Here is a 72,089-nt window from a genome sequence, read left to right on the forward strand (position 1 = left end):
TTTTTCACTAAGAACTGAGAATGATGGAATACAAGCCCCGAAGAGATAAAAGTTCGGGTAACGTAGACTAGCGTTCTTTCCTTTAGTAACCATATTTCTGATTTTTGCTTCCTTTTATATTCTAATTATATTTGTGGTCGATGATATCGAAATGTATGTGTAAGGTTGATGGTCAAAGTAAATACCCAAGGTCAATGGCCAAAAAGAATCAAATGTTGTTTATCAGATTCAAAGGGAATTTGAGGCAATTCTCACTACAACAAAAGTAGGTTTTTATTGCACAAAGTTTACGGCGCACAAAAAAGCACGCAGTAAATGACATACATTTACGGCACACAATTGATGTGCGCCATAAATGTATATACATTTATGGCATACATGTATTGCACGCCGTATAAGTTATGTGTGTTTAGTCTTTTACGGCTTACATTTCTTGTGCGTCGTAAATGCTACAATACAATTACGCCCACATGTCTTGCATGCAGTAAATATAATATATATATATATGGCACTTTTTTCTGCATGCCGTAAAAGGCATACATGTTTAGTCTTTTACGGCATATTTTGAGAGCATGCCATAAATGTCATTGTCCGCCCATTTTATTGGCTAAAAGTCGAATTTCCCTCTCCTAACATTTTTATTAGTCTCACACTCCTTTTTAGTCATCTTCTTATTCGTGTCTATCTCTTAGAAGCCGGCCTTTTCTCCTCTCATCTCCCTCACTCTCTCCCCCACTCCCCACCACCGATGATTCTCCCCACCCATCATCTCTGCCACCCTCATGCCCTCCCCACCTCCACTGCGATGCATTTGATTTCGAGAGGTGCTTCGCCTCCACCAACCTCAAGCACCTGGCCTCGCTTGATCTGGAGGTTTGCGAGCTGGTTGAGCTACCGGAGCAATGGCGGAGGTTCAAACTACCTTGGCTTTGTAAGGAGTTGCCGTCACATAAGTCTGGGACTTTGATTTGGATTCTCAATGTCTAGAAGAAGTGGATGAGGCAAGAGGACACCAAGAACTCTAATATTGTTAACTATAGATGTCATTGTGAAATTGTAATCATTTTCCTTCCATTAGTTTAAGGATTATGATACCAAGAACTCTGGTATTATTAACTTTGGATACTCTGGTATTTTGCAAGAATGTTTACTGTGTTTGTTTGAATTTAACTAAGAAGGAGAAATTCTAGGTTCAGGCTCTAAAATGGAGAATGTCTTAGTGATTTACTTCAGTTTTCAACTATTTGAGAACAAATGTGAAGAGATTTAACATGTTTATATGTTGCTAATTGATATATATTAATCTGGTTAATTATGTATGGACATGTAGTTTTACTTGCTAAAAAATTTGGCAACTTTTAAGTTTGTTAATTGATATTGATCTAGAGAGGGATAGTTTTGCTCGGCAGAACTTTGCACAAATGGAAGTGGATTTTAGGGTTCATCCACTTTGGGCTGGTTGTTCAGAAGAGGAGGTTGACAGTACTGGCAAGGTGAGTAGTTTCAGTTTAACTTGCCCTTTAATAATCGTTTTTCCAGTTCTTACTATTATTCTAGTCTTTTGTATATGAATTTGAACCAAGTAGCAAGTAAGATGAGTGGATTTGCTGGAAATTTGCAGAAACTGTCCTGCAGTACAGCTTTCTTTGGTATTTCTTTTTCCTGATCGACTTATTGACCTCTTCCAAATGACTGAATTTTTGATATGTTTTACTTCTGTTAGTTAGCAAAGGATTTAGAAAGTTTCATCACATTTCGACATAAAGTGAACGTTTTGTGAATTTTCGAAGTTTGGTCTTTAATTGAGAAAGTTCCAGAATTTTAAATATTTCTCTGATTTTATGTTGAGATTTGAACTTCTATTTGAATCACTTAACTTTTGGTTTTACTGTATATTGAACCAGACGTCCCATACTTGTTTCAAAACTGATTCCTTATCATTTGGACTTACAATGAATTTTTGGTGAATTTTCTAAGTTGACCATGCTGCTGAGATTTTTTTTATAAAACCTGTCAGTTCAATCAAATTGTGCATCATGCACTTTGGGAATGGGAATGAGAAAGGACGTGTGGAGGTGTTCATATACTGTTAACATAGTAATTTGACTTGGACTTGAAAATCTTATTTCAAATGTCATTTACAATTTTAGGAAAATCTACTCAAGTTTTACTTATATCACATTTCTTAAAATGATAAACAGATAAGATGGAAGGCTAGCTTTTTCAGGATTTTCAAAACTATTATAACTAGAACTAAATTGTGCCACATTTTTGAATGAGTAACCTAGTCATGGATTGTGAGAGTAGTAGCATATTGTGATTACCACATTTTCTTCTTCTCTTGTACTGACATAACAAATTTATGTTTGATTCCTGGCAGGTGTCAACTTGACACTTGTTGATCTTCTTAGGCTTACAAAAGTTGTTGTTTGTAAGTATCAACGCTCTCATTTTTTTTACATGTATGTCTTTGTCATTGTATCTGCCTGTGGAAAAGTGTAAATAAGCCCAACGGCTATGGACGGAAAAAGGAATGGTAGAGCATAAATGCATAGCTAGTACTAACACATTCCTAGGGATCCTAAGAACCTAACATAACAATCAGATATAACAAATATATTTCATTTCCATAAGAATCTAAATCCATTGCTTATTTTTTTGTTCCCAACAAAATTTCAGTTTCTTGTATTTTTTAAAGATGATAATAGATTGGCATGGGGATTATTTCTCTTACAAATGTGTTGTGTTCTAGTCACTCTTTTGTTCTCTTACATTAGGAATAGTGGCTTGTGGGGCTGGCAATGCAAGTCAACTATGATAGCAAAGAATTGTGTTTTGAAATACCTCTATCCAACTTGTTATGAGCTCGTCTATGAGAGTGATCCGGTAAGATGGTGTACATTAGACTCTACGTGATTGACTAGTACATGTCAAATTTCTTATTTTGACTTTGTTATGTTCTCATTGTAGCTTGAAGGAGAGAGATCTTCTTAGGGGACAAGAATTCAAGTACTGTATGCATAAGCAAGTTCCATTTCTTAAGGATTTTGAATTTTCTTGCTATATGTTCCATGGTGCAACTTCATGATTAGGAATCCAGGATTTTAAGATAACCTAATAACCATGTTTTGAAACTATCAGTGTTTTATTTCATTGATGTCTTCATGTGAGGGACAAATTGTCAATAGATGAACTGTTCGTCAACAGTGCATAGTGTGTTAATGTGATAGATTCCTAGGCCCTTAATTACTGAGTTTTCAGTTTTCCTTTTAAAGGCCTTGGTATCATTAGAATAGATTTTCAGCAACCATGAACTGGTTCACTAAGAATGTGAAAACTCAAGTCTTCATTGCAGAATCTGAAAATGATAATCCTGGAGTTCTTGTATCTTTTATACAAATGTATTGTAATAGTTTATAGAATATTAGGAGGATTAATAGTCTGATTGAGAGAGAAGTTTGTAAGAGATTGATTTGCTCTGTAGTTTGCAATAGTGTATTGGAGCACATTACAAACCTAATTCTTGGTTGATCAAGTATTCCTGTTTACTAATCTTAATTAAATTGTTATTTTGGAAGTTATATGTTCCAGAAGCTATATGTACGATGTATGCTATCCTTGAATAGATATATTACTCCAAGTCAGATAGTTTTTCATTTCATTTTTTTGTATACCTGATGGTAGTTAGTAGGATCAAGTGATGTTATAGTATGTGTGAAGTTTTTGTCTTGTGATCAGTTTAGTATAGGATCATTTGATCTGCTAATTCTGCTCTAATATGAACTCCTATTGATATTAGGGAGATGCATATTATGAAGAGCACGTTGGAGCAGTGATTCACCAAATGCTTCAATAGTTCCATGTGCTTGGATAAGGGTAAATCCAAACTTGTACTACATTTCAATCGCTCATTTTTTTTCTTCCATTTATTGGTAGTTAAAATCTATAAAAATTGAATATGAACTTCAGTTTATTGAATGTGAACTTATACCACATAAGATCTTTGAATCTGATATGGTTGAAATACTTGTTCACCATTTTTTTCTTTACAGGATGAGCTTGTTGCCAGTTTTACCTTCAACCCTTTGCTGAAAGCATGGATGAATGAATGGCTTCAGTGGTGCGATACTAAGTCTTACAAATTTGATTTTGTACTCGTCTTATTAAGTGAAGAGATATATGTAATGACATCTGTTAGGGATGAGAATTTTACGAAGTGTTTCTTTTGCATTTAGCTTCTTATATATATAATACGAGGGCAATATGAATATGACATTTTAGCAATATAATTTATTTATTTTTTAATTTGAAAAGACCTCATTTAAGGCGCGCATGGTGTGCCTTAAATAGTAATTCAATCACTCTTTTACAGCATGCAGGGGTATGCCTTAAATAGGAGGTCTTTTACAGTGTGCAACGTGGGCCGCAAATGACCTCAATAACATTAGTGGAACCACTTTTAAGGTGCGTTAATTGTTCTTTTATGACTCATTTTTGCGCGCCTTAAAAGACATGTGGTCTTTAACTGCGCAAGTTTTTACAGCCTGTTTTGTGCGCCGTAAAAACCTTTTTACGGCGCACATGGTGGGTTGTAAAAGATTATTTTTAGTGTAGTGTCCATGTCTCATGCTGAAAATGAATCTTCACCTCTAGGAAAGAATCAAGGCGGCCAGGGCCCGAGGAAAGATTCAAGGAGGCCAGGGCTCGAAGAAATATTTGAGGCAATATTCGAAACAGCTGAAGAATGGAAATTTCCTCTTAGGACGAGTGTCGTCCAAAGAGAAAATTTGGGGACATTGTGGGAGTAGTCAACTTTTGCTGGACTAGCAATTAAGGCGATTAAATTCGTAGTTAGTATATCGTTAAATTTCAGTCATGAATGCGGCGATTATTACGGCCTTAACCATGATAATAACTGCGCAATGATTACGGCTATGAATGCGCAATGAGTGACCATCGTAAATGAGTCATGATTAACCGTCATTAATGCAGTAATGATTATCATCATAAGTGAGCAAGTTAATGCGACCATAAAAGCAGGAATAATGGCTACTTGTCCCCCAAGTAAGTCCTCGCCTATATAAAGACCGCCCAACATCAAGGTAAACCATCCAATTCTTATTCTTCTTACTACACTACTCAAAAACATACTGACTTAGGCATCAAAGGGTTTTCTGCAGGTACCCCCTCCTTCTCAAACCGATGGTCAAACTCTGAGTCAACACTCAAAGGAAGCTTCTAGATCGTTCCCGATCAGCTCCCGGTCCAGTTTGCATTCATTGGTGAGTCAATATCCTCTATGGAATTTTTCGTCACCAACAACCTATATAACTATTGAGCCACATTTTGAGGAAAAAAATAAAAATAATGCATTTCTTTTTGTTAAACAAAATAAGGCATTTTTAGGCCCATTTGGCCCTATTTGAAGGCCGGCCCGACTCAGCCCTAGCGGTTCAGGCCTTTCGGGTGTGTAAGGATTAGCATATTTAAATCCCGGACCTAAATTTTGTTAACTTTGACTAGATCAGACCCGACCCGACCGTAAGCCCTAAAAATTTAGGGTAGTACCAGGCTAGGACCCCTACCTAAATTAGCTAATTTTCAGTTCGCATCTTTTTTCTTTTTCTTTTTTTTGTCAAGCTAAATATTAATTTCAAGTATTACCTTGTTTGTCTATGAAATGAGTTCCACAACAAAGAGTCTACGAGCAAAACTTGAATTATATTGACCTAATTTATAAATCAATGTCTTAAACCCTCAATTTGAGCCATAGTTTACATATCCTAAATATTGGATGAACTACTACACTTTCATTTCAAGCAATTTAGTATCCAAATTAAAAACCAAACATTTGCATATATATGTCTATATTTTCCTTGTTAGTTTTCATGCTGAGCAACTATAGTAGGTTACCAAAGTTATGAACTTCTCACTAATCTCTTGGATTTGACTTCCTTTCTTACAAATGCTTTCCATGCTAGAACGTACATGTGTACCACTTGCACTGCAGGTTTATGCATAATTTCATTTCTTCTCTCTTCTCTCTATTGATATATCTTTGTGTTATCATGATGTTGTGTAGTGACTATTTTGGAAGTTAGGGTTCATATTAGCCCAATGACAACAATGTACACCAACTTTTATGATTGATGAATCCAAATTTGTCATTGAACATGCTTATGTCTAATTGCTATATTTATGGGAAAGAATTTGATCAAATTTTACTTATGTGTTGTTGGTGATGAAAAATTCCAATTGAATTTTGACTCACCCGAATAAACACAGATTGGAGCGGGAGCGGACTATGAATAATCGAGAAGCTTCCTTTGATCGCTGACCTGATATTTGACTGTTGAATTTGGAGTTCGACCGTTGACTCAACGATAAGGGGGGTTCTTGCAGAAAACTCTTTGATGCCTAAGCCAGTAACTTTCTTGGTCAAATGTAGTGAACTAGTTGGAGATGATATGTGTTACCTGACTGTTGAGCCCCCTATTTATAGGTGAATACTTACTTGGGCGGCATGTCGTCATCATTACCGTATTTATGGCTGTCATCATTATCACACTTAATTATGACTATCATCATTACTGCACTTATGACTATTATTATTGCGCACTTATTACTGTTACCGTTTCAGCATTTATAACTGCAATGATTGTCATACTTATAGCTATAATCATTGCCTCATTCATAGCCAAAATCATTATAGCATTTATGGCCGAGTCATTTGTTGTAATTGTGGGTCCAAAATGGTTCACCACCCCCACAATGCCCACAAATTTTCTCTTTGGACACTTGTCCTAAGAGTAAATTTCTAAAGCCCAACTCTGACCTAAGCCCGGCTCGAATTTGCCCTTTCTATTAACCTAGTACAATCTCCTTCTCCCTCTAGCCTCAATGGGGTTTTCACCTCAAACCTCGATAGGGTCGTCACTTGGAGGTGGGGTTGTCATCTCGATAGGTTTGAGCATTAGTCGTGGACACCTCCTTGAGCATGAGCGTTGGCCCCTTTGAGTGTGTCGTTGTCTTCCATAACTATGACTGCTAGTCTCTTGAGTATTCAAACCTGTCGAAAAGACCCTTTAAACATACTTTCCTATCGTGCCCATATTATCCTTGAGGGTAAGGTATTTGTCGTGGTAAAATCCGGATAGAGCACAAAGGTCCTACTTAAGAAACCAGCTCTTACGAATCAAAGCAATTGTCCTACTTGAGGAACCAGTTTTGAAGCATTAAGACAATTGTCCTACTCGAGGAACCAGCTCCTACGAATCAAAATAATTATCCTACTCGAGAAACTAGTTCCGAAACATAGTGGTAACTATTCTACTCGAGGAGACAATTTCTACGAATCAAACATAACTATTCTACTTAAGGAACTAGTTTCAAAGCATCAAGCCAACTATCCTACTTGAGGAACCAGTTTTGAAGCATTAAAGTAACTATCCCACTCGAGGAACCAGCTCATACGAATCAAATGTAATTGTCCTACTCGAGAAACTGGTTTCTACGAATCAAACGCAACTGTCCTACTTGAGGAACCATTTTCGAATCATTAAGGCAACTATCTTTCCCGAGGAACTAGCTCATACGAATCAAAGGAACTGTCCTACTCGAGGAACCAGCTCCTACGAATCAAATGCAATTGTCCTACTTGAGGAACCAGTCATACAAATTAAGGCGACTATCCTACTCAAGGAACTAGTCTCAGTGATATTATTCATGCGAGAAATACAAAATACATAATTTCGATAGTCTTTTCAATGAGACACTAACATGCACAAAAATCACTAATCACTTTTAATTTTCTTACCTGATTTTTTGAGTCGTACCAATCTTTTTGTCAAAATGAAGTCATAATATTATTGTTCCTTCTCCATTACTTGAGATGAATTTCAGGATGTGGACTTTTCTACGAGCCCTCTAGTTGCCTTGATTTATGTCATTTTATGCTAAAGGAGTTTACCAACCTTCATTGTTGCAAGAATTACTGGTCGCATCCCTTTGCACTTCTATATTTTGTGCCCCCTTGCCTCATGGAGTAGACAATATCGTCTTCTCTCATCCTCGTCACTAGTCTCTAGTTAGGGGACCGACTTCTCAAATATTCCTTTGTGGCTTTTGTATATGGACATGGGGTGAATCATAAACCATTCTTCAAGGGAATAATCTCGAGGTATCCCTCCACTAAGACAACTATCACTTTGAACGTCATTCGTAGGTTATTCCATTCGACATCTCTCAAGGCGACAATAACAATAACCTAGGCCTCTTGTGCCTCCTTTGCCCTCTCGATTTGGATTTCACCTTTGACCCTTGTAACAATAATGCCTATGTCTCTTAGTGGGTTGCGCAACAGATTCTCGTATAGGGGCGTACCTAGAAGGACTCATTCTCGGAACGCGATTACTGCACACTAAGGTTCATAGTCGACTTGTCTTATCTATGCTTTGAATATCTTAAAGAATTGTCCTATTTTCTCTCATACTTGTTGCTTGGTGTTGAGCAAGATCACCATATCTTTCTTTCACTTGCGACTACAAAAATACTGAGAGATGAAAGTTCGGCTCTACACATCGAAATACGGGATTGATTGAGGCTTGAGATACTGGAACCACCTCAACGCAGGTCCCATGAGATTAGAGGGGAAGAGTTTATACATCAACTTTTTCTCAGTTGTCTTGATGGAAATATGTTTTTTGTAACTCTTGATGTGGTCGACGGGGCCGGTAGTCTCATCATACTTTTGGAACACGGGGCTTACCCGCTTACATTCGTTGATCAGTGTCTCCATTCCCTAGCTCCACTCATCATTTCCTGCCCTCTTGAGACATCCTGCATCTGTTTTTTCGTTTGGTCCTCCATTCAACGTTCATCTCAACCCCTCAACCTAGGTGTCGCCTAATTTGCCATTGATGACTCTGTTGGTACATGTGTTGGGTATTCTGTTGGCATGGCGAGTGTGGCTAATATCATTGTCCGACAAGTCACTATCGAGTTGTAAAATCCTTTCAAGCTTCTTTCGTCAACAGGCCTTGTGATCCTGCTTTTCCCTCTAGAGTTGGTCGAGTTCTCACCTCAGCCTTTGCGTCTCGTCCACTGCAGGCAAGTTCAGATCTCCACTTGGATTCAGCGCAAGTCCATTCAGGGCTTGGATTTCATCACTTCCAGTTCTTAGTGACAGAAATGAGATTTCCTAAGGTGCAGCTTCCACCATTATTTTTTAGGGAAAAGTGTTCCCACATACGGCACCACTTGTTGGTGATGAAAAATTCTGAAATTGAATTTTGACTCACCAATAAATATAGACTGGAGAAAAAGTTGACCAGGGACAATCAAGAAGCTTCCATTGATAGCTAACTTGATGTTTGGCTGTTGACTTTGGAGTTCGACCGTCGGCTTGAAGATGAGAGGGTACATGTAGAAAACCCTCCGTTATCTAAATCAGTAAATTTCTTAGTTGAATGTAGTAAATTAGTTCGAGATGAGATGTGTTACTTGTCTATCGAGCCCCCTATTTATATGTGAATGCTTACTTAGGCAGTATGTCGTCATCATTACCCCATTTATGACTGTAATCATTACCACATTTATGACTATCATCGCACTTATGATTGTAATCATTGCGCACTTATTGCTTTAACTGTTTCTGTATTTATAACTGCAATTATTAATGTACTTATAGCCGCAATCATCATTGTTGCATTTATCATTGCCACAATCATCATTGTTGCATTTATCATTGCCGCATTCATAGCCGAAAGCATTACAACCTTTATGGTTGAGTCATTTGTCTTAATTGCAGGTCCAAAATGGTTGACCACCCCCACATACTGGCAATCTTGACATGATTCTATTTAGTGATTCTTTTAGATTCCATAAGCAATGATCTGTGCAAGTTAGGTTATTTCCGTAGTATGCATGGTTTTCTCAACTGAGTCCTTTTTTTCTAAAGCATTACGCCTCTAATTAATGTTGATTAATGACTTGAATTGACAATTAGAAAATCATCTTGACTCATAAAATGGCTAGATCAATATCCCATAAGCAATGTTAGGCTCATAGCTAATAAAATGGCTTGGATACAAAATTTGGCTCACATCCAAAGTTGCATGCATTAATAGACAAATTCACTCCATTCACTACTAGCAAAAGCCTCATAGAATATATAATTTTTTCTGTATCTTTTGCTTCAAATGTTACAAATAAGGGTATCTAAAACTCATTAGATACTGTGCAGCCACGGAATGAAAAAGAGTATTCTCTATCGCAGGTTCCACTAACCAAAAGATACAGTTAAGTTATCAATAGCTATGTTTTTTTTGGGACCCACCTCATTTATTTATTTATTTTACTCTTTCTTTTTCAAACTGCCATTAATCTTGATTTTAATTTCTTTTTAATTTTAATTTGTTGTGTTCTTTTTATTTATATTTTAAATTTTTTAGAATATATTGTTTTCTCTTCAAACATATTATAATTCGTATTTCTTTTATTCTTTTTACTTAATTATATAGGCAGATGGTTTTGTGTTATACTCTGTATTTATTTTTATTCCTTTGCTTAGTTATACTGTAATACGATTTCCAAAGTCTGACAATAACTCGCCGCCGTCTTCAAACACCAAATCATCACTCTTTCTTCTTCTTTTTCTCTCTCTTCCTTTGTCTTTCTCCTCATAGTATTCACACAAGATCTGCAATCCATTTTCATTCACAATTAAGGTCACAACATATGAAAATAGGAAAGGGAGAAAGAAATCAGACATCAACCCCCATGGATGATTGATCAAGCAAGCCAATCTGATGTCGCTAAATCTCAAACTAATCTGTAGACAATAATTTGATTAACATTTATATGATTATTGATTGCATCTGAAGATAAAGAAATCAAGATTGAATTTACATGGTTATAATAATACCTGGTGATGAAGGAGATTGCAGCTAGCCTTGCCTCCTAAATCAACTTGTAAATCAAGAGTGATAGATATGTTCTTTGGTTTAGGATGAAAGAACTCGGAAGCATTGTATAGATAAATCTCTCATGCAAAAGATAGAGGAAAAAATAACGCACTACATATATCTGAAGTTAAGTAACCTAAATGGATTATACATCTTTCGGTGGATATATATTAAATAAACATTAAACAAACATTTTGTTAAATGTGGATATATATTATATTAACATTAAATGAACATTTTTGGTTTAACAATACATACATTAATTAGTTTTTCATTAACAGGAAAAGCTTATCAAATAAATGTGGGTTTCGATGGAAAAAAATAATGAAATAAAAATGTGAGTATTGTTATAATTTTCAGTGGGAAAGACATGTTTGTAATAACAGTGTGCAAACAAAACATACAATTAAGGGTGTGATCTATCAATATATATATATATATATATATATGTTCAAGTAAAACCCTAATTTGTGTTTGGCTCAAACTCTAGGTTCCTTGACCTAGTGGTAATAGGGTTTAATATAGAATAATCTAGAGATTATCTTTCCTTGTATGATTCAAACTCTATGTCTTGTAATCTTCTATATAAAGAGGCCCATATTATCAATGAGAATACACAGCAATTTTCTCTCAATTTCTTATTCCCTAAAAAACGTTATCAGCACGATGCCCTAACCCTGAAACCCTAAATTCGTAGCCTTCAAATTCCAGATAGCACTGCCGCCCACCTTGAAGATCCAAATTCCAGGAAGTCAGAACCGGCCCCCGGAAGCCTCTTTGTCCGGTTCGAAACCTTCCTCCTTGCCTCCTGCTGCCATACTCCACCAAAAGCTGCACCTTGACCCCAGATCCCTGGAACTGGCTAGAAGACGTCCAGACCGGCCATCAGAAGCGCTGCACCTCCGAACCGCCTCCTGCATCAGCTTGCCCTACTCTGCCTCAGCCCAGAAACAAAACTGAAGTAGCTCGGCCCAGCAGAAGAAACCCAGCTCTTGGCCCAAAAGTAGTCTCCAGCCCTCAGCCCAGAGCCACATCAGCATCCACGCAGGCACCTAGTCAACTTCCAGTCAGCCTGCCCCGTCAGCATCTCGGTCAACCGCCAGTCAACCTTTTTCACGAGACTTTTCTGGCCATTTTTCGGACGACTTTTCCGGTCAAGATTTCTTGCAATTTTTCAAGGTAAACTTTTATAAAAGTTCCCGTTTTTATTACTTTTCTCTTCTTTTTCCCGGGGACTTCCAACCTTCCTTCTTCTACCCCCCTTTCTTCTTCATAGGGGAGACCAAAAGCAGAACTGTGGGGATTCGTGCTCATTCCAAACTTGGAGCTTGTAGAATCCTCCAAACTTAGAGTTTGTTTAGAAGAAAAACGATCGACTATGTACATCATTGTTTCAATCTAATCCAAAACCCCTCTTGGAATCAGATTTTTTTGGAAGCGACTATGCTCAGAAATCCTTAATTTCTTGGAAGCGACTATACTCAGAAATTTAATAGTTTTTCGTGGTAGCCTTTTTCGCTCCTAAACTAACCCTATTTTCTTGTTGTTTTTCAGGATGAGTAACCTGAACAAGTTGAGCTTCGCTCCACTAGAGACAACAGGTGTAGGATACCACAAGTGGGTCCGTGATGTGTTCCAGCATCTTAAGGCTAATGGGATCCTGAGTACGATCCAAGAGCCAAGTCAGGACGTGCTTACTCCTCAACAAGCTACTACTTTTGAAGCAAATAGAGCTACGAGAAAGGCTAATGAAGCAAAAGCCATCATTCTCATGACAAGGCACATGAATGATGTGTTCCAAAATGAGTACCTCAATGAGGAAGACCCAAGAAAGCTATAGGTAGAACTCGAGCAGAGTTTTGGCAACGTCCTTGATTCCCTGCTTCCAGACTTAGAAGTGAGATGGCATAGCCTCCGCTTCTGTGATTTCAAGTCTGTACTTGACTACAATTCTGAAGCACTTTGTATCAAGTCTTTGATGGAATACTGTAGACAGAAAATCACTGATACAATGTTGATCGAGAAGACTTTCTCCACCTTCCCCGTCTTTGCATTGATGGTAGCCAAAAACTTTCGGATTGATGTCAATGCTAGACGCATCACAAGATTTTATGTGCTAATTGGTGCCATAAATGTAGCTGAAAAGCACGACAACATACTTGTGAAGAACTATAACTCTAGACTCGTGGGAACCAAGTCAATTCCGGAGTCTAATTATAGTTGCGCCTTCAAAGAAGGACGCAAGGAGCAAAACCATAAGAATAGGGATAATTCTGGACGTTCTAGTCCATATTCTAGCCCCAAAGAGGAAGGAAACAGCCAAGATAGGTGTACACGGAACCGTGGAGGAAAACAGGTGAAGAGAGAGAGAGGCCATGCCTTCGGTTATGGTGGTGACGCCACCAAAGGCAATAACAGTCCTCAAAGCGCTCCTAAAGCACCTAAATCAAGGGAACCTGACCATATGATGCTTGTCTCAAGTGTGGACTACCAGGACATTGGGCAAGGGCGTGTAAAGCATCCCAAAATGTTGCAAACGCATACAAGTTGTATCGTGAAGCAAGGGAGGCAAATTACATGGAACAAGAAGATCAAGATGGCGATCTCGATCTAAGGGTGGAAGACTATAAGGATCAAGACCCAGAAACTGGCGATTTTGATTAAGTCTTTTTATTTTCCAAGAGATGTGGGCAATTGCCATATTATTTTGTAGTAGATGCCAATGGTATTAGTCTTTCTTCAAAGTAAGCGTACTCAATGTAAGTGTGATGTCTAGGAAGGTTTTGAGATAAGTGGTACTTAAGCGAGCTTTGCTCCACCGACATCTCTCTACTCACCAGGTCACATTTGCATTAGAATTACCAAAAAGAGTTAGACGACTACCATTGTTTTGCATTAGCTAGTTTATTGGATTAGATTTTCTTTGGTTAAAGAAACGATGATGTAATTTTGTTTGGCTTATTAATAAAAGTTGAGTTCTTTTATTTATGACTCCTTTTTAATTATGAGCTTTTCTTTTAGGAATGGATGAACTACAATGTCTTGCGGATAGTGCGACTACGCACACCATTCTACGCCATAGGCAATTATTCTTAGAGATGTTGCCTACATATTCCTCTGTGACTACTATGGCTGGGCCATCAGGTTTAGTTCAAGGACATGGAATGACCCAATTCCTATTGCCAAATGGCACCTTGATTAAAGTCACTGAAGCTCTCTACACTCCTAAGGCAAATCGAACCTTATTGAGCTTCAAAGATATAAGAGCCAAAGGATTCCATGTAGAACGCATAATGAGAACGGAAAAGAGTTCCTTTGCATTACCTCTAATGATTGCGGACGGAAGCGCATCTTAGAGAAGTTTATGTGTCAATCTAGTGGACTTTATGTCACTATAATAACACCAATTGAATCCAATAATGTTATAAAAGAAGATCTCTTGGATTCTGACGCATACTGGCTTTGGCATGACCGACTAGGGCATCTTGGTCGTTATATGATGCTCTATATACTAAAGACTTCACACGGACATCCATTATTCAGAGTGAGAAGAAGTAAGAATCGAAAATTGATTCCTGGACTTAACAAGACCGCAACAATTGCAGCATCTGCCACTGCAACCGTCTTGGGGCGCCATTGGGCCACCCAAATCTTATGTGATGACGCCATCAATGGCGCCAACCATGAGCATGACGCCATGGTTGTTCCTTCCAATGGCCATGATCCATACATTCTAATTCTCATGGCTCCAACGCCATGTTGGGAGATGTAGTCACACATTTTGCTTCTAATAGCACTATAGACGCTCAAGCCCAACCAAAATCCTCATTGGTTGCTTCTAAGAGCCCTCGCTCATTTTGCAAAGCCTGTTCCTTCGGGAAATTAGGACCGAGACCGTCCTACGCAAAGGATCCTAAAATACTCATTCCGTTCTTACAGATAATCCAAGGGGATATCTATGGACCAATTCAACCATCATGCGGACCTTTCAAATACTTCATGGTATTGGTTGATGCGTCGACACGCTGGTCACATGTCGTGCTGTTGTCCACTCGAAATGCTGCTTATGCTGAACTCCTGGCCCAGTTTATCCGTCTACAGGCTCACTACCCTGACCATCCTATTAAGTCAATTCGACTTGATAATGCTGGGGAGTTTACATCGAAAACGTTCGATGACTATTTCATGTCACTAGGGATTGATGTAGAGCATCCAGTTCCCTATGTTCATACCCAAAACGGTTTCGCAGAAGCCGCTATCAAACCACTACAGATGATAGCAAGAACGTTGGTTATGTGCACCAATCTCCCTGTTTCTGCTTGGGGATATGCAATATTGCATGCAGCGACGCTAATTCGTCTACGACCCACTACAACCCAATCTTACTCTGCGTTACAGTTAGTGACTGGGTACGAGCCTGATATCTAGCACTTACGCATTTTTGGGTGTGCTATTTATGTGCCTATTACGCCGCCACAGTGTACTAAGATGGGCCAACAATGATGAATGAGCATTTATGTTGGCTATGAATCTCCAACTATCGTCCGCTATCTTGAACCCTTGACATGCGATCTCTTTATCACTAGATTTACGGATTGTCACTTGGATGAGACAGTCTTCCCATGGTTAGGGGGAGATAAGAATACAGATGTTCAACAAGAACGACAGGAATTGTCGTCGTCTGTCCCCACTATGTCTCATCTCGATCCCCATACCGCACTGTCCGAACTTGAAGTGCGAAGAATAATCGAGCTCCAGAACATAGCAGATACTTTGCCTGATGTGTTTTCTGATGTTGCCAAAGTGACGAGATCACACATACCTACTGCAAACGTGCCTGCAAGGATCGATGTCCCAAATACTAGACATCACGCCACTACTGTGACACCAGGAGATGGCGTCATTGCCCAGTATGGCAATGATGTGGCGTCTATGGCTGCAGGTCCCGCAAGGAAGCGTGGGAGACAAATCGGTTCGAAGGATACTCGCCCTAGAAAGAGAGCGAATGAGGCACAAACAAATCCTTTGATCATCGATACTCAAAATCCATCCCATCAGAATGTTTCGGATTATGGTTATGTCTAAGAGACATCATTGGGAGACGTCTCAATATCAGAACCTATCTCTGAGAACGTAGAGATCTCTGTGAATTACACTAGTGTACATGAGACGTGAGAAAAAAGCTTCATCATCATTGATGATGTATTCACGTATTCAGTGGCGCGTAAGATTATTGAGATCGATGATATCGAACCACGCTCCCTTGATGAATGCCAATGTAGAGCTGATTGGCCAAAATGGAAAGTTGCGATCCAGACAAAACTTGATTCTCTAACGAAAAGAAAGGTATTTGGAAAAATCGTGCCAATGCCGCCCAACACTAAACCAGTTGGTCACAAATGGGTATTCGTTAGAAAGCGTAATGAGAGAAATGAGATTGTAAGATACAAAGCTTGCCTTGTGGTGCAAGGCTTCTCACAACGCCCTGGAATCAACTACGAGGAGACCTATTCTCCCATAATGGACGTAATAACGTTTCGCTACATTGTCAGTTTGGTAGTTTCCAAAAAACTGAACATGCAGCTTATGGATGTGGTTATTGCGTATCTATATGGGGATCTAGATATAGAGATATACATGAAGATTCCAGATGGAATTCAGCTACCCAAATCAAGTGGCTCTAAATCACGGAGCGCGTTTGCGATTAGATTGAAACACTCACTATATGGATTTAAATAATCCAGAAGAATGTGGTATAACCGTCTAAGTGACTACTTGATTGGGAAGAGATATGTCAACAATGAACTATGCCCATGTGTGTTCATAAAAATGACAAGTTTCGGATTTGGAACAGTAGCGGTTTATGTCGATGACATGAACATAATTGCCACCCTTAAAGAGTTAAGGGAAACCGCTGAACACTTGAAATCTGAGTTTGAGATGAAAGATCTTGGGAAAACACGGTTTTGCCTCGGTTTGGAACTTGAGCACCGTAGAGATGGTATCCTGATTAATCAATTAGCTTATACCCAAAAGATTCTTAGCCGTTTCAACACTGACAAGATTAAGCCTTCAAGCACCCCAATGGTCGTCCGTAGTCTTGATCCAAAGAATGATCCATTTCGTCCAAAAATGACGATGAAGAAGTGCTTGAGGCAGAAGTGCCCTACCTAAGTGCAATAGGCGCATTATTGTACCTAGCACAATGCACAAGAACGGACATCTCATTCGCTGTGAACTTGCTAGTTAGATATAGCTTTGCGCCAACACAACGCTATTGGACTGGTGTTAAAGATATCTTTCAATACCTAAGTGGTACGATCGATATGGGCTTGTTCTATCCCTACAGAGAGAAGATGGATTAGGACCCATCAAGTGCCAGGGGCGCCACACATGGTGGACTGCGTTCCTTCTCCCCATCCCAAAACGATATAAGTGTTTTGGAAGGTTTTGCTGATGCTGGATACCTCTCTGACCCACATAAAGGTCACTCTCAAACTGGTTATGTTTTCACTATCGGAAAGACCGCGATATCTTAGAGGTCTACAAAGCAGACCTTAGCCGCTACCTCTTCGAATCATGCAGAGATTATTGCTCTTCACGAAGCAGTGAGTGAATGTATATGGCTTCAATCCATAATTATGCATGTTCGAAGCAATTGTGGTCTAAAGTCTACCACAGATGAGTCAACGAGCATTTATGAGGATAGTGATGCTTGCATTGAACAAATGAAGAAGGCTACATCAAAGACGACAACACCAAGCATATATCGCCTAAATTCTTCTACAATAAGCAATAACAGAAGCTCCTCAAGATCAAAGTGAACCAGGTTCGATCTGAGGACAATGTGGCAGACTTGTTTGCTAAGTCATTGCCCAAATCCACGTTCAAGAAACATATGGCAAGAATTGGCTTGTGGAAATTATCTGAACTCTCATGATCGTAGTCATCAGGGGGAGGCGCAAACATTAGGGGGAGATGTCTACATGTTCGTCTTGAGGTGTGAAAGGTGTATTGTGCTCTTTTTCCCCTTCGACCGAGGTTATTTTTGTCTCACTGAGTTTTTGTTACTCGGTAAGGTTTTTAACGAGGCAATGAGAGAAACACCGCGTTTGGGCAAGGGGGAGTGTTCAAGTAAAACCCTAATTTGTGTTTGGCCCAAACTCTAGGTTACTTGACCTAGTGGTAATAGGGTTTAATATAGAATAATCTAAAGATTATCTTTCTTTGTATGATTCAGACTCTATGTCTTGTAATCATTTATATAAAGAAGCCCCTATTATCAATGAGAATATACATCAATTTTCTCTCAATTTCTGATTCCCTAAAACAATATATATATATATATTTTAAATATTATTGACTTTATATTTTTTAATATACATACTGATATTGATATCTAATAAGGTCATACATTCTCATATACCAATTCTATCATCTCACTTGTCACAGTTATTTGTATCTATTAAACAAATGAAACTGAAAATAAAAAAGGAATAAAACTCACCACTAGGGTCAAAACTTTTCTCTACCGGACAGAATGATACCCAACTTTCAAAAGTGATCAAAATGATACCTAAAGTTTTAAAAACAAATCAACTTGATACCTCAGTTTAATTTTTTGTAACTTTTTGTAAAAAAAAAATTGATATTTTTTTAATATACATGCTGATATTGATATCTAATAAGGTCATACATTCTCATATACCAATTTTATGATCTCACTTGTCACAGTTATTGTATCTATTAAACAAATTAAACTGAAAATAAAAAAGGGTGACATTTGCTCTATCAAAAGATACCAATACAAAAGTGTGTCAAATAGGGGTGTGGCTATTGGCTCATTTTCTAGTAGTAGTGGTTGAATTGGTAAGTAAAGACCCTAGGCTCCAGATCTTAATTCAAAAGTACTCTATTCACATTTGAACAAGCATACCGTACTTTTTTTTTTGCCAAGATAAAGAAACTTTATTAATTATGAAACAAGGAGTACAACAAAAGGCCCAAGTAAAAGTCCAACTAAACAAAGAGAAGGACCCACACAACAACACAATTTCAACTCTCTGTACTTTGCTTTCAACTCACTTACATTTCAAGCAATTTCGATGATGGCAACCCTAAATAAACCAGAAAAGGACCATAGGTGGATGGTGCACAAAATGCTGATCGGTAATGTTGCTAGCTGGAGAAAGATTGCCTATACAGAAAATATAAGAGGTTTAGCTACGGATTGTAGAATTGAAAAAGCAAGACAGAGCATTAATTTTTTCTTGTACTAGTAAAATTTGAAATAATTAGATGTTGTATAATAAATAAAGGAGAGTGAAATCCACACTCTTCATTTTATAATCCACACTTACCTTTTTTAATTTTGGTTGTAACTCTTATAATGATACAAAATTTTAAGTTACTAAAGACAAATATGTAAGTTACTAAAAATAGAAAGATGGAGTATGAATTGTAAAATATAGTGTAAATTTCACTTCCTTAAACAAAATATAATAAATAACCTTTCCATCAAACACAAAAATACAATTACAAACTAGTTCCCCTAAGAATATCATACAAGCTCTGATCAAAACGTAACAAGTACTGACCATCGGAACTTGGAAGAGAAATTATTACAACTTATACAAATTTTTGACCGGGCAAATCGCGGTTAAATAATAAAATTTTCCGGTCTAAGCTTGGACCAATGTACTAGCACAATAATTGTTTATCATATTTTTTGGCTAACAATAATTGTTTATCATATCAGTTTCTCTAAACAAGTGAAAGGCATAAAATTTTGGTAAAACTGGCCTTAAGTAATTGATTGTTTATTCTATTTTATTTTTTGTTACAGATGTCTATGAGTTTATATTGTTTTGCACATCGGCCAAAAAAAAATTTGTCACTAAAAAAAAAAAAAAAATATTGGAATAAGGATTGCGTTCCACGTTTTGGGGGCTTTAATACTTCATCTCCATCAAACACTGCCACGTGTTTCGGTTCATGGTGATTGTGCACAACACCTGGTCATCATATCACAGCCCATTCCGGCATTCCCACATGCCTACTGTAGCGTGATCCACCTCATTTATTGCATGACCTGCGTACAACAAACTCCAAGCAAACCCGTAATTTCCCCCCAAAACCGATGGCATTTCCCCAAACAACCTTTTTATAATTATGTTTTTTGCCCCCACGAATTTTGAATCCCTATCCACTCCGCTATAATAATGATATCATTTTATTTATAAAAAAAAAAACTAAAAATAGAAAATGAAGTCCGGCGAGGTCACTCTCTTTCTCCTTTCTATCTCTACTTTCCTGACACATTCTCTTCCCCTTTTACGACTTCAAACTTCGTCTCCTCTCTCTCCTCTTCTCTGCAACAGTCATTTCTCTGACGAAACTGCCCCTGTAGTTGTTCACTGACTTCCGGACCCCGTCCTCTTCTCCTCCAGATTCTTCTAGCAACAGTCGAAGATTCTCTGTGCTGATCAGACGAGTTTTCTCTCATGGCGAAACTGGCGACGAGTTGAGGTGGTATGGATTTGACTGAAGGCGTCGGAGAGAGCTCGTCGCCGCCGAGAAGCTTTGGTAGCTTCAATAACTACGATGTGAGGAACGATGTCTATAATCGATTGGTGGAGAGTCGTCATCTTCAGGCTCTGACTCAACCGGACTTCCGTGAGCAGTTGGACGCTCACTTCAATCGCTTGCCTGCTAGGTATTCCAATTGCATCCATCAATCTTTTGTTCGATGAATTTTGAATTGTTTCGTGAGCTCCAAAGGAATTTCAAGTACGAATGTTGATGAACTGTTAAGCGTGTTGATGGTAATTCAAATATGATATGCATTCAGAGTAGCTTTGAAATTGTTTAGGTGTTTCGGCACATATGCGTGTGTGTAAGCTGACAAGTGTTATGCTCATTTTAGTGCTTTTGGATTTTGAGCTGGTAATGTTGTTAGTTTTGTATTTTCGGTTTATAGTAGTGGAAAAGCCACTCGTTTGAGTATGTGAATAGTGTAATTGTATACATATCCTCTATGTGTTTTATAGGAGATTACTTAAATTTAGTCGCGCATTCTGTTATTTGACAAAATTGTTTGTTGGACAGTTATGGGCTTGACGTTAACATGGACAGAGTGGAAGATGTTTTGATACATCAAAAGCTTCTCACATTGGCAAAGGACCCGGAGAAACGGCCTGTTTATCATACCCGATTCTTGGAGGTATTACATATGATCTGGTTCAGCATCTTATGTCTGAAATTTTGTGGTCAACTAGAATTTCTTTGATTTCTGGTACCAAACCAAGTATTAGTTTGTGTCCTGTTATGCAAACCAAGTATTAGCTTGTGTAGTTTTATGAAAACCAAGTTCTCAGATCGTCTGCATTGAATGGTGATGGAAATGGTATGATTGAGAAATGTTTATTCTGAAGTGAACAATGGCTTGCTTGTATATATGGTAACCTGTTTTTCACTACATATTGATATTGGGATATACTTCATACTGCTTGCGTAAGAATTTGAAACTTTGATGCCATGCAAAATAGAACCCTAAATTATTTAATGCCGTTATGTATGCTCACTTCAATTACTCTTTTCTCTTCCGCCTTTGCTTTTTCCATCTTTTATGGGTCTTTTGTGTATTTCTTGTCAGAGTATCTCTACGGGGACAGATGATGATGAGGATGAACAATTCACTAGTAATGTTTCAACCTCAAGGCTATCATGTAACGAAATCAATGAAGTAGCTGCGCAGCCACATGATAGGTATTATTTTTGTGCAGTCTTTCTCTGGACACTGTCAGTTCCATACCATATTTACTCTTTTAACAGTTTTGGTCTTGGATATTAATTTGTTGCTGTCATTTCTTTGTTTTTGTCTTGGTCACTTCTTTCCATAGAACTAGGAATTGTGCTGTTGACTTTGAACCTTGCTCTAGGCTCGGAGACCTAAATTTGGATGTTAGAAAGAATGCTAAGGATGTCGATGAAAGAGATGTGCTGGAGAGTTTTCCCAGAAGGTACTCAACAAGTTTTTTTTTTCTTTGGTTGCCAAACTTTCTGTTTCCCTGTAATTCTTAAAAGGCTAAAGACTAACTATTATTCATGAAGACAAGAATGTTCTTTTCTGTACAAAGGTGCCATGTGATGCTTTAATTCTCATCTGTTTATTAATATGTTAATACAGGTTTGCTATTCTGTATACACTTTGTTGTGTTGATAAAATTTTGTTTCTGATTTGAAAACAATTTGAAAAGAAATTTTTCATCAATATGGTATAAAGAAAACAATACACAGCAGAGCAACTGATAAATCATAACAATGACCGTTTCCTATCCTTTTTAATATATCTTCAGATGTCTTTAGTTCTTGAACAAATTTTATTTTTCTCTCATGTGTTATTGATAAACATGCTTGTCCATATATGATATAGAGCTGTATACCTTGTCGTCCATATATGCCTGCATACCATATACATACCTGCATACTATATACATTCCTGCATACCATATATGTCCACATATGCCTGGTAGAACAGACGACCTGAACCAAGCAGACTTTATTTTCTACTCCTTCATGATTGATAAATGTGTGTGTGTGTGTGTGTGTATATATGGTATATAACTATGTATAAATAGTTTTGTATATTCATTTGTGAAATTATATGACATAATTATGTATGAAATACTAGCTAAGGGCTGATTGCTTTATGGAGTTTTTTTACATCGGCTCTATATTTTGATTGTCCAGTGAATGTGGTTTAGAGCTGAACTTTGGCCATAAAACTAATAGCATTACATTTATGGTTATCATCTATGCTGAAATTAAGCTGGCCATTGGGATGTATGATGCAGGCAAGATATATCACATATGCTCACTCATGAAGTAATTTTTTCATCCATTGACAAGCCTAAGCTTCTTAGCCAGGTACTAGTCAGAGGCTTAAGTTATTTATTTGTTAAATCTGTATTCGTACCTGGAGTTTTTTATGTATTTCATTTCAAAAATTTTAATTTGGCAGACTTATAGTCAATTTGTGGTCTGTCTTTGGTAGTTTTCGCTATGCTTGTGTCAGTCAATGTAGGCGAGGAAAATGTTTCCTCTTCTAGCTGGATTGGGCCTGGTCCTTCTCTTTAACTTGTGTATACATAAAGCCAGAGTTATCATTCCTTTTTTGCATTAGTAGTCCAAAGAGGATTCTTTTAAATATTGCATTATTTGAGAGTATTTCTTTACTTTTGCGGTCCTGCACATATAGAAACTCCGTCAATGTCTCGAAAAAGGGGAAAACTAATAAGGTTATAGGCTTTTTATCCATTTCCCATCATTTTGTTGCTTCTTTACACATCCATTACATTGTCTCGACTAAGTAGTTCTAATGTAGCCCCAATTGGGATAGAAAATAGAATTTAGAGGGGAGGAAATGAAAGAAATGGGATAAGAAAGAGATAGGGATTCAGGAAGAATATCAGAGGATGAGGGATAACCAAGTTTCAAGCAACAATAATTTTGTCAATCCATTCAAGTCTGTCAGTGATGATTACAGTGCTCAAATTTAGAGAGCTCCACCTAATATTCAAAGGAACAAAAAAAAAAAAAAAAAGAAAGAAGAGAAACCCTACATAGAGGACTAAGATATCCGCACCCTAAATAACAATTGTAAAGAGGATACGTCAAATATATCTGTTTTGGCATCATTCTCCGTCGGTGGCAAAAACTCTTGACTGTCAAGTGAAGTGAGGCGATATTGTCGTCTAGCCAACATTAAAGGGGTTCCAGCTGTAAATTGTGTTCAATCACATTGTCAAGATCAATGCCATGGGTCTGTTCAAGACTTGCAGCTGGAATGAGTATAAAAGTAAAATCAATTTAGAGAGTACGCCCAAAAGAAGGCGGATTGTGTTTCACCGTTGACTTATGAAGTCCGTAAGCTCTAATGTTCATTACGCCATAGGAGAGACCTGTGACCAGTAAATCCTTGAATGGGATATACAGATTCTTGGTCAGAGTAGCTTGCTCTATTAAAGCGAGGCAGCTTTAGGGTAGGATTGGACATAGGTCCAACAATAGGAACCAGTTCAGTTGCGACAAATTGGACAATGGTCAGAAGTCACAATTGGGACTTCTGAAACTGGTCTATATGTCAAAGTAAGATCTATTTCATCAGAGGAGGGAAATTCTCATTATAAGCATGAGAAACGGATATCTGTAGGGAGGCAGCATGAAGATGAGAGAGAGAGGGACAACAACGGTTGAAGCAACGTTGACTTTTAGTCATTTATTCATTCCAAGTGTGCGGTTAACAATTACAATGTTCGACTCCGTAGATTTCTACATAATTAAAGTACTAAAATAGATGTACCCTAGATTATAATTACAACATAAAATACATCAATATATGCTGTCCTGCATTATCCTCTATTGGTGATAAGAACTCAACTCCTGTCAAGTGACGTGAGGCTGTAAAATTGTCGTTTAGCTAATATCACAGGGGTGCCCGAGTTTCAATATTGTGGAATGTTTTGGTAATCCATCACATCCTCCTGGTGACGTCATTAAAGCATTTCTTAACCAATTATAAAAGTAAAGAAGTTTGGAAAGTGTACAAAAGCAGGTGGGTAAATGACTTGCAGCAACAGGTGTTGACCTATGACATCCATAACTTCAAATTGCACTGTAGGAGGAATCTTTGCAACCATGGGATCAATAGGTTATTGGTCTGCAGTAGCTTGCTCTACTAAAGAGCGACCTCTTGGCTAAGAGGTAGGAGGACTTGGCTTGGCTAGACATAGGATGGGACCTATAGGTCCAAGAATAGGAACAATCCAGCTGTGATAATTTGGTGATAGTGGAAAGTATCTGAGCCTTGATAGATGCAGACAGCTTGGCAAATATGTCAGTCATTTCTATGTGAAACAATTCTATAAGAGTATGTATGAGGGTATGCTGTTTTTCACGTTTTTTTGTATTAATTTATTCTTGTGATCTGTACAGTTTCTATAATGGGGTTGTGTTTTGACAACTTATCAATGAGTTTGTTTCTTGTTGGGAGATAATACGTTGTTCATGTAAAGGTCTTTTACGTAGTGGCATTCATGTCTTGTTTCATCTTGATAGTTATCTGTTCTCTTTCAATACAAAACCCTTGAATATTATAGATACTTTGAAGATTTTTGCATCAAGAAGTTTTCTATTTTTAGTAAATCTTGGATTTGTCAATATGTAACCTCCACATTCTGCAAAACTGGCAACTGATTTTTAGGATTGCGACACTCATTTTCTTTTTCCTTTTTTTGTTCCTTTTTGATAGTAGTATTCTTTTAATGAAAGTAACTCACCACCTTTCAGTCATATTATATATTGCTTATGTTGAGAACCCTTAGTGAATTGCAAAATTTCATTTCAAGAGCAAACACCTTTCTAACAGATGTCATTTTCCTCTAGCTTTCTGCATTGCTTTCGGATATAGGACTTAACATCCGCGAAGCACATGTCTTCTCGACCACTGATGGCTACTCCTTAGATGTATTTGTGGTGGATGGATGGCCTGTTGAGGTACTTTCTCACTGTTTGATGTGTTTTTCATTGTACACTGTCAAGCTCTGTATCTTGAAATTGTTCCATCGTACTTTGCTATGTTATAATCATTGCCAAATTGGTAATAAAGGTCTTCCCCATGAAGGAAGAGTTCTGTTTTGTTGGTTATGGTTTTTGTTGTACTGCTGTTGGTGTTATATGTACTGTAACAGATTGTTTGTTATGATTTTGTATGCATTGCGACCTTTTTGAGTCAGTTTTTTTAATCCATTTTTGAAGCTGCACCGGCATGAAGTAGTTGTAATGGTTGTTCCATAAGATAGACTTATCCATAATCTTTGTGTTATGAAAATTAAGTTCTATGAAATCTGTTGGTTTAATCAAGCTGAAGATTATCCAAGGGAAATGTCTTTCTAATATATTAAGGGGCAGTGCAATTATATTTCTTTTATGACAGGGATCTGTGCTGAGTCCAAATGTTGCTGACTTTGCAATCTTGTGGTCAGGATACAGATGGTTTAAATGAAGCTATTGAAAAAGCAATTGCTAGAAGTGAGGTAAACTATGTCAAATTGTAAAACTTCTGGATGCTGTTCCATTTCATTCTTTGACTGTTTTAGGTAGTGCTATATGAATTCTCTTTTTTGCCAAAAAAAAAGTGGTTCATCTTGGATGAGTGGGACAACTGTTTTTTATTATAATTGTTCTAAAATATGAAATAGCATACATTTGTTTATACTAACCTGAATAGAGGTTAATAAAGAGCTTATATCCTTCAGTTACTGTTTCCTCCATACCTTCTGATAACTGGTCCTCTTATTTGTACTTTACCCTTGTAACTTTTGGAGTATATGGAGAGGAATGAGAGTATATAGGGTAATTGTTAGATGTCTGTTCTTGATAGGACATTTTATTATTCTTCTCAAGTCACTTGGTGTATGATATGGGATGTTATCCTAGAGTTCTCTCTCTCTCTCTCTCTCTCTCTCTCTCTGGGTTCTGTCAAGGATAATTGCATCTATCTGTCTAGTAGTGTTAGAAGCAGCTGTTTCCCCTGCTTTTTAGAAATTGTTTGCTGTCATATTCTGATCTCTGTAGAGCACTTTAAATAGGAGTCCTGTGTAATCTTCTGCTTGATTAAATTGATTATAGAAAAGCTGTAAACTGTAATTTATAGATGTTATTTAATAACGTAGGGATCATGGTCAAGATCTTCACATTCTCATTCATCTGGAGTGAAAGCGATAGTGGCACAAGAAAAACCTGGAAGCTGGGAAATAGACAGGAGACTATTGAAGATAGGAGAGAGAATTGCATCTGGATCCTGTGGAGATTTGTAAGATAGGTTTTGTTGCTGGCCAGCTTTATTCTTTTATGTTCTCTGTTGATCAACTATCACTCCTGTTCATTCACAGGCACCGTGGAATTTATCTTGGTCAAGATGTTGCTGTTAAGATTCTACGATCTGAGCATTTGAATGCTGCTCTAGAGGATGAGTTTGCTCAAGAAGTGGCCATTTTAAGGTAAGTTCTATGGTTACGCCGTTCTACCCTGACATGCAATTCACAGGGATATAGCACTTTCCAGTTTTGGTGTAATAATTTGTTCTTCCTCACTAGTAAACATGTTTTCCTACTGGAAAGAAGATTACAGTTCTAAAATTTCATTGAATCCTTTTTTCTTCTCGCGAACCACGGGAGTCCTAAATCTCATCAAGTTTTGCTGGTTAGAGGAATATAGTCATATTTAGTTTCTCCCAAACATTGAGAAAACTGAGGTCCTTTCTTGGGCTGTATTTTCAAGTAAAAGAAACACCTGTGTTTGTGTTTTTTTGTTTTTGTTTTAAGACTAGAGTCAAAGCTGTGTATCTGCATTACACCGCTTTCTTACATCTCCAAGATGTTGCCACATAAGTATATCGACTTCTTAGAATTACTTTCCTATTAGAGAAAATAATTTCATTTTGAATTCAGGTAAGATAAGATCTGAAATTAGTATGACCAGTGCATTGTAAAATGTTTGAGATACATATGACCTATCTATGCTGTTTCTTCGGATAACAATTTGATCTCCACCCAATGAATAAAGATATAATTATAGGGTCCCGTCCCCGTACTCAATTCATACCCTAGCCATTGTTGCTTAGCTTCCTTGGATTTAAATTCAAGGGTGGAGAATAATGAGGTAGGTGGAATGAATTTATTTGCCTCATCATTCTTCACCATTGGATTTAGATCCAAGGTGCTGAGTACAGAATCAATTGAATAGGTGAACGTAGAGTATAACTATATACGTACTTTGTTTGAAGGGAAGCCTTTGCAAGAGGTTGAGGATCTGAGAAAATGCTTCATGTTTTCTACATTTTTAAGGACAGCAAAACAGATGGTCGAATAGCCTAGTGGATGGGTGTGTGAATGGATTGGATGTTGATGTGAATAGATGGATTTGTCTCTTTGCACAATCGTTATTATCTGACCATGCTAACAAATAAGTTAGGACAAGATATGCATTTGAGCTGATCAGGTCCTATTTTCTAAATTATATTATTTATTCTAAATTCGTTGTGAAAATATACGGGAAAAATTGAATGCAATAAATTATTATAGAACGTTACTTAATATGAGTGAAACCGTTGGATATCAATGGATTTAGTTATCAATAATCCATCAGATTATCAGATTTGATCGGATTAGGCTGATCCAATCCGTTAACAGGTGATAGGGTACATGATGCTTTGGAAGAATATGCAAGTGTATCAACAGAATTGAACAAAGAAGCTAGTCATTTGGCAAATCACTTTTCTTCATTAATACCAGAGCTATTACTTTTGTCAAAGAATTAATTCTTCCATAACTGCATTTAACGCATAAAGGTTGCCAAGAAATTGGAATTCATAAGTAATCTAATGCATATCTCTCTGAGAACTGGATACAATTCTGAATGCCTTTTAATATTTAAACTCATGCCTATGTTTCTTGTGTGGCTGTATGTTGTTTTGCAGTCTCATTCTATTTTTGGTCAAGTTGTTATACTTATGGCTGTAAAGTCGGCTGAAATTAAATGTCACATTGACATATTTTTCATCGGTAAATCTCTCACACACAGAGTTATATATACATATAATATTAATAACAAGTCAATTGCGGATTGCAGAGAGGTCCATCACAGAAATGTTGTGCGTTTTATTGGGGCATGCACAAAGTCCCCACATTTATGCATAGTGACAGGTACAGAATTCTTCTAATTGTTGCCTCCAGTTTTTAAATGTTGCACTTTTCACGGTTTATTTCATGCTGTCACTTGGGGATGTCTTCGAAAGCAGTGCACTTGAGATTTAGAAAAAAGATAAACATGAGGTGTGAAACATATTTTCTTTTTATTAGGCTTAGAATTGTAATTTTCATGAGAAAAGGACCAACCAAAAAAAGAAAAGATTAAGTGAGGGGGAGACATCAAATTTCACGACAACTTTCACCAACACAAATCAAGCCAACAACAAATTTCTAAGTCCAAAAAGCAACCACTATAGATAGGGTATCGGCAATAGTTGAGTAAAGTTATTCTCCAAGTATGTTGCATTCAAGGAGATTTCTTTTGTGATCTATATTCGATCTTCTTTGAGCTAGTGAGCTGTTTGGATGTCATGCCTATTAGCTCTCCCCAATGAGTCGATTAATTTGTCACTCATATAGCTTATGGCCTCATGTTACACGGTATAAAACTTCATGGTGATTGAGCTCCTAGATAAGTAGTTCCTGAACTCATCTAGTTATTTCCTTCAGTCTTCTCCTCTAACAGTTATTTTATTCAGTCAATGATTCAGGTAACAAAACATTATAATTCACTTATCTATGTCTGCCTATAAATGTTGAGATTATCTTGATTCAGTCAATAGTCTACATACTTCAGTAAGAATGTAAACAGGTTCAGTGTGATTTTAGGTTTGGCGTTTTAGTTATCAATTCAAAAGGTCGTGTTGGTCGTGTGATTTTAGATTCTATTCGGTTCTTTGATTGTAAACATGTTTATCTTTATTATGTTTGGTCGTTTATAGCTATTCCCTTTTTAGTTATCATGTCGCAATAAGTCATTCATCACCTGTTAGAATGGTACCGAGGCATAGAACAGATTCCATTTCAGGTTCAATGTATGAATTTAGAAGGCTTCCTATTTGACAGCAAGGCTAACTAGTTAAAAAGGAAATATAAAATACCAGATGGTATGTGCTTTAAACAAGTAGATTCTAGATTAATTGGGATAGGTTTGAAATAACTATGTACCACATCATTTTTAACTCATGTATTTCTTCTTTCCCCTTAAATTCAGATCCAGGTTTGATGGATTTTAATAGTCTGAAGCAATTATAATTAAATGAATCCTTGTATTGGAAATAACTTCTCCCAAGTGGGCCATAGGTTATCTGGTCCGGGAAATTTTGTGTTTAAATAGGCCTAGTTTGGGTGAGTAAATTATTTAAAAAGCTTCTTAACAAATAAGTTCATCAGCAAAAGGTGTTTGGTAAAGTCCAATAATGTTCCTATAGTTTAACTATGTGACAGCAGCTTATAAAAGCTGGTCAGAGCCTACTTCCATAGCTTAAAGCTACAATTGTTTAAGTACAGCTATACCAAACTGGACCCAAGGGAATTACCTCCAAAAAGTCCTCTTTAGATTCTGCTGCTTAAGCACACTGAAAATGAAATGTAAATAGTGTACATTTGTTTGTGGAATTGTATGGTGTTCCCAGCCTACCTGTTCTAAGTATGTTGACCGACTCTTTGCTTCAAACTATTGTAATTTGGTTGACTTTGAAAATATTATTTTTTGTTTGAGTATCCATTCTTTTAGTTTAATTATGGTAATAAACATGAGACCTTATATATTGTTGCTGGCAGAGTACATGCCTGGTGGAAGTCTCTATGATTATTTGCACAAGAGTCGTAATGTCTTGAAGCTTTCTGAACTGCTAAAGTTTGCAATTCATGTCTGCAAAGGAATGGAGTATTTGCATCGTAATGATATAATCCATAGGGATTTGAAGACAGCAAATCTGCTAATGGACACTAACAATGTAAGAATTAAAGCTTATTGTTTTGCTTCTTCTGCAGCTTCACATTCATAATGGTAGAGTTTTGCTGATTTACAGCTAGAATGATTTTCTAGATTTTAGGTGAATGAAAGCAGTTTAACATTTTCAACCAAAGAAAAAATAAAGCAGTTTAACTTCTAACCAGACCAGTGCCTGAAGAATTGGAACCTTGTAACGTGCTTCGCACTATGACAATGATCCTGGAAGTAGAAATAAATTCATATTATCATCTGTCTATGTTATAGATATTGGTTTTTCTTGAATTTTGGGAGAGATTATCCTGGTCAATTATTTCCCACTGATATTGACATCCACTTTGCTTGAAGCATTCTAGTTGTCCGTTTAATTTCCCCCTTTGTTACCCTTAACCAAAGAAATAAGGTATCCAATTGGATATTTATTGCATGTCTAATAGGAACTATCCCAGCATAGCTTACCATATTGGAGTCTTGGATAATTAGCATTCTGAATGATGTCATTCAGACTACCATTGCAAATTTATTCTATTAGCAGTACATTTAAAAATTTGGTAATCCATTGATCTTAAACTTCATAATATGTTTCCCATATAATCTGATTTGTCTGTTAGGTTTTCTTTAAGGATAATGATCTGTTAACAATGCATCTGTTACCAAAACAACTATTCAGCCTGAGATGAGAAAATGTTCTCCATATTGTCAATAATAGTTCAAAACTTTCTTGAATTTCCTTTAGGTTGTAAAGGTGGCGGATTTTGGTGTTGCTCGGTTCCAAACACAAGGGGGAGTAATGACTGCAGAGACGGGAACCTATAGATGGATGGCACCTGAGGTCTGATTCTGCTGAATTTAAATTCTATTTTTTCAGTTTTCAAATCTATTAGATGTAAGATTTTCTGTATTATATTGTTGTTAGGGAAGTTCCAATTTTCAATCTCTTGACTTTCTGGTTTTGCATTTATACATTGTACTGTTAGTGCTTCAATAGGAAGCGAAAGCCTACACTTTTTTGTCTTATTGTTTTCCTAAATTTCAACAACTTATTGTTTTCATACACTAAAAACAACTTATTGTTTTCATACATTTTGCAAGGTTATCAATCATCAACCATATGATCAGAAAGCAGATGTGTTCAGTTTCGCCATTGTTCTTTGGGAGCTGGTGACAGCCAAAGTATGCGTTGCAAAGCACTCTCCTCTCTTTCTATGTGTGCGCATGGGCACCCACATGTTTGTGTGAGGATATAGAGTATATTTACCAGTAAATGATTTTGGTGTTGCAGGTTCCATATGATACAATGACTCCATTACAAGCTGCCTTGGGAGTTAGACAGGTTTATGGTTTAATCTGAATATATATTTTTTTATGTATGCGAGGGCACATACACATGTTTTGACATAAGCCATAATACCATGGTTGAACTTTAGCATTTTCTCGGTGACAACTAGTTGAACTTGAGAACTTTAAGATGGATAGATGTTACAGAAACATTTACATGGGTATCCTTTCCTCTATTTACCTCTTTTCCCTCTCTTTCTAATTTTTTGAAATGATAGACTTGATGCACATCAAGATTGTTTGCCAAGTGCTTCTAAATTTTCATCGTCTTCATTTCCTCCAGCCAATAAATACAAATAGGGTGACCCACCATACACCTTCACAAGACCTTGGCATTCTACCACCCGAACACATCATGCACTCTTCTGTCCAGAAAAAAGAGCAATCATGGACAGGAACCAACTGAGAATCCCCTCCCTATTTAATTAACTTCAACTCCAGACTTGTACCATTCGGGAATGTAGTAAGATGTGTTATGTTAGTCCTCCCTTTTATTCTACACATATGCATCAATTGGGAGATTAGGAGTGCCTGGTCTTCTCTTTTGAACCATGTTCCATGTCCCATGTCTCGTGTGTTAGCGTTCCTCTTATTCAAAACTGAAACAGATACTGTGATAACGATATAGGAAAGGGCTTTGCAGAATATCAGGTTTCTGTTGATATCTGTTTATTTGTTGCTTATGTGCATTGGGCATACATCAATGGCTTTGAAAGTCTTGTCAAAGGTGTAGAGATGAGCTGTGGACTCATTAAACTATATTATATGTTTTTATGCCTAATACTATGTTTTCCATTTTGCTTCTCAGGGACTGAGACCAGAACTTCCTACTAACGCACACCCCAAACTGTTAGAATTAATGCAGAGATGTTGGGATGCGGTTCCTTCCAACCGGCCAGCCTTTTCTGACATAGCAGTAGAACTTGAGTCCCTTGCCCAAGAAGTCCAGGTAGGACTCTTCATCTACTCTTCAGGTATCATTTTTCTACAAGCTTCCTGAACTTAAAAGCTGATTGTTTCATGAAGTCTCAGGATAATTCAGAAGCTGCAAATGGCACATGAGACTCGTGACTCTTAAAGATGTGTGCATCTCAGGAATTTTCTGAATTTCCAACTCTTTTTGCGACATTCCAACCGGCTCAATTTAGGCATTTTGGAATTGGATTAGGACTTGTTTTTTTGGCGGGTTTTTCAGATGAATATAGAGGATAGTATTGTACAAGTGAAGAAAAGAGAAAGTAAAGTGTTTGAATATCGTTCTGGTCTGTTGTAAACTCGGTACACTTTTGTTGAGACGTGTTGTAAAATATTATGTCCTTTTAACTACGGAAATGTATACTTTTCCACTAGATATCATATAAGAAAGTGACGTTATGGTTAGATGGAAAGTTTGGTTTTAATGTAATCCCAACACTAGGTTCACTTGTGTTGAATAGTTGTAAATTTCCCTCTCTGTATATTTCATCTATTTAGTAATTTTGGTCTTTTCCATTTACGGAGTAATTTTGGTATATTTTCTTTTTGGTTATTTGAGCGTTTTTTTTTTTTAAAGAGTAATTTGGGTGGTTGAAGTGAAAGCAAGATCATTATATTGAATATTGGATGGCTGAGGAAGCACAAGGGTTGATGCAGTTATTCTATGTTTTAGGTTTTGATGTTAAGAAATGTTTTTGGGTTATGGCTTCATTTGTATCTATTACCCAGCGAACCTGAGTTTTCTTACTTTTCTTTATTGCTTCGGGGTCGTTAATATGGTTATTACTGTTTTTACTCAGAATCTGGAAGCATGAGGTCCTCACGAGTCACGGGTCACCAGTTTATGGTGAGGCTCCGTGCAATCACATGAATAAGAGCCTCTTGCCCTGCTCAATGGCTTTCAGAATCACTAATGAGAAAACTAGTGCACCCAAGAGCAATCACTGGCCATGAACCAAATGACTCCTGCACCCCATCCGCAACGAGTACTTTGTCTCCACTTTTGAAACATGTCGCATCTGATTACAATTACTCTTGGAAACATGTCGAGATTTAAAGAAAATGAGTAAGATTCCGAGTCACAACACATCAGACTTTACTCCATTGAATTGAAGGGATCTCTTTTGGTGCGTTGATGCATCAATACATTAAAATATTGTACGTACGTTAATGCATCAATACACCAAACTCCTAAAGTTCAAACCAATTAACGTTATCGTTGAATGAAACATATCCTAGTCCAGATTGATTTTTTCTTCTCAGTTGCGCGTTGCAACTGATTATTATTACCTTCTTGAAATATATAATCAGTCGATGCATTTTAATCAATTTCGTCTATGAAATATATTTGTTCTGTTAAGGAATAATACCAAGTACTAGGTAACAGATCGAGAATATCGATGAATCCATAGAATTGTCTTTTACATTTCCAGGAATCTCACAACAAGAAAGAAATTAACAGCTGAACTGATCATCGCAGATGCGGTGTTCCTACCTTGGTACATTATATATGAGAGATCAATGTAATGCCAGAATGGTGTCATCGATATATCAAATCCCAGTGTGGTGACGTGACCGCCAATTGTCTTGTAGTTTTTGCAGGTTTCCGTTTTGGAAAAGTTAATTAGTTGGTGATCGGCCTGAGACACCATATATGAGACACACTGCATATGCCAGTTGTATGGAGTACAAATTTGTAATCATCTGCCTTGGATATATGAGGTGCCAGAGATGCAGTCACACAGAGACCTATATGACAGTAATAATTCATTCTTGAAAATTACTCGAGCTTGCCATCATAACCATTAATTTTTTTTTTTTCATCTTACAAATTTTCAAGAAACTATGGGAAACCTAAAACAAGAAGCCAACCAAATTTCTTCAAATTGACAGATAAGATGGCCTAGCCTACTTTTCGTAGTTAATTTCTTGGGTGTCATTAAGATGGCTTATTGGTATTTGGCCGTAATAGTATATCATAACCATTTTTGTTTTTTCAACTAGACTTCTCCTTTTCTTCTATCAAGTTTCCTTGGTGACACTCAGAAGAGATATGTAGGAACATTACAGTTAATGATCTTATCATGAATCTTATGATCACTTATCGATCCTGGGATGACTCCTTGCAGTCTTACACGATAATGTAGTTGATCCCATCATGAGAAACTCTCTTCCATTTAGAGACTAATAACCAATGACATTCTGAATAAACTCAGCCTGCCACGTAGGTACAATGTTCAAACTTCCGTACACACAGATCTCCTAAAGAAGATGGGCTTAATTTACCTCCCAAGCTTAATTTAGTATTCTCCTTCACTGACGGTTCTTGATCTCTAGGCTTCAAGAATCTTCCTCAGCCTTCAAGGAAGGATATTGACATTCTCTTGATTGATCTTGATTCCGAGATTATCTCCTTCAAATTCACTGATTCGAAGAAACGTACAAGAATGCTACCTACTACCTTATTCAGTTGAATGTCATTTTATGTATGTTAATTGCCTCGTTAACAATTCAATAGGTTCTATTTCAATCTTATCAATAATTGTAAGGAGCTAATCAACCGATAACTGACTAAGGTTACATAATCGAATGATAGTAGACACATCCACATCACACATTCCTCCTACTACTACTAGTTACGAGGCCATCATCCTTGATGACTTGTGTGAGCTATGAAGGTCCAACTCCTAACCAAATACTCCATCCTAGGTTTCGGGCTACATAATTAGCAGCTGAATGAGCTGCCCCATTCGCCTGTTCTTTTTTTTTTTTTTTTTTCAACTTAGTCTTGCGATATCCCAAAGCTTTTAACCAAGAACTAATCTATAGTCAGAAGGTCTTGTCAAAACACTTTCTCCCCCGTAGCCACAAACAACAGCATCGTGGATTGAACAAGAGTTTGGACGTTCTCAACCTTAATGCTCAACCACTAGGCCACATGTTGTGGTTGCCCTGTTCACCTCTTGAAATATATGTAATACCTGGACTAGGAAACCTGGCCATTAATCATTTAATCTCCTAGACCACCACCCCATCAGGAGAAAAACACTCTTCTTCCCCAGATAACAATTTTGTAGCTTCCACGCAATCACTCTTAATACATACACCTCCCCAACCTTGCTCCAAAACAAAACCCAAGCCAAGTTTTACATTTTCATCACAATTGAGACCTAAACTTTTGATTTCATCTTTCAGTGGTAGTATCTGCCATCACATTAATCGTTAAAAAAGGGCAATGTCATCTTAAATGGTACTTCAACTTTTCGCCCACATTCCATCTTTCTTTCATTCCTTTGTCCAATTAACTCTTTCTCAACCTTATTTAAATTTAGTAAACGCGCCCATCAAATGAATCATTTCGAGATATTATCTACGACAAGTTGAGAACAATCATTTGCTCTATTTTCAAATAAGTCTCACTATTTATTTATTAATAGATTAGTCTTCTTGTTTTGGTGAAAAGATCAATGGATTAGTTTGTTGCTCAACCACCGGATCCGGGTATCGAATTTCTTTGTTTGTGTTGTCCGGGAATCACTTATCAATTAGTACTCCACCAATTCTGGTTGTTTTTTGTTTAATTTCAACCACTGACTTTAGCATTATCATCAAAATTCAAGCTAAGAAAAACATAAATTGAATTTGACGCTCCATATATGCATGTTCGGTGGAAAGAATATTGGACACTTGGAACAAAAAGTCGCCTGCCGACAATTTTTACCCAAATTGTTCAGAAAAATTTTGGACAAATACTTAATTAAAAATGATGCATGACAGAAAGTACGTAGTACGTTTACTCAGATCAATTAGTTGCATGAACACTCAATTATAGTGTGATTAGTGTCCCCCTTCTTTTAGGGGGTAAATATTTAAAAATTTTCCCTCAAAAGAATAATAGTTGTTAACTTTTCCCTTTAATCTAATTCATTCAAAAGTAAACTTTAGTTTATGAATAGAACTAATGTGCATCTCTTTCATATCTATCCTCTTAGGAGAACTATAGACTTTGCCCCAAGATTTTTTTTTGTTTTTTCAAATTTGTAGTTTTGGATTCATATATGGGTACATGATCGATCAATCTTACCCAGTTACCCATAAGGAAACAAAGAAGGAAACAGTATTAGAATTCTCAACATGAGCTTGATTAGTTTAAGGTCAAGAAGTGTATTTTTAACGATTCGCAATAGAGGATTAGGTAAGAGCAAAACACACAATCCCAATCCCATCAACCATCGGATCAAAGCTTATACTCCTCCCATGAATAGAGGACCGGGCGACCGGCCCTCGGAAAAGCTTTGCCGACCAAACCCATATATCTGCCTTCTCAGTTACGGGAAAAAAACTCTGCTGCTCCCTGATTTGTGTCTTGTCAATTATTGGAACAAATCTGTAACTAGAATAGGGATGGCAATGGGGCGGGTTGGGGATGGGGATGGTATTGGGGCGGGTTGGGGATGGGGATCACAATACCATCCCCATCCCCGGGGTCATTTTCTACCCCCATCCCCGCCCCAATCCCCAATAAAAATATATTGGGGATTCCCCGTCCCCATCCCCATTGGGGACTAAACCTCCAAACCCGCCCCAAATCCCCAATAAGAATTTAATAAATAAAATAATTTTTTCTCATATTGCCTTTTATAAAATCAAAATCTACAACAAATAAATTTAAAATATGATTAAATTCATAAATCATAATTCAGTGAGTGCAAAAGTCAAAACACCATTAAAGTAAAATGATAACCATTAAAGTAAAGTAGTAAATGTAAATATTTGTGATTTATATTATAAAAAATAAATTATATATATATATATATATATAAGTTAAATATATGTATATATTATTGGGGCGGGTTTGGGGATGGGGATCACAATACCATCCATTGTGATCCCCGCCCCATCCCCAATCTTAGATAGCGGGGATTGGGGATCCCCATCCCCATTCCCCATTTGTCCCCGAATTCTCCCCCCATTAGGGGCGGGTATCCAATGGAGCTCCGCCCCGCTGGGGATTTTTGCCATCCCTAAACTAGAAGGATCTATATTTCATCAAAATGGAATATAATTAACTTCGTAATAGTCAATCTAGATCCACTCTGCAAGTCCACATCAATACCAGCTGGCTACCAGAAATATGAAACTGTTACGAATCTTAAACTACGATCCTATCCCTATTAGTGAAACAACAAAACATGTCTTTCTTTTGGTTTGCCACATTCCACAACAATAATTAATCATTATGGAGATTGCCACAAAATACATGCATGAGAATTGAACTGAATCTGGCAGAAATGTTGGTGCAGATACAGTTTTGCTTAGAAGATGGAAAATTTTGGTCCTTCGGTGTTTTCTTATGAAACAAGTAACATAACCACCATTCCAGCGACATTCAGCTTTTACATATTTAACATGAGAAGAAAAGAAAAAATAAAGAACATATTTTTTCTTTAATCGGGGAAACAAAACCACAGGGAAAGTCTCCTTTTACAGATGGATTCACATGATGATCTGATCACTGCATTGTTAATTAGTCGACATATAATTACCACAATTTTAACTAATATATGGAATTGAAATCAGAAGCTACCTACTCCTCAAATTAAGTTAAACCTACTGATTAAACTAAAAGCTTATATGGTTTGGTAATTAATAATAACAAGATGCAGAATACGACATTTCAGAAGAGGTTGTTAGAATAGAAGAACTGATTCCTTTTCCATGGAAGACGCGAGGTCAAAGCTAGGTTCCGACTGGCCAATGTTTTCTTATAGTTTTAATATTGGATAAATGTCCACATGATGTCCTATAAATAGGATTATAATTCGTAGTTTTAATTTATAGTGAATAGTATAAATTATATATGTTTTTTTTTTTATGTCAACAAGTATAAATTATATATGTTGGCAGACTATAAATCAGGATACAACCCAAAATTTATATAGGCATATGTGGTACGCAAATTTGGGGGCATGAAGGCTATGCACAGCACATGAACACCACGTGTATTATATATATTGGATCATGTGTACTATAAGTCGATTATTTACCCTAGTTCTAGTTTATGGTGAACGCTCTAATTAAACACTATATATTGTCGGATTGTGAATCAAGATATTACCCTAAATTTTTATAGGCATATGCGGTACGTTAGTTTGGGGCTGTGAAGCACAGAAGGCTATGCACAGCACATGAACACCGCATGTATGCATCTAGGTTTTATTGTTACCAAAATTCATGTCTACGCATGTGGCACTAGCTAGTGATTCGATCTAGAGGTGGCAAACGGACCGACCCGGCTTGGTCCATTTTAAGCGGGTCTAGTCGTGCTTCGTGCCGTGCTTGAGCCGGCCCATTTATTATCGTGTCGGGCTCGTGCCGGCCCATTTACTTAAACATTAAGCCCGGCTCGGCCTATTGCCCGAGCCCATATCGTGTCGGGAGTGCTCGTGCCGGGTCAATAACAGGCCGTGCTCGTGCCTACCCACTATAAAGCACGATTTTAAAATATTAATTTGAACAAATAAAAATTAATTTTATTTAACTATTTAGAAAATTAAAATAAATTAAGTTCTACAATGTTTTTCTTAATCTTAGCTTTTTAAGATTAGATTTCTAATAATTTTTTATATTCCACTATAAGAAAGAAAGAAAGAAAAAAACTCAAAATATATTGTTTTTAGTATATTATTGTGAGATTAATCTTTATTAATATAATGAAGATTTAGTATCTATTATTCTTTCCTTCATTCTATAGTTGTATTATTATGAGATTAGTCTTTATTAATAAACATATATTTAATATTTAGAAAAAATACTTATGTCTAAAGTCTAAACAAGGATATAATGTTTTGTTTCATTATTTTGACAATATAAAAGAAAGCATTGGTGAAATTGTCATGAGATTTTAAATAAAAATGTCTCATATTCAAATCTCATCATTGTATTTTTTAATATTTTTAAAAACAAAATGAAAATTTGTGATTGTAATGGGCCGGCCCACAATATGTCATGCTCGGGCCATGCCGGGCCCATTACGGGCTCGGGTCGAGCCCAGTGGCGTAGCCAAAAATCTCTCTTAGGAGGGTCAAACTTTATTAACTAACAAATTATATTCATTTCTAGTCGTCCTCTAAAAATAACACAATCTTTTGCCCAAATAAATATATATTTTAGTATAATTAAGAAAATTTAGATGTAATATTTCTTGTACTAATGCTGAAATTGAAAGATCCTTAAATCATGTTGAATAAATTTTGGGATTTAAGATGAATGATAAATATAGAAAAACTTATGTGTTACTTCAATTTAGCATATTATTAAAGAATTGTAAATATGCGCATATAGGCATATATCGATCAATAGGTAAGAAAACCTTGAAAAGATTCGTATTAATTAGATATGTGTAGTGTATTAATAGTGTAAAATATTATTTCATTCCATTAAAGTTCAAGGATAATTAAAACTAATTAAGATAAATTTGTATTGAATTTTAAAAATTGACACTAATTAAAGATTTTTCAAAAATTGAGAAGGGTCAATTTTACTTCATTCCATTAAGATTCATAGATCATTAACACTAATTAAGGATTTTCTAAAAATTGAGAAGGGTCAATTTTACTTCATTCCATTAAGATTCATAGATCATTAACACTAATTAAGGATTTTCTAAAAATTGAGAAGGGTCAATTGAGCCTTCTCGCCCTAAGCTAGCTACGCCCTTGGTCGGGCCGGACCAATATTCTTAGGCCCAGCCCAACCCGTTATTCTAACGTGCTCAGGTCGTGCCGGGCCACTAACTGGCTTGGGCCGTGTCGGGCCGCTTTTAAGCGTGTCGGGCCCGTGCCGTGCTCGTGCTTAGTGGCCCATTTGCCCCCTCTAATTCGATCGATGAGTGATTGCCATGCATGCATGGTTTTTCGCATTTCTCAATTCCTATATAATCATCCGAATTTTACACCTCCCCATATGTACATATTCTGCAAGAAATCTAGTAACGGATATATAAATCTGTTGCTTTTGAGTCTTGCCCCAAGGTACCATAATAGGCTTGTACCATGAAACATGAGAAAGACAACCAATACTGCAATTGTGTTTAGGTTTGAGGAGGGTGCACAAAAGCTGAAAGTATGAAGCGGTGGCAGCAGAACCGAAAACTGGATCAAGCGTGCCAAAGATTTAGATCGGAATCATGGTGTGCCCTAATAGGTGAAATTTTAGTACACAAAAAAAAAAGTATATTTATGCTCCTATATTCCGAAACCACTTCGCCGATACGGAAAGGACAGGAAGAATGATGTACTGGGTGGGGAGGGGTAGAGCATGAGCTCAGAAATTTTTTATTTTATTTTGATAGCAAGATAATTGTGAGGAGGGAGGTTCTATTAAATTTGGCATTTGGACCTACCCACTTAATAGATCTCAAACTTACTTTTACAAATAACCATTTTTCTATCTACATCTCTCTAATCTTCCTATAATGCTCATCGCCCAATAAAATCAATAACAGCCCCCTTTTTTTTTAAGATTCAATTAATACTTTCAAAAATCATTAGTTGGACCTCCTTTAGTTTTTGAAGATTTGGAATTGCAGCAATTTTTTTATTTTTTTTGGAAGTTCATCCTAGGGATGGCAATGGGGCGGGTTGGGGATAGAGATTACAATACCATCTCCATCCCCGGGGTCATTTTCTACCCCCATCCCCGCCCCAATCCCCAATAAAAATATGTTGGGGATTCCCCGTCCTCATCCCCATTGGGGACTAAGCCTCCAAACCCGCCCCAAATCCCTAATAAGAATTTAATAAATAAAATAATTTTTTCTCATATTGTCTTTTTTAAAATCAAAACCTACAACAAATAAATTTAAAATATGATTAAATTCATAAATCATAATTCAGTGAGTGCAAAAGTCAAAACACCATTAAAGTAAAACTGTAGCTATTAAAGTAAAGTAGTAAATGTATATATTTGTGATTTATATTATAAAAAATAAATTAAAATATATATAAGTTAAATATATGTATATATTATTGGGGCGGGTTTGGGGATGGGGATCACAATATCATCCCCGCCCCATCCCTAATCTTAAATAGCGGAGATTGGGGATCCCCATCCCCATTCCCCATTTGTCCCCGAATTCTCCCCCCATTAGAGGCGGGTATCCAATGGAGCTCCGCCCCGCTGGGGATTTTTGCCATCCCCAGTTCATCCTCCATATACGAGTTACAGAGGTGCTAGCACTTTTTCAATGAATTGTCGACTCTTGGTTAGGCAACAATACCATATTTGCTCATCATCTTGTTCAAATATGTTTTCCAAGTATTATTTTCATTGCATTTAGATGTCATTGTCCCTAAACTGATTCAATAGCAACTTGAAATGATCATGGTTCTTTTGTTTTAGATATGTATGGGATAGTGGAGGAAATTACAATAATCATTCTCTATAGATTTATATCATAGGGTTTAATTTTTCATCATATCTATAGAATAGTTCCACATAAAATTGCTTTGACTGATGATATGCGAGAAATTCTTGTGGACAACTACCCATTGCTGCGTTTATCATATAAATGTGTTGGAGTACTACTTTTTGTCGTCGTTTGTTCACATGTTTGTTTGCATTCAGAATGAGTAGGGCTTCATCAACTGAGGTGTCTTTGTATTTCCCATTCTCTCTCCTTTTATTTTTTATCTTTTATTTTTTATAGTGCAGTGATAGATCTTATAAATTGTCAGCTGTGTGAGCAAGGAAGTTTATCACTTTACAATGACAAAGTCAAATTCTGAAAATTTTGACTACAACGTTAAATAATGTTTGGTGATATATATATTTTAGCGTTTATATTGGAGGAGAAAATTTTCCCCAAGTTGAAGAGTATTACTGTTCGTAGAGATAAGAAGAGATTTTTTCTTCTTCCTTATTTATGTCTTTATTGGTAATTTGACATGAGTTGACAAAGTCAACTATTATTTGAAAAAAAAAAAAAAGAGGTCCAAATACCAATATTAGAGGTATGAATAGAAGCTCCCTTGTAAGAATTAATTGAATGATAAAAATCAAAAAATTCTTCACGTTTAATTAAATTCTATATTTTTTTCTTCATGCAAACATATCGAAAAATTTTATATACACCCATTCATTTTCTTAAATACACATCCATAAACTTTTTTTTTGGCACTTTTTGTCTGAAAATTCCTCTTTTACCCTTTTTCTGTTCATTCCCGGCCTCTCCCTTCGTCCTTGCATGTTTCATTGATGATTGATTCTAGTGTAATATATTAATTTTATACACTGGTATACAAATTTTTACATATTTTCGAAATATTCTAGTAGCTAACTTCAAAATTATAGCATTAGAGCATTTTTAGCAATGCTAGTCATTTTTGAGTCAAATTTTAGCTAAAGTAGCTAAAAAGTTATTTTGGCTAGCCACTTTAGAAATACATCTGTATCAGTACTCTCTATTTTAACTAATTTTGAATTTATATTATTTTTTAAAGGAATATTAAATAGTTTAAATGTATTTATAAATTATATAAAGTAACTCAAAATGAATGTTTTAAATTATAGAGAGTCTCATCTCGCTCTCTATATTTAGGAGTCTGGTGCAGCTGCTAAAATAGATAAAAAGCTAAACATACTCTCTAAAATAGCTAAGGAGCCAAAATAGAGAGTCTGCTAAGAGTATCTTTAGCAGACTCTCTATTTTGGCTTCTTAGCTATTTTAGAGAGCATGTTTAGCTTTTTAGACTTCTAAATGACTCTCTATTTTAACTTTTATTTATCTCGCTCTCTATATTTATGAGCGAGATGAGGCTCTATTATTTGAGGGGGGAGGCTCTATCATTTTTGTTAACTTAAAACATTCATGTTAAATCATTATATGTAATTTATAAAAAAAAAAATTAAACTATTTTTTCTTCATTCAATAATAAATTCAAATATAGATAAAATAAAGAGAATGCAGATGTATTTTTAAAGTGGTTAGTCAAAATGACTTTTTAGCTACTTTGACTAAAATTTAACTAAAAAATACCCAATACTGCTAAAGATGCCCTAGCATCTCTACTCTCTCTTCATCAAACATCAATCATAAACCAATTAAGATAGCCATTAGCCGAACAAATGCATAATGAATGGAAAATGAATTGTTTATATGTGAACACAAAGCTCAAAATTTTAAATTAATTTACCTTCTAGCAATCTTCAATAATTTGATAGATAGACCTTAGATCGAAGAATCCTGATTGGAAAAGATGGAGGTTCGGAGCTCCAATTACCCTCTTCTTCTCAAATTGACTCAAAACATATCTTGATCGAAAAGAAAAGTAGAAGAATCTAAATATTTTATGGACCACCAAATTTGACAAAAGGCCAATAGGGTGTTGTTCTTGTTCTATATATGACCTTTTTCTTTTTCTTCTCTCTGTTTTTTTTTTTCTTCCTTTAAACATAATGATGATGATATTAACTACTTTCTTTAGCAGCAAAAGCCAGAAAGCTGGTCTCCTAATAGACTGATCGATGCACAATACGTCTCTCTCTCTCTCTCTCTGAAGTTTTTCATCGATGTAAAGCTGGCCTCCTAGTTACAAGTCTTTGTTATGAGTTGTGACAGTGCACAGTATATATTCTTACTTTAGCCAAGTCGATGGAAAAAATGACAACATCTTCAATTATATACAGAATCTTGAAAAACAAACGAGACAACGATGAGAATCCAATTCCCAAATTAATTAAGCATATATAGCAAAGTATATATGGACGTGTAGTGGTCACATAGATAAAGTTGGAGCATTACTTTGAGAACGAATTAACTTCAACACTTCACCATGGCAAGCATTATCTTGATAGAGGAATAGTTACATTAATTCTATAAACTTGGGGGATGGTAAGATTTCACAAGGGTCGAGCCATAGCTGTAATATTAATAGCAAACTACACATAAGCTTTTGACAAAAGATGATTCACAGATACATCCCTACAAGTTGATTTAGAATTTATAAGTACTGTTGTCATGTGTCAATAAAACATTTACGATTCTAACATTCATGCATGGATAACTAAATATTAATTATTTTCTTTAATTCAAACTCTTTTTTGTTCAAATCCTGCTATTGCACTCGTCCAATCCTGCTACTGCACTCATACTCGTCCAGTTCTGCTACTACACTTGTACATGTGTTCTACTACTACACTCGCTGCACACTCATACTCGTTCAGTTCTGCTACTACACTCGTACTCTTGTTTGCTATTGCACTCGTCCAATCCTGCTACTGCACTCGCTGCACACTCATACTCGTTCAGTTCTGCTACTGCACTTGTACTTGTCCAATTCTACTACTGCACTTATACTCGTTCAATTCTACTACTGCACTCGCTTGAAATTTAGCTGCTACTGCACTCGCTGGAAATTTACTCTATAATCAAATAGTGCATACCTACAACAAATTTTGTTTGCTATATGAGTCAACTTTTCTCCATAACAAGCCAACTGCTCCATGCACACACATATCATGCTATATCATTAATATCATCATCATAAACATATCATCTCTATTCTCTCTAGCAATACCAAAATAGAAACAAATAAATCAGTCTCAATTTCAACAATCCAACACTAAAAACAGAAACAAACCGAAAATTCTGCAGATTACAAACTAAAAAAAGTAGAAATTAAAAAAAAAAAAACTTTCAGCAAATCACTATAACAATTCAACAATTGAACAGACCTATAAAGCAATCAAAATTCAACGAAATTGATAACTCACCCAATAAGCTTCGACTCAGACCCTAACAATCCAATAGTCAGAAACGCTTCTCTTCGACAAAGGTCAAGAGAGAATTAGAGAGAGAGGAGATGAAAACAAGGAGAGAGAAAAAGAGAGTGTGTATTTAAGGAAGGGTGTGAATGCAATGAAGCAAAGAGGAGATGAAGCCATTTGAACAAATAAACAAAACAAGGAAAGCCCACTGACTTCACCGGACTTATATACCCAGTCAAATCAATGAAACTCGTACTAAAGCTTTACCGCAAAACCCAAGTCTCAGAGAGTAGTAAGCTGAAGAAGATGACTCGCCCGATGAATTACCGGGCAATCGACCTGGGTAGTCCGTAGTCCATTGCTCAATGACATCACCGATGCTTTCTCATATCCGAAAATTTTTTGGGTTATACTTTATAGTAGCAGTGATGAACTCTGTTGATGTGCTCATATTATCCTATATTTCTATGCCTCTTTATATTGATATTTATGTTTAGTTCTCCTTAATTATGATTCATTTATATCTTTTAGTGTTTTTGTAGGTTTGTTTCGTAGAAACAATACAAGAAGCTAAAATGAGCTAAGTAGGATTGAGAGGCGATGTGCAATCCTGAGTCACCAGAAATTTCCTGTGCAGAACACCAAACTTCGCTGAATTACAGGAAAAGTACCAGATCAAATCAGACAATGATCCTTACATCATTGGAAATTTACGGATGTCTATTTTCTGTAGAATTTTACGGATCTCGATTTTGATATTTCTAGAGCAAGTTATGATTATTTGATTGAAGATAGGTCAAAACAGAAAATCTGCTCGGGATTTTACAAACAATGATGGAGAACTCAAGTTTCGTGGCACAAGATCATCAATCCTAATGTTCAAAGGAAGTTAATTCAGATGAGTATTCAATGATGAACTTATTCCTACTTATATTAAGCTTTTCCCATACCAAATCAAGAAAGGAATCTAATCTCAAGTCTTACAAGGAAACTTGAAGCCAAAGATTATCTTCCCTATATAAGGGAGCACGAATTTCACATGAGAAGGAGTCTCGGAAGCACAATGTAGACGCCTAAGGAGCAGAGACGACTCATCCATCTTCCCTTTGTTTTCCCTTTCCATTCTTTTAATGTTTTATTTAAATATATTTTGCTAAACCTTTACTAGGGATAGGATGATGCCTTAGCATGATTGTTTATGTTCTTTGATATTATATTGATGGATTTATAGTTTCTTTTTGATGAATTCTTAGTCACTATTTGAATTTATGCTTTATGTTTAAGTTCTTTGATTGATCACCTTAGGGCTTTGCATTTAGTAATTGGAAGACAAATTTGAAGCAGAGATGCAATATAATTTGATTAGCTTCTGGTGATTAAGGGCACGTTTACTTAATTGGAATGAGAGGAAATGATTACGAGGTAAAATTATTCCTACGTTTACTAACACATAAATGAATCAGAATGATTCAGGATAAAAGTATTCCTGCGTTTACTAACACATGAAGGAATCGGAATAAGTGTAGGTCCCACCTCCTTATAAAGAATCGATTCATGAATACTTGGGAATTTGATTACGAAGGGGGGAGATAGGTTTAGGAATCAACTCCTCCGGAATCAATACCAATTCCTTTCTTCTCTTATTCCAGTTGTCTCATATTCATGATTATTTTCCATTCCAAGTAAGTAAACGTGTCATAAGTGTGGTAAATTACATTATTACTTGAGAAAGAATAATGATTTGCTTGATTCTCTTATTTTCTAAAGCGTAATGAATCCTTGCATGTTAAATTTATACTTGAGAAGAATAGACTGCATAGCTGGGGTATAAGATCTTTACCCGAGAGGGAGAGCATCATGCACTTAAGGAAAACTATGGTCTAAGTGCCGTACCTAGACTTAGATACGGGAATTGTCATACAAAGAAACAAAAGAATCTATTAATTGCATCGAAACATAAATAGGATTGTTAGTGGTTGATTCCGAAACCAAAGGTTTTATCATCGTTGCTTTTCAACTTATAAACTTTGTTTTGTTTGTTTCACATTATTTCTTTATTCAAAAATCTAAAAACATCTTCTTTCTCTTAATTGTTCATTGTGTTTATGTGTTCTTAGAGTGGATTAATTGAGTTACGAATTAAATTGATTGTCAATCTTCAGTTGGAACGACTTCGTACTTGCACACTATACTAACGACGATTCGTGCGCTTGCGAGTTTTAATTAAAATTTCACAAACAAAGTTTTGGTCTGTGTTCGAGGATGATAATGTATTTGGGGTTAACTAATCCTCAATGGCATCAATGTTAATTTTTTAAAAAACCAAAAATTTTGGTAATTTTGCATAAAAATTCAGAAGCATAGTTAATGCCATATAAAAAAGATTTTGGTATGCCTGCTTTATTTATTTTGCACGTGAGCTCCATGTGAGTTTTCTGTTTTTCAATTTTTAACCCGTTACTTGTATGTAATTTTCTATAAAATTAACATTTACATCTATTTCAAAGACATTTCCAGTAAGGTGTTGATAAAATTCTCATATTAGTCTTCTTCTCTAGTCAACAAATTGTGATGATAACCGTGATGGTTATTTAAAACACCATAAAATTATATTTCTACAAAGACATCTGATGTATATAGTATCTCTTCAAGCTGGATTTTCAGAATAGATGGCTTGACTTTGTAGTTAAGAAGGAAGGTAAAACAAAATTAATATAGAACTAATAAAACAAAAAAATGATTAATGGTGGCCAGCTGGTTTGTGGGTCTCTAGACATTATTTTGATCTTTTCTATTACAATATTGTTTTAATGGAAGAGAAGATAATGTTATCATCATAGTGACAGGACATAGGTAATTTGGAATGCCCCGACTTTCCTCTTACAAATTTCAGAAGACATCAAGATCTCTCTAATGTCATTAGGCCCCTCCACACCATTTGATTAAGAACGTCCACTTAGTGTACCCTACTATATCAGATCGTGGCCAGGTCCCACGGAATTCTTAATCAAAGACCAAACGATTTGTTTCGTAGCATTTAACAATAAGAAGAAAAGGAAATGAGGACGATTATTCAACTAATTTGTTAAATCTTGTTTTAGGTGTAGAGAAATAGTCTATAAACAGAACTGGATTGAAGTCAACATCACTCAATTGGGGAAAATTGAATGAGTAAGAGCATCTCCAACAGTGATAGCTATATTCATAATTAAAAATAGCTAAACTGGAATATGGCTAGTTAAATATTGAGTTATGATCCAGTAGAATGCCTAAATCCGAAGTTAAATTTAACTTTTAGTTAAATTCTCTTTCCTCTCTAACAAAAATTAAATTTAACTTTTGTGTGGCTATTCTGCTGGAAATCAAACTTAGCCTAAAATTAGTTAAATTTTAAAAAATTTTTTTAAAATAAGTATTCTGTGGGAGATGCCCTAAGGCGTGGAATTAATTTGTACTCTTATTAATTAGTTGCTTGACTCGGGAGAAAAATTATTAAGAAAATTATACTGAACATGTAAAACCACCCTAAAGCAACTGGGGAGAAAGAACTAAGAAATAACATGTGAATTAAATTAGGCAAAATTGTATGCGATATAACAATACATCACAAATACGAATAAAATTATAAGGACTCGGTTTGAGGTATATTAGTTTGGTTTTATATTAGGTTGCTATGTTAAAAACACGCATTTTTACGGTTCGATTTAGCGTTAATCCATTAACACGATAAGACGATTTATTTGTTGCATACATATGTTACATGTTGAATAATTGCAACTAGGTGTCATAAACTCTTACTTTCTTAACAGGTCTTAATGAGTTTTAAATTTTTAATGGTTAATATAAAATTTAACTATTCAGTTTTGATTTTAGCATCCTTAACTGTTTGGTGGGGTGTGTGTGTTTGGTGGGGTGGTAAGGCTCTGGTCTCATATATAAGAGGTCAGGAGTTCGAGCCCCATCAAGGGTGGGAATGGGGTGGGGTTTTTTTTTTTTTTTAAAAAAAGCATCCTTAACGGTTTATTGTCGTGTTAAATGATATATATATAAAAAAAAAAACGACACGATATTTTGACAGGTCTAATATCAAACACCCTAAAGTAAGAACATATTGACCCCAAAGTTCACAAGGAGAGTGATGAGGGAAACAACCCTAGCCGCCAATCTCGTAAAAAAAGAAAGAACTCGACATTGCTCTCTTCTAATTACACTTACCGAAACAATTAGTTGCATGATTTTGAGCAATAGAATTTACTAATCTCATGAAAGCCCAAAAATCGCTAGGTAAACGAGAAACTCGGAAATTATCATGTATTAACACATGGCTAATGCTGTGCACATGAAGACTGACTTCGGTAATTCAGTAGGGGAGATGGGAACCATATTGAATCGGTGTCCAATTTTTATGAAAATAATTCCCAGAAGGAATGCTCTCCCTGTACTTATTTAGAGAGGTATCAACAAAGCACCAACAGTGTTCAGTTGTTTAACTTAACGAAAATTCTATGGCACACTATATATATAGCTAAGGTAGCTGTGGACTAGCCAGCTAGCTTGCAGAGAATAATGCATGGCATGCTTCAAGCTTCTGGACTCTCTAGTTTCTTACCTTGAGCCACGTCTATGAATCAAAGCTATGATGTGTCCAAACTCTTTACAGTAGAAAATAAGAAGAAGACAAAGTGACTGACTCATGTCAGGGACTCAGGCCACAGTTGCTTTCTGAGCATTCCATTATTATTTGCAGCTTTTATCGGAGACAATTTACTCGATCTGCTTTTGGTACTCAGTTTAGGTAGAAATTAATACCTCTGGGCTCTGGCCCTCATTGTACAACCTATTTTTAACTTCTCAGGGTAAAGACGGTTACTTTTTAAATTTGTGTATAAAATTAAACCCACCTAGCTAGGTTTTGGGATGAAGATGACTACTGCACTTAATTAAAATCACGACAGTTGTATTGAATCTGTCATAGTGGAAACAAGGAATACTTTTAATATCAGTTCAGGCATCGAAGTCCATGTACGTTATTCTTCAGTCTTAGAAAAATACATGTATTACTCCATCAGACAAGTGTCTACTTGTTTGTTTTTGTCTGAATATATTACATAATAACCTTTCCCTCCAGACGCAAATCTGATCTGTCTCCCATTAGCAACTTTTCAACGAATGCATGTACGTTGAAGATATATATAATATATATATATATATATATATATATATATATAACTTTGCTCATGTGCGGATATCCGCACCTAAGAAAAAAGGCACAGATTTTCAGTTTTGACTCACTTTTCGATGATATTTTCACATCTTAACCGTTCAGTTTTTTAGGTCCTAATGTATAGATCACCTCTGCAAAATTTCAGCCAAATTGGTGATCGTTAAGGCATAAAAAAATTGCAATTTACACGAACGAACCGAATCTGCAGAACTGAAACCGTTCGTGTACATTGTTGTAAATTGCAGTTTTGGATGCCTTAACGATCACCAATTTGGCTGAAATTTTGTAGAGGTGATCTATACATTAGGACCTAAAAACTGAACGATTAAGATGTGAAAATATGATCGAAAAGTGGGTCAAAACCTAAAATCTATACCTAAAAAAAACTGCGGACGTCCGCAATAGAGAAGCGCTATATATATATATATATATATGCTGGTATATAAAAAGCTAAATTCCTGCCATAACTAATCCACTCCAAGATTTCTAAAGAACTGAAGCTCTGTAAGCATAAGTACGTATGCATGATATGGATCTGTATGTTGATCCTGTTGGTGACACGTTTTCCTGTTTCCAGATTTTCAATTGCATGGAGGGTCCCTTCATCTGGCCCTCATATGAATATTTACATATATGCATGATTTCAGAATAAAGGGTAGCTTTTACTTTATTTATCTTCTTCTGGGCATTATGAAAGAAAAATTCTACAGTATCTATGATACACACATTCACATATATAACAATAAATTTGTTGTTACCATTTAAAAATAGTCATTTCTAAGTAATTTTAGTTTATTAAAAGTAATTAGTTCACCTATAATATTTTTATAAGTTTATGAACAAATTATTATTAATGTATAGATTAGTTTAATTATGTATAAATAGTATAAAATAAATGTGGTAGTTTTGTCAATGTCATAAATTTAGTTTAGTTAAATTGTAATTTTAATTCAATTAAATATAAAATAAGTATATGATAAACATCATAATATCATAAACAACCCATAATGAAAATAGTGAAAAATTAGCCCAGTACCATGTGATCTAGTGACATAGTTTCTATTTTATAAGTGAGAAGTTGTGAATTCGATTCATGAAAAACTGATCGTAACATTGTACTTGTTTATTTGATAAAAAAAAAATTTAATTATTAAGCATAAGTCATAATTGGAAAGTAGGCTGAAATAAACTAATGAAATAGAAGAAAGCAACATTTTTTTTTTTTTTTTTTTTGAGAAGAGAGAAAGGAACATTTGGGAAGTGGCATTAATTTATTTTTATTATTCACGTACGTCTCCGTTGGGAATAAGGCTGAAATAAACGACATGGATACACATATATAAACTCTTTAATCGAAGATGGGAAGTGCACAACAACTGTCGAATACATAGAAATGAAAAGATTGATGATGAAACTTCCTCCTAATTAATAAAAAAAACTATTAAAAACATTCACATCACACGCGGAGACTCGCTAGCTTTTCTGCTCTCACTCGTATGCATGATTGGTAAGGTTCTTTCCTTGGACAACCCCTTTCTTTATTTTGGACGTCTTTCTTCTTCGTCCTCTTCACCGTTACCTGTAATTAATGGATATAAACAGCATAGGTTAAGATATGCTTTATTCAAAAGTAACAGTAGCAAATTACTGAACTTGACAATAGAGATTTAGCTTAATTACCAGGAGGCAAGTGAGCTCATTATCTAGTAGTGGTGAGGAGGAGGAGGTGAGGAGTAGATGTAAGCCGGTGGAGTGTGAACGGGAGGAGTAGGAGGCTTGTAAGGCTTGTGTGGTGGTGGTGGAGGAGGAGAAGGAGGTGGAGGAGACTTGTAGTGGTAAGGTGGTGACTTGGGAGGGTAGTGAGGGTGCTTGGGTGGTGAGTACACTGGTGGAGTTGGTGAGGGTGGCGACTTGGGAGGGTAATGGGGGTGCTTGGGTGGTGAGTAGATTGGTGGCTTAGGTGGTGACTTGGGGGGGAAGTAGGGGTGGTGAGGTGGTGAGTAGACTGGTGTTGGTGGTGGAGGAGACTTGTAGTGGTATGGCTTCTTTGGTGGTGATGGGGTTGGTGGTGGTGGTGGTGAGTGGTGTGGGTGGTAGGGCTTCTTGTGTGGTGGTGGTGGTGGTGGAGACTTGTAGTAGTATGGCTTCTTTGGTGGTGGAGATGGTGGTGGTGGTGGAGGAGATGAGTAGTGGTATGGCTTCTTGGGTGGTGGTGGTGAATGGTGTGGGTGGTAGGGCTTCTTGTGTGGTGGTGGTGGTGGAGGAGACTTGTAGTGGTAAGGCACCTTTGGTGGTGGTGGTGATGGAGGTGGTGGTGATGGAGGTGGAGGTGGTGGAGATTTGTAGTGGTACACCGGAGGCTTAGGTGGTGACTTGGGAGGGTAGTGGGGAGGGTAATGGGGGTGCTTAGGAGGGGAGTACACCGGAGGCTTAGGTGGTGACTTGGGAGGGTAATGGGGGTGCTTCGGAGGGGAGTACACCGGAGGCTTAGGTGGTGACTTGGGAGGGTAGTGGGGAGGGTAATGGGGGTGCTTAGGAGGGGAGTACACCGGAGGCTTAGGTGGTGACTTGGGAGGGTAATGAGGAGGGTAATGGGGGTGCTTAGGAGGGGAGTACACAGGAGGCTTAGGCGGTGACTTGGGAGGGTAGTGGGGCGGGTAATGGGGGTGCTTAGGAGGGGAGTACACCGGAGGCTTAGGCGGTGACTTGGGAGGGTAGTGGGGAGGGTAATGGGGGTGCTTAGGAGGGGAGTACACCGGAGGCTTAGGCGGTGACTTGGGAGGGTAGTGGGGAGGGTAATGGGGGTGCTGAGGAGGGGAGTACACCGGAGGCTTAGGCGGTGACTTGGGAGGGTAATAAGGATGCTTTGGTGGAGAGTACACCGGAGGCTTAGGCGGTGACTTGGGAGGGTAATAAGGATGCTTTGGTGGAGAGTACACCGGAGGCTTAGGCGGTGACTTGGGAGGATAGTAAGGATGATGGGGTGGTGCGTAGTGCACTGGCGGCGGCGGTGACTTGTAGTGGTAAGGAGGAGAAGCAGGTGGTGGAGGAGAGGAGTAAGGGTAGTTTGCCGAGGTTTGCGAGGCGAAGGCGAGTATTGCCACTAGAAGACTAAAAACTAGAGAGGTCCCCATTTTCCCCATCCTGTTGGGTTAAGAAAAGGGGTTTTGGTTTTCTGCTCTATATGCAACGCCTCTGCAACCTTTATATAGCTTTGGTCTTTACCCATCTAATCAAACTAGGGTAAAATAATAATCATCATGTGCCAAAATTACATGCCCAATAATCAATCCTCTTGTGTGAAAACAAGATTAGTGATAAAAATAATACAAATGGAGGGGGCCAAGTATTGACTGGAATTTGTTGATTGAATGGAAGCTGCGAAACTTGAACTGTTAGAAGAATAAAACCTAGCTACCTATTACGAACAAATGTACAATACAGTGCCATAGGTCAAAAAGAGTAATTCTTCCATAGCTTAGCTTGTTTACTTATTCTTTATTTTTATTTCATGAATCATTGAGAAAGAGAACGAGCTTTGAAAATGTGTGTGGTTGGCCTAACTTTCTCTGATACTTGCTGAGGACAGGACCAGGCGGCTTTGCGCTCTCTCTCTGGTCTGTCACAGTCCCATTTTGCATGGCATTACTTGATATTTTTTCTCTGACTATATTGGGGAGGATGAGGATAACAGATATTAAAGTGCCTATTTGCCTTAATCAGACATTTTTATCACTAATTAGTCATTTCCAAATACGAACTAGCTTTCATAATTGCAATCAGTGCTAGCTAGATATTTGTCTTAACTCTTAACTTGTTGTTCCAAACAATTAATATAACAAAGACTGAGATCAAAACAATTCCCTAAAAAAAAAAAAAAAGGTTTAATTAAACAAGATTGAAAATGCACTTACTAATTTTCAGATTATTTTGATCACCGCTAGAATGAGGAAATACAAGTTTCCCCAAGTCTCTAACTTCGAATCCAGGAACATGGATGGTGAGCTGTTTGGACCAGAATTTTAATAATTTCTTGAAGAATTAGTAAGTCCAATTTTCAAACAGAACTTATAATGAAGTAGCTAGGGATGGCTGTCATGGACTTATCTTCGATCCAGTCAAATTGTTTCGACTGGTATGCATCTTTTGCCCATTTACGTCCCCATACAAATGTAATTATTGAATTTCATGTAAAATAAAAAACAGTATTACTAGTGATAGCGAGTTCTAACCTAAACTTAATTACGTACTTTTTCTTTGTACAGAAGACAATCATTATACCATTTTCATTCTCAAAAAAAAAAAAAAAAAAAAAAACCTCATTGTACCCTTTTCATATCAATTTATTTGAAGTTGTACGACTATAAATATATAGCGCATTATCAAATAAAGCAGGTTATGCAGCATATATTTATAGGCTTCACGTTTTTTTATCCTTTCATGTACTTTTTGCAGTGAAAAAAAGAAAAGAAAAGAAAAAGAGATCCACCTAAAATTTACCATGCGGACAAACTTAGGATAGTACCTTTTCAAAATTTTAAATTTCAAATCAAGTAACATTATGTTACTTTGTTAATATAAGGTCGATAATATTGGTATCTAACAAGTGCTACCATATGACAGTATATGAGGGTGAACATATTTGTCGAAAAATTGATATGATGGCAGATGCTTGGTTGAATTGAGGAACAATATATTAGTTATGATCTCACACACACGTGTTTGGTTGAACAAATTTTCATTCTATAGAATAGATTAAATTTTTTTTTTCTATACAAATTTCAAGATCTCTGATTATTTTTGTCATAATATAGAATATTTACGGCCAATTAATGAAGTTTCATATTTTCGTAATGATATTATTTTGGGTTCACTTGACTATTGCACCAAATAGCAGGACCACAATTACCGTGATAATGATAACCAATTCAGTTTTCAACCTTTCATCATCTTTACCTTTCAATTCTTTTCATGTTTTTAGCTACCAGCCTACAAGCACCACACAACCTTTTTCTTTTCTGTGGGGTTTAACTACTACAAGTTCATTATATTTATGGACAAAGTTAAATCGAAACTGGATCATCAACATGCACAACAAGTTAAGGTCGGCTACATACATGCATAATTTTCAATCATAGCTCAGTGGTCCTCCGGCGCGAGCTAAGGTCAAGAAAATGTTGCCATCAATCCTTTACGTTCTCATATATATAGTACGTTGCAGTGGACTAGTAGTAGCAGGTGAAGACGTACTGATCGAGCCTACATGCATTTTCTCTTTTTTAGGGCAGATCTAGAGCGAGTCATCGAGAAATAAAACAATGAAAAGATTCATAACTCGGCTTTTGACTGTTTCGCGATTCTTCTGTAAAGGAAGAGAACACCAAGTGTGGAAAAGAAGAAAGAAGACAGCTAAGAACATGAAAAGGAAGGTCTCAGCTCTCAACGAGCTAGGAATATATGGATAAACTCAGTGAACAGATATTGGAACAAAAAAATTGACTGTCGGATTTCATGGTAGCTAAGCTTAGCTAGCTAGCTTGGACTAGAAGTACCGTTAAAACTTTATCCTAATTACAAAATGTGGCCAAACCCTTTAAAGTATTTGATCTGTTTTGGCTTGTATATGATTTTCTGCATCACAAAGTCCTTCCCATCTTGATAAAAGCTTGTGAAACAGGTATATAAAAATTGAAGTTGATGGGAGTTAGTGAGATTACAATTAAAGAAAGCAAAGGAAAAAGTGTTGGCAATTTCTAAAAACTAAATTGGCCTTGGAATTTAAAGGAGTCGGCATGCATGTGATTGTAGACAAATCGATCTGAATCTAGAAGAGGCTCGCTCGATCGAGCTAGTCAGAATTGAAAAGAGAGGTGGAGAGCTGAGTACCAAGCATGTGGAGCATTTTGATACGATTATAGAATATTAATGGAAGTGTGAATATATATGATCACGGAAATTGGTCAATAATGCAGCACCATTTTTGTGCTTAAAATTGAGAGTTGGTCCTATATATAGTGGCTAAGCCCACGCAGCAATGCGGGGTAGAGAGAGAGAGAATCTTGCAACATACAGGGGTAAAATCGTCCAATCATTATTCATTGAGTAATAAAGTACAGTGACTAGAGATTTGCCTTCTAGTATAGATCGAGTATAATTGATTTATGAAACCCTTATCAACAGATTAAAAAAGGGTTTCATAAATTTGTAGAGTTTTTTTTTTGAAGAAGATCAATTTGTAGAGTTTAAAGTATCTTAATATAGAGTATAATTGATAAGAGTTTCATAAATTGTAGAGTTTAAAGTTCGACTCTTTAATTATGACGGTTATTTAAAATTTTTTGATTGGAACTCGAAACAGATGCAGTTGCATGATTCAAAGTACCTTCTTTTAGAGTTTAAAGTTTAACTCTTTAATTATGACGGTTATTTAAATTTTTTTGATTGGAACTCGAAACAGATGTAGTTGCATGATTCAAAGTATCTTCTTTTCTTCAACCATGGATGAGTTTCCATGGGAGGCACATGCAAAGAGCAAATTGAGTAGTGCAGCAAAGGAGAAAGAGCACGACAAAACTCTTTTTTTTCTTTCCTAAAGTTAATGGCAAATTACTGTGTTTAGACTAAAATTCCAAAAATTGGTGGTAAAGTGATGTGTCAACTGTTAAGACCATTAGATAATAAGGAGCATCTAGATTTTATGAAATTGACGTAAATTTACGCATTTCTCACTTTAGAAGAGCCTCATCCTTGACTCTTTTCTCGGAGACTATATCAATCCCTCTTCTTTTAAGTCTTTCTATTTTGTTAATTTGTACTTCATCTTGTACATATATTCTTTTCGAAAAGTCTTCCCCATTTAGGGGATCTCTTATTATTGGAGATATATGCAGAGATTATAGTTTCAACTTTCAATCGGTTCTTGATGAAAATGAATAGCCATGTACCTGGAACAAAAAAGGTATACACAATATAAAGGAGCTCCAATTAAACATTTTCTAAGGGTAAATCATCGGAACTCTTTAACTTTTAGATCATCATCGGCTTATTAAAGAATCAGCCGATTTTTGAATCATCATCTATAATGATTGCATCATATTCAACTTTAGTTTTGGCTATCTCATGCCAGCTATTACAGTTTTACTATTATTTTGCCAATATGATTTCCCCAAATGACCTAAAACAAGATGCATTTCTAATTATTGAACTACATTCTAGATCAACCTCTAAATTTGCACCTATCGAAATCGGATCAAACCAATTAGTTTAAGCATGAGCTACGACGTACACATGGGATGGCAAAGACCTGCAGCTCTCTAGGGGGCAATCAATTGAATAATTTAGGGAATTTTTGTTCTTTAAAAAGTTTGTGCATCGCTCATATTTATTTATCTAACCGTACGTATTGTTATTATTAAAAATATCCTGATACGGTTACCTCTTAACTTTCTTTTCTCATTCTAGTTCTCTTGAAAATAACAAAAGGGCATCAATTGCACAACTTCGTGCTGAAGGTTTGACTTGTGGAGTGAGAGAAAGCAGCACGATCCTTCAAATTTCATTTGATTCCACACATTCAAGAAAAAATTCGCTTGTATTTACATTGTGACAGTAAAATACGTGTACCAAGAAAAAGATACATAGTGTTATATATTTGGCTAATACGAGTATATGGATGCCCAGTGCATATGCCAGTACAATAGATTACATTACATATTTATGTGGTCATATATACAGACCAGTGGGCATCACAAAGTTGATTAGTTGTAATTTGGCTCTCATTATCAATATTTTTATATTATCATCAGTCTAAACTCTAAAGTCTTCTATATACACAAACAACGACATCGATCGATTACCTAGTCTTTCTCTCTGTTATTTTATCTCCAAGACACCGACACTAGAGCTAAGGCCAGTGAGGGCCACTGTCCCAGTTATTTTATTGGTTTTGTTTGATCTGCTTCATAGATTTCCCTGATGGAACTGTTTCACCCCCATTGAAAAGCAATATAAACATAAAAGAAATGAATAAAAAAACTGTAGTATTAGTAAAAAACTGTGTTGCTAGCCCACAAACATAAAAGAAATGAATAAAAGATTCTTTTTAGTTTCTATAATTGTATTGTTAATACATATGCTTTGCGGGTTGTGTTTGCCATTCTATTATTTTTGTTTTTTTTTCCCCAGAAATTCCTTTCTTTTTATTTTTTGTATTATATATAATTAGAGTTATATTGATTGATAATTGTTATGTTTTGCTCATAAATGCATTTTCGTTTTCCTTCTTTCTTTTTTACAGAAAAATGTATGAATTTTCTTTTTCTTACTGCGAAGTTGTGAAAGTATTAATAGCAAATATTAACCTATCTCTTCCGTTGAGTTCATTCTATTTCTTTCAAAAAAATTTCACCCCCACATAAATATAATCATGTGTTCGCCGCTGCTGACAGAGGGATGAAAATGAATTTTTTTTTTTTTTTTTTTATCTGGATCATAAACTTGAAATCTAAGAAAACTTATAATATTGGCTTCAATATGAGCCATCGAAGTCAAAGAGAGAGCCAAGTTGACCTGGACTCTTTGTACAAAGAAACGGATTAATAATTAACAAGAGGGGGCATACGTATTCATTTCAATTAATGTAAGAAAGAATTAGATGTTTATATCGATTAGATTAGGGCTATCATATATGGATGTATGCGCTGTCTGGTCTTGGGTGATGTTTTCTTCTCAAGGATATTTCTGGGTCCGCAGGACAGTTGTTCAACAAAATCAACACATTTTTTTAAGGATAATACTTGGCTAATCATAGCCAATAGCAAGATGACACGCGTTCCATTTAACAAGAATAATATTCATAGTTTATTGTGGGAGAATCTTCTTCACATTCTTCACTTTTAGGGCTAGTTTGAGATTGCTGTGATTTAAAAAAAAAAAAACTGTTGTTGCTGTGTTGTGAGGATAATTAGCTGCGAATTAAAACAGTTTCGTGTTTGGTAAATAATACTTTAAACTGAAGGGACCTCTTCTCAACATCTGGTGGGGGTGCGTCGTCCAAGAGAGGAGGAGAATCAGGAAGAGGGGAAGCGTGCCAAACACTGTTTGAATCTCGTCTCGGTTGATTTGCAGCCGGAAAATCTCGATTTGGAGTTCTCTTCCGAGGGGCTGGTGGATGTGACAGTGACCTCAACTCCTAAGGTCTACAAGAAGAAAGGACGGCCCCGTGGCAAGAGAAACACTTAGAAAAGCTCGCCAGCGATGTCAGTTTGTGGAGGCTCTGAGTCCCTGGAGTCAGCGTCTACTGCAGGTGGTACAACAGGTTTGCATGCTACGCATGCAAGTTTGGCGTCTTTTTCCCGGTCTGGTTAGGAGAAGCTCCTCTGTATCTCTATGGGTGAGGCGTGGCTTTTTTGTTCATGGAGACGTACACCACGAGGGTCTTAGGCATCGAAATGTTCAAGGAGGTGTTTCATCTATGGAGTTGTAGGGCTAACATTTTATTTTATTGCTTTTTGGCGTTAGTGTTTTGTGGACTTTAGTTTTTTTGGATTTCCTTTAGTTTTAGTACTCTTGATGAGCATGCATTGTAATATGAGGGGTGTTTGTACCCTTCATGCTTGACCGAGCGAGGTAGTATGATTTATCATCAATGGATCAGTCTTCCGTTGCCCTAAAAAAAAAAAAAACTTTAAAAGTGCTGTCAGTATACAAAACAACTTCAAAGTGTGTTTTGATCTAAAACAGCTTTTAAAAGTAATCTTTGAGTTGCTTATAAAATCTGCTGTCAGTGATTTATAATTTTTAATTAAAACTGCTTTTTATTTATTTACCAAACACAATAAAATCTAGAATTTTAGAAAGAAAAAAACTGATTTTTTCAAAAGCGAAGTAATCTCAAACGAAGCCTTTAAGTGGTTATTGGACATGTGTCATCTTATTATTGGTTGTGGTTAGCCAAGTATTATCTTTTTTTTTAATTGTTTTGTGAAATTATGGAGAAATAACTAACTTTTTTTTTTTTTTTTTTGAAGGAAAGATGACAAACTATATTAAGTGATAACAGAGGGTTACATGGAGCGATGCAAAAGCATCGAAATAAAACAATAAAGCAAAACGAGATGCACACACGCATCTATAACAAAGAAGAAACAAGAAAGGATAATAAGATACATAGACGCATCTAGAATGAAAGGTAACCAGGATGTGACTTGATGTCGAACGACATTGCTGCACTACACATGTCACAAAAGCAGTGTAAATGTAATAGTAACCGTAACAGTAACCGTAACCGATGATATGATCACCTAGGAGAGGTGATTCGCCCACCAGGAGTTCGAAAGTAATCAAGGGACATCAAATAGACTAGTTCTATTTAAAGAACCCTTTGATCCTCCTTTCAAAAAAAGAATATGAGCCGACTACATTTCACAAAAAAAAAATATATATATATATATATATATATATATCTATTATATAAAGCAAATTCTTGGGAATGATGATTAAATTTTTGATACTCCTATTATGCCCTTTATTGATTGAATTGTTTAAAAAATAAATATTATATTACAAGGCTAAAATAGTATATAAACAAAATCGGTTTTTTTTTTTCTTTCAAGAAATTACAAACAAAAAATAAGGGAAAAAAACCCACTTTTGTAACCGTATTTTTTTTTCTTTTTGTTTAATTTTCTTAATTTTTTTTAATTTTTAATTTATTTTATAAAAGCAAATTGATAAGCACGGAGTGCATGCCAAAAGGTTAGTATGTATGTGTGTGTGTGTGTGTGTGTGTGTGTGGACTGACTATGTTGGGAATAATTTACCTCTATATATAACTAGTCTATCTCTATATTGAGTTAAATTTATTTGCCGTATTGGTATATTGATGTAGAAAATTAGCAACGTCATATCCCTCTCTCTCTCTCTCATTCATTTCCTTCCAAAATTTTCAAACGTGTTGCATGCCGACTACTTGTTCTGTAGTGTCTAGAATACCAGTTCATGGTAGCTAGCCGGTGAGTTCAGTTCGGGTCCTAATCTAAATTCTAAAACCTTCAACTTCATCACTCCACCCCAAAATCAATGAGGATATAAGAACGACTTTCACTTCAAGATGACGTAGATCTCTCCTCCCTCTCTCTCCAAAAAAAGACACAGATTATTAAATTAACCACAAACGACCAAATTACAAAATTCATATAATAACAATCTAGATTGTAATGTTACCGACACATAGAGACTATAGATACTTTACCCTTATATAGAACGATAACATATGTTTTGTATTTCTTTAATTCGAAGTGTCTAATAAATCAACGTTAATGTGAATCATCCCAATTAACATCTACTAATAAGGGCTGACCACGGTTTAATTTCAGTCAGATAAAGGTTGATAAACTCGACTCTTCTCTCTGTTTATTAAAATACTCAATGTTTAATCAAGTTCTTTCTTGTCGTCTTAGATTACAGAAGTGGTTGATAATGTATTAGCATAATTCTAAGATTTTAGGCATATGCTGTTGAAGATGCCACGAAAAGATTGAAAACAAGCTCGACGTGATGGTAACTAATGCATGAGAAAAACGACAAGGTATCCAAAGCTAAAAGATTAAAAGAAAAAGAAAGGTGCTTTTGTTGCGGTTCAATGAAAAGGGGTCCGCTCGTTGCATGAAGGATTTGATCTTGCTTCCATGATGAAGGACATCTCACATTTTCAATTTTGCTACTTGCCTTCAAACAATTGGCTTCTTTTCCAAAATTGCTATTCCAAATTTGAAAAAAAATTCGAAAATGCTACACGCCTAGATACAGATGGCGACGAGGCGGGGCAAGGTCGGTTTTTCTCTTCTCAACTTCATCCCCACCACCATTAATCGTCTTCGTCCTTAGTCTTGCCTTGTTGTGGTGACATTTTGAAGTTGCGATGTGTTTGATGAAGAACCATAATTTAGATTAAACTGTTTTTCACATGTGCATTACTCAATTCTTTATGATTTTTGTTTTTCTTCTCTGAAAAACAACCGTCGTACACATGTAGAGCATTTATGACAAATGTTATTAATGTATCACATACTATAATGATTTGAAAAGAAAATCCATTTTGACTTTTATTTTCTGTATTCATAAGTAAATCCCCTTTCATTTCTATCCTTATCAATTGATTTTTGAACAAACTCTAGACCTCTTACAACGAAAGAAAGTGGTAGATCTTAATAATTGCATAACATGTATTATTAATAACTCGATAAGTGATACTTGATGAAATGAGGCATCTAAAAATTAAACCGTTTGTTCAAAGCAAAACTAATCGATGATCCATACGCCCCAAACGCTCGTCCTATCAAGGTGGAGGCATCTGGAGGTTTCAGTTTTGGCTGAAAATCATTGATGTCGAAGATCACCAAATCGAAGACAGACCGAATATCAAGAACGTTAGCCTATTAGTAGGTTAATGTGGTTTTTTTTTTTTTGAAGAAGAAAGTGAGTTAATCCGTTAATGTGTATCAGGTAAATGTTGTAGTAGTCCTACAGGTAAAGGTCGTAAAGTTACTGTTTCTTTCCCTCAATTGAGTGTTGACATCGGCCATGCACCCGTCTCGGTTTCCTACCCAATACTCCACGTCGCATTAAACGCCTATGACCTACCATACACGACCGGCAAAGACTTGGGTTATAGAAGGACAAAAGATCAAAGACGACTTGGAACAAACCCGGGCCGTTCATTTATCAACCATCAAATTCTGAAATTATTTCATGCAAACCACATAAAGGTACAAGTTACATAGATGTAAAACAGTACTACATTAACTCTTTGTAACTATACCTCCTTTATTTTAGGTCCTTTTTAACCACACCACTGTTTCCAGATATCCTTATTGCACTAAACCATCTTTCCCTCCCTTCCTTCTCTTCCGGTTCCAAAAGAATGAAGAAAATGGAACAATAGTACCAAATACTACCCACCAGCACACATGGTATGTATGCTAGGTTTGTTCTGTGACCAAAACCTAGCGATTTTCGCCACAGGCTCTACCTCATTATGAACTCATAATATCATTGTTAATGAGATGAAGGGATGTATATCACAAATGCCATATGCTTTTCCAAATTGATAATTCACAACCAATTCATCAATCAGCTCCAACAAATGCAAATGGGTAGACCCGTATCAAAAGAAAACAGAGGAAAGAAAGAAGCAAATTGCAAAGGTATGGGGGATGGGGGAGGGTCTAGAGGTATAGGATTATGGGTCACACATCATATCCCATAAATGAAGAGGTTGGGTTTCTGTTTTTAATACTTGGAATAATAGAGACAGAGAGGTTCAAGCCCATGTGACAATGTGATAGTTATTAGCATTGACTGGTCAGTCGAGTTTTAAAGGCTACTTCATAGAATTGGGAGATTAGTCCCAACTTCAAAGTTCAAAGGACTAATAACTATCAACATAGTGTTGGCACCACTTTTAGCTAGACTTGGCAACTTCTTGGACAAGAATCCAGAACTCCATGCATGTCATTGAGTTAATCCACTGAACTATTTTCCTATTCAATCAATCTGTTTCTTCCCAACTGGGGGAGGGGGTCCCTTCTTAATAAGTTAATATGCATCTCCAACACAGAAGGCACAAGCCATTGCAAATCTATGATTGTTAGAACTCAAACGCTATAATGTTTACAAGAGAAAGAAAACCAGTAAAAATAAGAGACCTTTCCTATCTGGTATAAGTTCTTCTCTATGAAATTACTCCTGGTTTCACTGCTTAGATGCTACAATGTGCATCTCGAGTGCTTACGGTTTCATGTGTGCCCAAGCTTTATTGTGTACAATGTAAAACAGCCACTCCAGAACTCCAGAACGGACCATATGTCAAACCTATATGTCTACATGCAATCTTCATTGCTTCTATATAGATGTGTCTCATGACCTAAAGCCTATTCATCTCTTACTACGGGTTCCATGTCCAGACCTTGGACCTGGCAATCGAGAAAACTGCAGCCGCAAGTAGTTAGAATCAGGATTGTGTTCATCCATTTTATAACCTGTGAATCCAACAACAATGTCAACATCTCCAAGCATTTCAAAAAACCCAGTAGCTTGGGATATTATAATGAGCACTACATCCAGTTAATAGTTATACAGGTTCTGGAGTGTGAGAGCCTCACTCATAATTGTAATCTAAAATCACAACTATCCATCTACAACCTTTGTTTTTGTTTTATATTATTTTATATATATATATATATATATATATATATATATATTTATTTTATTGATGGCCTCAACATGACTCTTTTTACTTGTTGTGCATGAAAAGTTTTTAGAATAATTTTACTGAGGATAAAATTGAATACCTTACTAATGGCTAGCATTCATACTCACCTTGCAAAGCACTCATGGCAGTTGCAGCACAGGCTGGATTTACAAAATCCACAAAACAAAGGATAAGGGGATCACCACCACGCTGCATTTGGATAAATCAGAATGTTAGTATACAAAGAGAATGCTGACTCCACAAGAATAACGAAAACAAGACTAGAAAATCCACAATCTACATACAAGTTTGGACTCTTTGCTCACAAGCCTCACTTCTTTATATCCCACAAAGGGGCGAAAAATATCTAACACGATGTAAGGGATAAAGAATCAAGTGAGAGATTTTTTTACAGAACCATTGAGTTAAAACAATAAGATGGGGAAAAGAAAGATCCCTACAATTCTCACACAGTATGAAAACATCATAAAGGATACGAGCTACTTCCCTCCTCGTGCTGTCAGGAGGAAGTCCTTCAATGTATAAAGTGTTGGTAGCATCTGGGGGTAAAGGAGCTGTTTCACGTCCAGGTGCTAGTCTAGGCATTGCATCCACTGGGAGCTGAGCAAGATGAATATTTCGACTACTAATAAAATCCGAAGCAACAGCCCCAGGGCGACCAATCATAGAATGATCAGCCATTCCACCACTGACAGGCCTCCCCAATGCAACTCCAACCATGGTATCTGAAGACACTTGCTTCTAAAGCAAATAGGATATATGTCTCGGTTTAAATTCATAAAGATATGCCAAAAAGGAAAGTAACATGGTTCAAGCTTAAGAAAGTCACCCCATTTTGAAGATAACGGTCATATGCTGATCCAATTGATTTTGTATCCTTTACAGCCCTAGGACCACCAAGATCATCATCCCGTGCTAAATAGCTACGCATCTCATGACCTGAATACAGACCAGACGTTGGGAGGTCTGCTTGATAGATTTGAAAACAAAGAGAAGTAGTACTTAGTTTAGGAGGTAAGTAACTATGGATCACATAAAGAAAGCATTTAAAACAGCAGAGAGAACAGATCTAAATCATGAACTTATTTTTATCAAAATCATTGGAAAGATGTAGTGGAAAATCCATCTAACAGAATGAAGCAAGGCCTACAGCTCTAAAATTTAGTCCAAAGCTGGTAGAAACTAAGATATTAGCAACTAAGTGGTGAATGAACAGTAAATTTCTTTTTAAGGTTAAGCTAGAGGACCAAAGCTACAGCTCAAAGCATCTGGATACAGCTATATGTCCTGTGATAAGTTACATAATTGAAAGTGAAAAACTCAACAAACATATAATAAGTATTCAAATGAATGAAAAAATGGACATGATATCCATCAAAATTTGTAGCATCTTCTCATACATTGATTTGCATTGTATTTATATGACCAAAATGCATCAATAAACTATGCAAGTACCATCTCATGATTGTGAAGGAAAGCAGTCTACTTGATGCCAATTAGAATGCCGAGAGAGAGAGAGAGAGAGAGAGAGAGAGAGAGAGAGAGAGAGAGCAGGCTTCAGTACCTTTTAATTTGATAGATCTCAGTGAATTTAAATTATCAATACCATCAACCAGTTTTTCTCAAATAAAACATATTTTAATAACACCCAGTCACTCAAACTGCCACAGAATGTTAAGTGGGAATCATTAAAAGGTTAAAAGGTCTCTCTAGGTACCAACAAATCCAATAAATGATACAACAATCAGGTAATATATATGCTCACTAGTCATTACTAATGGTTTTAGACAGCTAAGAACTTGGAATCTGGTTAAATAGGAAGTTAACCTCAACATATAATAAAAGCAGAGGATTGCTAACAGAATATGTCATGATCCACGAAAATATAAAAGCATGACTTTAGATAATTATTGAGATATGTAACAAAAGCTAAGAGGTTTTATATTTCAAGATGAGAGAGCCAACAAACAAAATGCATAAATGAACTAAAAAAGACTGAGAAAGAAAGGCACATATCAATCAAAACAGAATTTGGAAATCTGAAAGAAATTAAAGAAATCCCAAATCAACAATGTAAACATATATGGAAGCGGAAAAGAAAAAAGCAAAGAAGATAATAAAAGAAACATATCCTCAAGAACAGAATCTTGAAATTTTTACGTAACAAATTGGAGATAAAGACAACCAGAATCATCGACAGTTGAAATGAAACTCTTATTCAGAGATAGGTACTCTTCTCATAAAATTTACACAGCAAACAGTATTCACATATTCGAACCAAAAAAGACAACATAATTTACATGTGAAACATTAAGAACAGCAAAGTAAAAAGCTCACAGATCAGCAACAGAGCCCTTATTATCTATAGGACATGTTAAATTTTCTCGTGTAAGATCCTGAACTCTGAAGATATAATGAGCGTTAGATTCTATAAATCAGTTATGAAGAGATGACATATGAAAATATCTATATTGTGTGCCATGACACACATAATTGAGAAACAAAACCAAATAATATAGAATCAAGAACCCTAGAGATAGTATATATGTGTATAGCAATTATCAAAAGGTTTACCAAAACTTACAAATCTTGCAACAATGGTAGTCATAATGGCAACCAAGATTTTAAAACCTTGCAAAATAAAAGCCTTTAGTGCCAAAAAGATCCACATTGCTACCGAAATTTATTGTAATGACAGTAACTTCAATACCCTAACTAGAATATTGAAATGACTTACATCATCACCCCATGTACATCCTTATTTTCTCAGAAAACAATGATTTCCCTTATTGAAGTATAAATAGGATAGAGGTTTAAAAACCACTAAACTGACTGTAATTTAGTTTTATACAAGCTAAGAACTTTGCTAGTTTAGTGCCTACATCCGAAATCCTAAATGAGCTAAGAGAGAAGGATGGTGAAGATAGAAGAATAGTGGACAATGACTCACACAGTCCAGTAAACGTCTTTTTATCGGCTTTCCAGATAATCTATAAAATGCTTCGGGTATAGTTAAGTCAGTACATCACCCACAACCCAACTCTTTACTTATTAATTACTCTTCTTTTGATAAAAAGCTCAATGCAAGTTAAGTTATAACATTCACTCCAATTATCTTTTATGTCTTCTTGTTGCAAGAGTTCATAATAAGTATATACTCTTGCAATACATAACACAAGAATGTAGCACAATAATTAAGAACCCAGATTAAGCATATTATGACCAAAACAAACAATGCAAGCCAAGAAGGAAGCACAAATTGTATTGAATTCAGAGATTAGAATAAACACTGCAGTCAATTTACAAAAATGCATATGGGATTGAATATCATGAATTGAGTGTAGGCTTAAACATGAGAGGTGATCAATGTAGTGAAGAGAAAAGGGCGTACCGTAGTCAGAACGGGGTCGTTTATCACCACCGGAAGGAAGCAGTTGCCGCTGACGGTTCCAGAGGCTGTCCGCCATATTTGATTTTCTGCAACTCAAAATGTGGACGAACTTGAATAAAGGAAATGGAACAAGAAAAACCCTGAAATTTCAGAGAATCCTTGATGATGGCCACACAAAGGGGTTTTCTACGTCCAACTCCAACTCCAACTCCACCAAATAATTAACGCCACCATTGCTGCCGGAGGCCTCAGTTGTTTCATATATGAAGAATACTTTACCCTTTTTTTTTTAAGGCTTTTGATTTTATTTTATTTTTAAAGATTTCCTGCTGCTTTTTCCAATTTCCATCTTGTCTAAAATATTACCATTTTATAAGAGTGTGTTTGGATGAGGGGAAAAATGATGGAATTATTCAAGTAAACCTTAATTTGTGTTTGGCCCAAACTCTAGGTTACTTGAGTGGTAATAGGGTTAAATTAGAAGGATCTAGATTCCTATTCAATGTACGATTACTTTCCTTGTATGATTGAGATTCTATACATTGTAATCCTCTATATAAAGAGACCCTTATTATCAATGAGAATACACAGCGAATTTCTCTCAATTTCTGATTCCCTAAAACATGTTATCAGCACGAATCCCTAACCTGGAAATCCCAAAACTAAAAACTAAAAACCCGGAAAAATCTCAACCTTTCCACCAACGCTCCTAGCCCGTGCTAGTCTTGCTACCACCGTTGCACGAGCACCAACAGCCTCCTGCGACTGCCCAGTGCCTCCACTGCACCCATCAAGCCCCAGAAGAAGAAAACACAGAATAAGAAGAAAGAGAAGATAAAAGGAGAGAGGCGGGCCCAACAGAGAAAAAAAAAAAGAAAAAAAAGGGGCACCAGGCCATAGCCCATTTCTTAAGAAAAAAAAAAGGAAGCCCAAGTCCGTGAAGCAGCCCAGAAGCAGGCCCACTGCCAGAGCCCAGAATCAGGCCCACTGCCACGTCAGCAGATCTGGTCAGCAGGTATCGCCACGTCAGCAACTGGGTCAACGTAGGTCAATGCCGGTCAACGACTTTTCTGGCGACATTTTTGGCCATTTTCCGGGGACTTTTTCCGCTCAAATTTTCCGACGACCTATTTCGAGGTATTTTTTACTAAACGTTCCCCTTTTTTTAGAGTTTTTAAATTCAATTTCTCTTATTTTTCGGGGACTTGCAACCTCCCTTCTTCTACCCCCTTTCTTTATCATAGGGGAGACCAAATTAAGCCGAACTGTGGGGGTTCGTGCTCACTCCAAGTTTGGAGCTTGTAGAGTTCTCCAAACTTAGAGTTTGTTGAGATAAAACGATCGACCGCAAACATCATTATTTTGATCTAATCCAACCCCTCTTGGAATAGAATTTCTTGGAAGCGACTATGCTCTGAAATTTCTAATTTCTTGAAAGCGACTACGCTCAGAAATTTTATTTGTTTTCGTGGTAGCCTTTTTCCCTAATTTCTTGTTCTCTTTCAGGATGAGTAACCTGAACAAATTGGACTTTGCTCAATTGGGAACAATTGGCTCTGAATATAACAGGTGGGTTCATGATATCCGCCAGCATCTCAAGGCCGATGGAATCTTGGATACGATTCTCGAGCCTAGCTAGGACATGCTAACTATTGAGCAAGCTCAAGGTTTGGAAGCAAATAGATCAACCTTAGAGGCAAATAAGGCGAAAGCCATGATCCTAATGACTCGTCATATGGATGATTCGCTCCAGTATGAGTGTGTGAATGAAGAAGACCCCAGAAGGCTGTGGGTCACACTTGAAGATAGATTTGGCAACGTCCGTGACTCCCTGCTTCCTGACCTATAAGTGAGATGGCATAGCCTCCGCTTCTGTGATTTCAAGTCAGTTCTTGACTACAACTCGGAAGCACTTCGCATTAAATCCTTAATGGAATTCTGTGGTAAAGAGATCACAAATGCGATATTGATTGAGAAGACTCTCTCTACTTTCCCCGTCTCTGCATTGATGGTTGCTAAGAACTATCGAATCAATATTACTGCAAGATGAATCACAAGGTTTCATGAGCTCATTGGAGCTATGAATGTCGCTGAAAAGCATGACAACATCCTTGTGAAGAACTATAATTCGAGATCCTTGGAAATAGAGCATATTCCGGAATCCAATTATAGTCGCGCCCTTAAGAGAAGCCGCCAAGAGCGAAACCCTAATCTTAGGGATACTTCTGGACGTTCTGGTCCATATAATCGCTGAACTTGGGAAGGTAACCGCCAAAATAGGTGAACACGGAACTGGAAGAGGTAAACGTGGAAAGAGAGAGGGAGGTAACGCCTCTGGCCATGTTGGTGGCGCCACTAACACTAAGAGTCATCTAAATGACGCTTTCAAAGCGCCTCAATCAATTGAGTTTGAGCAAAGAGATGTATGTTCTCGATGTGGAGTGTCTGATCATTGGGCACACATTTGTAGAGCTCGTGAAGAACTAGTCACCGCTTACAAAGCATATTGTGAAGCAAGAGAAGCTCACTATGTGGAACAAGAAGATCAAGAAGATGATCTAGAGTGAAGGGTTGAAGACTACAAATCTGGCTGAGATCAATTGATCGCCAATTCTATTTAAGTCTTTATTTTTCCAAGAGATGTAATAGGCAATTTCCATATATTTCGTAGTAAATGCCAATGGCTTAATCTTTCTTCAAAGTAGGCTCACCCAAAGTAAGTATGATGTCTAGGAAGATTATGAGATTAGTGGTACTTAAGCAAGCTTTGCTCCACCGACATCTCTTTACTCACCTGGTCACATTTATTTTGGAATTACCGAAATAAGTTAGACGACTACCATTGTTTTGCATTAGCTAGCATTTTGGATTAGATTTTCTTTGGTTAAAGAGACAATGATGTAAGTTCGTTGGCTTATGAATAAAATTTTGAGTTCTTTTCACTATGACTCAATTTTGATTCTGAGCATATTACTTTTGTGACTACGATAGCTGGGTCATCAATATTAATTCAAGAACATGGAATAGCCAAGTTGCGCCTACCAAATGGCACCTTGATTAATGTCACAGAAACTCTCTACGATCTTAGGGAAAATCGTACCCTATAAATAGCCAATGGATTCCAAATGAGTTCCTTTGAAATACCTCTAATGATTGCGAACAAAGGCGCATCTTAGAGAAGTTTATGTGTCTCTCTAGTAGACTCTATGTCACTATTCGAGTTATTAAATCCAATAAAGTTAAGAGAGAAGATCTCTTGGATTTAGACACATATTGGCTTTGTCACGACAGGATATGTTATCCTAGTCATGATATGATGATCTATCTACTAAAGACGTCACATGGACATCCTTTTTCTCGAGCGACATGAAGCATGAATCAAAAGTTGATTCCTGGACTAAGTGTGACCAACGCTGCTGCCTAGGGCACCGCCTTTGTCCACCACCAGCCTAGGGCTGGCGCAGTCCCTATCCATAACGTCATGGATGGCGTCCATCATGGTGATGGCTCCCTAGGTGATGCTGCAATCACCAACTTGCTCAAAATAGCGTT

At 36.5% G+C, this 72,089-nt stretch overlaps 3 protein-coding genes across 9 annotated transcripts; 1 reads left to right on the forward strand and 2 right to left on the reverse strand.

The window, feature by feature from the left end:
* The first annotated feature begins 20,218 nt into the window (after positions 1-20,218).
* LOC112169910 (serine/threonine-protein kinase STY46) lies at positions 20,219-33,383 on the forward strand. 4 transcript variants are annotated; one of them, XM_024307009.2, is made up of 16 exons: positions 20,219-20,679; positions 21,072-21,186; positions 21,619-21,731; positions 21,905-21,985; positions 22,820-22,892; positions 25,410-25,520; positions 26,009-26,059; positions 26,699-26,838; positions 26,918-27,025; positions 28,656-28,729; positions 30,398-30,573; positions 31,306-31,401; positions 31,662-31,742; positions 31,852-31,902; positions 32,716-32,856; positions 32,934-33,383. In XM_024307009.2, the coding sequence occupies exons 1-16, from the start codon at positions 20,498-20,500 to the stop codon at positions 32,967-32,969; spliced, it is 1,629 nt and encodes a 542-aa protein (XP_024162777.1). In that variant the 5' UTR covers positions 20,219-20,497; the 3' UTR covers positions 32,970-33,383. The 4 variants fall into 4 exon arrangements, 3 of the variants coding, with proteins under 3 accessions (XP_024162777.1, XP_024162775.1, XP_024162776.1); XM_024307007.2 differs by having other exon boundaries at positions 20,221-20,679; positions 21,866-21,985; XM_024307008.2 differs by having other exon boundaries at positions 20,221-20,679; positions 21,866-21,985; positions 32,940-33,383.
* Positions 33,384-52,135: 18,752 nt separating this feature from the next.
* LOC112170163 (extensin-3-like) lies at positions 52,136-54,067 on the reverse strand. Of its 2 annotated transcripts, XM_040508543.1 has the most exons (3): positions 53,833-54,067; positions 52,555-53,775; positions 52,136-52,453 (listed from the first exon to the last, which is right to left on the reverse strand). In XM_040508543.1, the coding sequence occupies exons 1-2, from the start codon at positions 54,015-54,017 to the stop codon at positions 52,578-52,580; spliced, it is 1,383 nt and encodes a 460-aa protein (XP_040364477.1). In that variant the 5' UTR covers positions 54,018-54,067; the 3' UTR covers positions 52,136-52,453; positions 52,555-52,577. The 2 variants fall into 2 exon arrangements, with proteins under 2 accessions (XP_040364477.1, XP_024163112.1); XM_024307344.2 differs by having other exon boundaries at positions 52,555-54,066.
* Positions 54,068-64,371: 10,304 nt separating this feature from the next.
* Positions 64,372-68,803, reverse strand: LOC112169239 (RNA-binding protein 1). Of its 3 annotated transcripts, none has more exons than XM_024306247.2 (6): positions 68,538-68,803; positions 65,976-66,112; positions 65,587-65,884; positions 65,431-65,492; positions 65,254-65,335; positions 64,372-64,913 (listed from the first exon to the last, which is right to left on the reverse strand). In XM_024306247.2, exons 1-6 carry the CDS (start codon positions 68,611-68,613, stop codon positions 64,810-64,812), a joined length of 759 nt encoding a protein of 252 aa, XP_024162015.1. In that variant the 5' UTR covers positions 68,614-68,803; the 3' UTR covers positions 64,372-64,809. The 3 variants fall into 3 exon arrangements, with proteins under 3 accessions (XP_024162015.1, XP_024162014.1, XP_024162016.1); XM_024306246.2 differs by having other exon boundaries at positions 64,379-64,913; positions 65,587-65,887; positions 68,538-68,799; XM_024306248.2 differs by having other exon boundaries at positions 64,383-64,913; positions 65,623-65,887; positions 68,538-68,796.
* Positions 68,804-72,089: the final 3,286 nt, after the last annotated feature.

Source organism: Rosa chinensis, chromosome 6 (assembly GCF_002994745.2).
Source record: "Rosa chinensis cultivar Old Blush chromosome 6, RchiOBHm-V2, whole genome shotgun sequence".
NCBI lineage: Eukaryota > Viridiplantae > Streptophyta > Magnoliopsida > Rosales > Rosaceae > Rosa > Rosa chinensis.

What these genes read in the sequence shown, in the direction of transcription:
- LOC112169910 (XM_024307007.2), top strand. Translation starts at nt 20,498, where the DNA reads ATGGATTTGACTGAAGGCGTCGGAGAGAGCTCGTCGCCGCCGAGAAGC. An exon ending in CTGGAGAGTTTTCCCAGAAG is followed by an intron (nt 21,986 to 22,819) that starts GTACTCAACAAG and finishes TGTATGATGCAG; the next exon opens with GCAAGATATATCACATATGC. An exon ending in ACATTTATGCATAGTGACAG is followed by an intron (nt 28,730 to 30,397) that starts GTACAGAATTCT and finishes TGTTGCTGGCAG; the next exon opens with AGTACATGCCTGGTGGAAGT.
- LOC112170163 (XM_024307344.2), bottom strand. Translation starts at nt 54,017, where the DNA reads ATGGGGAAAATGGGGACCTCTCTAGTTTTTAGTCTTCTAGTGGCAATA.
- LOC112169239 (XM_024306246.2), bottom strand. Translation starts at nt 68,613, where the DNA reads ATGGCGGACAGCCTCTGGAACCGTCAGCGGCAACTGCTTCCTTCCGGT. An exon ending in ACGACCCCGTTCTGACTACG is followed by an intron (nt 66,113 to 68,537) that starts GTACGCCCTTTT and finishes TCTATCAAGCAG; the next exon opens with ACCTCCCAACGTCTGGTCTG. An exon ending in ACCGTTATCTTCAAAATGGG is followed by an intron (nt 65,888 to 65,975) that starts GTGACTTTCTTA and finishes TATTTGCTTTAG; the next exon opens with AAGCAAGTGTCTTCAGATAC.